The sequence below is a fragment of the Callionymus lyra genome, chromosome 6 (assembly GCF_982586985.1).
Source record: "Callionymus lyra chromosome 6, fCalLyr1.hap1.1, whole genome shotgun sequence".
Classification (NCBI taxonomy): Eukaryota; Metazoa; Chordata; class Actinopteri; order Syngnathiformes; family Callionymidae; genus Callionymus; species Callionymus lyra.
In genome coordinates, this window is record NC_141823.1 from 34,309,118 (window position 1) to 34,373,756 (window position 64,639).

Consider the following 64,639-nt stretch of genomic DNA (forward strand, 5'->3'; position numbering starts at 1 on the left):
GGTCACACAAGATACTGCTTTTCTAATTCCCCAGACCCCTTAAATAAAACAAAACTGCACGTTTCAGAGTGGCTCTCTATTGTGGCCAGTCTAAAGCCCTATTCGCACGGGATAAGTATATTTATTTTCTTTCGTTTATCAACTTGTGCAGACGATCAACAGAGACAGCGCTGCCCTGCAAATAAATTTGCCCCAACATTATTCTTACAGAAGAGACACAGTCTGTTACATTAGTGTAACCGAGTGTATTCGTCTGGGAAACAACGAGGCTGAAAATAAGTTTGTATCCGTGCAGCGCACACGTCTTTTTTACTTTCGTCATGTGGAGCACACCGCCAACAACGACCTACTTCCTTTTCAACCTCTTCAAAATAAAACAGTGGAAGTAAATATTAACACAATGGCAAGTGCCTAGCAGTCCGTTACAGTTGCATATATGCCGCATTCAGAATTACAAACACAGGCATTTGGATTCACACAGGACTAGAATTATCACGTCTGTGTTTGGTGAATTACAGCGGCGGAATTATTAAATTACAAATCACGGACATGATGCATTCACACAGGATTAAAACTCAGACATTCTCCGTAATTATTAAAAATTAACAGCGGTCCCCAGGTAATACTTATCCTGTGCGGATCGGACATTTGACACACCTGTGCAATAATCGTGGTGTCTAATCAGCATCTTGATATGCCACTCCTGGGAGGTTTAAGACAGATTTGTGAACAAAATTTCAGAGAAATGGTTGTTTTCTGTACGTAGAAAATGTTTTAGATCTTTGAGTTCATCTAAATAAAAATGGGAGCAAAATAAAAAGTGTTTCATTTGAATTTTTGTTAAGTGTGTATCACACTATGTTATTTGAAAACTTGTAGTATTGTATAGATTAGAAGTGAGGTAACAAAATGTAAACAATTAAGATTAAGCATTTTTGATAATGTATTTAAACCACCGCATCATATCAGAGTAAAGAACAAACCAAATTATGCATGATTATGAACTATGCGTCTCACAGTAAAAACATTATTTTAGTCAAATATTTAGTCCATTTGAATCACAGCTCCATTATATAAAAACATTATTCAAAACAAAACCCATTGGACCTCAATTATCACCATTTATCTCTTTGCTTGCTCTTGTTCAGTCCTTTCCAAGGCTGAGAATAGTTTTGGGTTTTTTCAAAGGGCTTTTCTCTTAAAGATGGTCAGGACCTTTGCATGGGTAGATTAGTCCTGTCTTCTACGGATTTCGTTCAAACTGGTTTGATGGGGCCAATCCAGTGTGAATCTGCATGATCAAAGGTGGGCATTTCAAAGTGTTGTTTAAGATGAATTAAGAGGAGATTACCATTTTAAAGAAAAAATATATTGCATAATATTTGTAAATAGCTGCTCCTATGTTAAATAAAACTGGTATTAATATAAACCTGAAACTGCTAATAATGTTTTTTATTTCATCAAAAATTAATTAAAAATGTACTGGATGAGAATTTTTTTTCTGTGATCAAGAATCAAAGAGGATTGTGAAGTTGTACTTTTGGAGGAAGGGGGATGAGAAATAAATTGATTAGCATCTGCTTTCTTTGATGAAAGCTAATCCTGATCTTAGTGTGAGGATGTTGGGAGAAAGCATCTGAATATTGAGTTAAAGTGATTGCTTCAACATTTTATTTTACCTCTGATTTAATGTCTTACACAGTAGTTTATAGATTCATCTGTGTGTTGCAACTTTCTTCCTGAGTGTGTTTGTCTGTGTGTGTATGGATTTAATTTCAGACTCACTCAAATAGCTGTTTTGTGTGACGCCTGTAGTGAAACTTGGTGAAAAGGGGCATTGTGTTAAAACAGAGTTCCCCTGGTGGGTAAATCTTGTAAGCCGCTCTACTCCACATGGGTCCTGTACCCAAGAAAAAGAACTGTGGTCTGGATGGCACCAGACTTCTGAGATACAATGAGGAGTTACAACAAAGGACACACCAAATGCTTATATTCCAAATCGGACTAAAGGGATGTGAGATTATCTTATTTGGTCAACTCCATAATATTCAATATTCATTAAACAGCGGGCATGTGAAAATGGTCCAGTCAGAAATTAAATACATCCGTCAAATTTGTGATGTAAAGTATAATTCAAAAATCAAATAAAAAATGGCCTTAGACACAACTCCAAGTCTTGAAAAGCTCAGCAAAGGTTGTAGCAAAGGATAAACATCAACGCTGTCAACAGTTTGGATTCGTATTAAAAGAAAAAATAAAAATAATTAATAATTTAAACTGAAATGACAAACAGAAGAATGCAATGCCTTTGTCTTTAAGGTGCAATTCTAGTTATATACAGTAGAGCTGTTTGATTGATAGCACCAAAGTTTCACACAGACTCTGTCATCCTGTAATACATACAGCTTCTAAAACGCATGATTTGTACTTTAATTATTTGATGTTCATATCTGATGATTTTACTTTATTTGTTAAAATTGCATAGTTATTTAGTTTTAAAGCGGGTGTTGCATTTACCTTAATGTTTAATATGATTTTGTATACTTAGTATTCCTTACATTGTAGTAACCTTTCAAGTTGTTCAATATCCTGGGATAAATAGTCCTGTAAGGTTCTTAATATATATATATATTTTTTAATAAGTATGTCATATGTCTTGCTGTATGAGCAAAAAACAAAACTCTAATTGGCCCTCAAATTAAGCTCTAAGTTCTTGGGTGGTGTCAGGGAATCTAAGGCAGCACTCCAACATTGCTTTGGTTTAAGATAGTACCCATTAATTACTGTATTTTCTGATTCTCTGCCAACATGGACTCTTCCTTTAACACTGAACGCTGCTACATGCCTGCCTGAGGTTGTACAATGATAGATTCCAGGCAAGTGTCATGCTGGTTATGGTAGGTGAGGATTGATGGTCTGTAGAGACCGGCGATCCATCACCATAGCATCAGGATTTCAGGAATCTGTTCCTGATCACACCTCACGACAGGGGCCATGTGGTAACGACCTCTCTCAGTGTGACACCACAGGAAATCGATACCAGGCACTCAAGGTCAATGTACTGTTGGAAAACTACTTATGGCCTGACGGATAGAAGGTCTGCCTGCACCAGAGACATGCTACTGACAGGTCTACTAATTCTTAGGAAAATATATGCAATGTTCTTGGTGAACACTTGCCTATTTTGTGTTTGGTGTCATAATACTTATTAAAGTAAGTCATTCAACATAAACAGCTCTTCTACTTTGTTTATGTGGCGACACGAGCACGGATAGAGTATTATTTATGTAGTTTGTGTGTTCAACAACGCCACCCTGGGAATTTCACCCAGAGGATATTAATATAAAGGTCAGCACATAGGTTCATTCGCGGGAAGGAGCAGAGACAGTAATTCAGAAAGATTATTTATTATTTCTATATATTAATTTACCACAATAATAAAACAGTGCTGGTTACGACTATCCTTGCTCAGGGCTGACACCTACGGTGAGAGATGTCCGACGAAAAGGGGGGATCCCTGGGAACACTACAAACAAAACCCAAGTGCAAAAGAAAAGGGGGAAACACCACCACCGGGACACCAATCCGACACCGCAGTACGGCAGCTCCTGAGCAGATAGAGAGTGAAACGTTAACAATGAGTGACGACAATGACAAACAAAATACAAATGAATATACTTTAACTGTAAAACTAAACAAATGACAAATCAACAAAACATAGAATGATCAAAATAATCTCACGGAAAGAAACAGACACAATTGAAATAAACGTAAACAAAAATGAACACAAGAACTCAAGAGTCCGGGGTGAACTGCGACACCGAGCCTCAGTCCGCTGTCGCTCGCTCGACTTAGTGCGATTAGCCAATCACACACACGCACAGTCGGCCGTCGGGACACAGAGGTGGTCGAAAGGGCGAATCGTTGCCACCCGATCCGTCCCAGCAGTTCCGGGTGAAGTTTAAATAAAACAACCCAAGACAAAACAGCAGTGAAATAAGCGGGTGGTCTTTGCGGAGGCTGCGCTAAGTGACCTAGGGGGATCAATAAAAGCAGAGTTAAAAATAAACTAAAAAACCGGAGGAGGAAAGCTCCATATGTGCTAATCACCTAGCCACATACCGATCAAAACATTCCTGGGGAGCACGGCACGAAACGGCGTCACCCACTTCGTAAAGAAGTTGCAGAGGGGAAGCAACACGCAGCCAAGCACACACCCAGAGAGGAATCTATCAAAAGGATCAATGAGCTTACCACAGAGCTGGACAGAACACCACGAGAGAACCACAGTCGTCGCTAACAGCCTACCTCTGACCCCGGAAGCGGAAGCGTAGGACGCTGATTGAGGTGGGAACTCAGCCTCCAGCCATTCAGAGCGAGGGAGAAGTGTGCGCACCACCTCCTTTTAACCAGCAGGCTAAGACGGGATTGGCTGGAATGCCAACAACCACGTCCTGCTACATTCACCAAAAGTAATTAAGTATGAGGTGACATACAATCACAGAACAATCGAATACGACACGTTATTTTGCTCTGAACCAATAATTACATAAAACCTCAACACAAACCTATTTCTTTTGTACTGCACTGAATTGGTTTTATGGAATCATTTACCTCAGCACATGAATGATTCCGATTTTGGTTTATTTTTATAAAAATACCTTCACCAGTGACGAACAGACAAAAACAATTAAAGTCACAGTAGAATAGTTTTGCGTTCATCCTGTGGTGAGGTATCCATTGTCCAACAAGAGTTTTTCAAAAAAGTTGAAGCTTAGTTATTGTTGTTGTTGTTAAATATTTAGACCTGATAGAACCAGCGCTGCACAGCCTACATTTGTATGTGTTTAAGTGAGTAATCTTTGTATCATTCAGAAAGAGTTCATCTGTACTTTGTTTATTTTTTACATTGTTAGTTGACACTTTGAAAAGCTTGTGATGACAACATCACTGAGGCAAGGAGAAACTGCCTCTTGGAGGCAGAAACCTTGAAAGGACCAGGCTCCGGGCAGGCAGTCTCCTTCCCAACTGATCAGGCCGATTGCAAATGTATATAATACTCAGGTAAACGGACTCAAGTGGGGGGAGAAGATATAGCGGAGAATGAGGAGAGAGAGAAGGTAAAGTGAGTGTGTGTGAGAGTGTGTTTAAATTTCATATTTTGTGCTGTTGTTGCACTTTGATATTAAGAACTGTTTCAAGAGAACTAATAATAATGACCTTTAGTGAGAAATTCTTGAGTCAGAAGCTACCAGCCCTGTCTCCATAATTCAGATAGTGAACTGTAAATGAAGTTTAATATACAGTATGATTTGTTCTGAGCTAAATTGCCCCAAATTTCATATTAGTTTACTTCTTTTTCTTGAATGAAAGGGGATTTAGACTCACCGTTGTCCTGCTTCTTTTTATTAAACCTCATTAATGTGTTAAATTTAACATTCTACGGATTAAACCTCCCTACACCATCTCACTGAGATTACACTTTATAGATCGTTAATTGATTATACCCTGGCTTTTAAAGGTAGCATTAAAAAAATGCTTCAACATCAAACACACTCATCAACTGAAAACAGACACTCGGGAACAACAGACCGGGTGTGGAACAGCAGGAGAAGACCACCTGTGACCAGCTACTGGTGCTGGTTCTCCCTCTAGGCAAGGCTGGTTGCAATTTACTCCCCCAAAACATCACATCCGACAAACACCTCTTATTCACCTATTGCTTCTGTAGGGTGTTGACGTGCTGGCATTTTTTAGCTTTTATTTTTTTTTTACTGTTAAAGTTCGGTATATAGAATATATCCTGATATTATAACAAAATAAATACTGTATAATCCGTATTTCTACTGATTCCCAACACCATAGATATTATATTCATTGCATGTGTGACTTCACTTTAGCTCTCTTGTGTGTATCACAGCCATCTAAGAATGATGCCATGCATTAACAGACTGGAATTTGCTAGAATTGCTGGGTTTGTCTCTGTGTTGGCAGCAAATATCCAGCCACAAAACCAGAAGTGCTGCAGCTATCCTTTCTTTTTCCAACCTCCTCTTTAAGTTGCCCTCTTTTGCGTCACATTTGCATTAACTTTCCAGCCACTGGCATAAACACAACTTCATGATTTGGCCTCTGCTCAACGAGAAATCTTTCACTCAAACCCGCCACACAGATCTCTGCTTTCAACAGTTTATATTCCACATATTTAAATACATCATGCTTGGAAATTCACCACAAACATAATCATTCTGTCATTGTTTCTCCTTGAATCCATTTAAACAATAGCACATTAATCTAATTCTGATGGATGACAGGTTAGAAATCTGACTTAGGCTTTGCACTCAAACATAGAACAGAGACTAGAGATGGTTGAAAGTCACAGAGGCTATACTTGCAAGGAAAGAAAACGACAAACTTAATGTGCTTGTATCAATGTCCGACTACTGAAATATCTGACTAATGAAAGCAAAACCACTTTTTGGTAGCTTTTTATAATGTATTACAGTAGTGTAAGCTGGTTCATTATCTCTCAATTGTGTATTTTGTGAATCTGATAACTAGTGTGATGTTAAAATATATTTTCTGGCTGATGATCAGTACTAATACTATTAATTAGCTTGATACCTTCCCAGATAATGGAATTGCAAAAGCAGAAATCATGTAGTCTTCATTCATTTAAAGATAAATTGGAATTAATCTTTTAGTCTTTAAGTAAGGTTTTTTTGTAGTCTAGTTTGTGAAGTTAAATAACAGAGCCACATTAATCAAGAACAAAAACTTTAGAATAATTAGGGTATCTATCTCCTTTAGGAACACTCACAGACGCAGATGTAAATGTATTTTTGAACTTCTCAGGAACACAGTAAATATAACCTTTATCAACATAATGAATTATGTGGGTCAACAGACAGACAGTATATTTATCTTCTTCAAGCTCATCTGTGTAGCTCATTCTTTTTATACCTTCAAATAATTAGCAGAGAGCACCACCGATTTGTTTAAGCTCTTTTGCATGTAACCCATTTTAGCGTCTGAAGTCACCGTCGGCTGTTGCCAACTCTGTGTTGAGCAAACAATTTCGTATTTTGGCTTTCTTGGCAACATGCACCAAGAAAACGTGTTGTGTTTACTGTCTGACTGTGATTTCTAGGGTGATTTCAGAGCAGTTTGTGGTTAAGAAACTGCTCAGGATTTTTTGCTAATGTTGCTCCACTGAGCAGGAAGGATGGAAAGATAAAAATTAATTCTTAAAGTTGTTAAAAAAGCCCCAGGAACAGCAGCACTGCAGGGAGTTCTCTTTAGAGAAACGTGTCAATAAAATCCCAAAGGTGGACTTAACATGCTATTAGGAGGCACAAGACTCAAGCGTAACAGGGATTGGTGTAGTGTTTCACGGACCAGGTTGACCTGACCGCAGGATGAGTGAGCGCATGTGGAAAGATTAGCTTTTTTCCATTTACAATATGGATATTCCAGTCTTTAAAAATAAAATAAGCTGGCTCATAATTTTCTATTAAAGAAAAATGTTTGGAAAAATCTGTCCACAGTTTTATGCAATTCGTAAATCTGTCAGTGCCACAAGTTACATGGTTACCGGGTTGTGTTAGCCAGATCAGAGGCTCAAGTTGCGTTGTTTTACGACCACCTCGAGGGCCCTCACAAACCTTGCATTAGCCAAAGTCTCGGCCTGAGAGTCAGCCGCCTTTTGAACATGAAAAATTAGCCAAGCCCTCAGACACCGGTTGTTATGTGGTCACTGCTTGGCTTTTCCACCAGAGCAGGGCCAAATAGGAGAAGACTCTTGGCCAAAGAGCCAACCTCAAAATATAGATACCGTGATTAAGACAGCCCTGAGGAATTGTTGTGGCAAGAAGAAATGAGCATGTTAAAAAAATGTATATATTTTTTAATTTTCTGAGAGATCACTTTAATGGTAATCCTCTTTCAATGTAGCACCAGTGTCTACCAAAGCATCGATGACTACAATTTGATGACTAATTTTAAGCATCTTTTCCACTAGTCACTCAGGCAGGTTAAAAGAAAGATACATGTGGGACTATTATCACTTGGATATTTGAAAGTTTTCATGTAATAGTATCTATATGATGTCATGTCCTTGCTGCTGAATAGTTATCAACAAATAACATCAATAAGCAGGGGTTTCGAACTCGAGCATGCAAGGGGCCAGGAACATTTAGTGGGCTTGGACTAAATGTAAAACCAAAAACCTTATGTAAAACTAAGAAAATGTATAGTAAAATATATATATATGTTGTTCTTACTTCAAGAATTTGCCTGAAAAGTTCATATTTTAAATTATGTAAGACATTAATCATGCTCAATAAATTGTGTTAGAGTAAACAACACAGTCAGCATCTTTTTTTTTGCAGGTCTTGTCTCAGAACCAGCCTGAAACCTCAAAACAAACACATGTTTTTTTGTCATTTTCAACGCTTACATGAATCATTTGCAGCCTTAGTTAAACCTTAAAAGGCCTCGGACAATGATGTCCAGGCTGTGGAGAATCTTGGAGTCTTCAGACATGGAATGAGAGGATATGAGGCACGACAATAGTTGGATCTGATTACAGAACGAGACTCATTGGTTGTGTGCGTTTTAATGTGACTACAACATTAGAATTCCTCATCATTTTGGCTTTGTGGTCATGACAGGAATCGTGTGAGACTGTACCTTCTACTTCACACACCCCTGTGGAAACACCCAACGTGATGTGTACTGTGTGACACATAAAAAAAAAATGAAACATTTTCTATTTCATCTAACAGCCTCTCTACTGACATAAAAGTGACTCCCCATGTTAGATCACTAACAGGTATGTTTAAAATCAGGTTGTTTTGAGATACACTTTTCTTTTCCAAGTCATTCGCCACAGCATGTCCTCATCCTACACCCATCTTGTGCATCCTCACGTCCCCTGTTTTCAGTGCATTAAATGGCAGTTTTCCTTGTACATGTTGACCATTCCAATTGACTTGTAGGGTCCTACATATGCCACTCTTTTCTATGACATACAACAGTCAGTAAATGCAGGAAATATTTGTTATCTCTCTGTCTAACAACCCTAACCTATTTTTTTTAATAAAGAAAGTTTTATTTATAATTCACATTCATTGATCTAGCTTCATACACATGTAAATGTAAATGTATAGAACTTCTCTCAAAGTCACACAAGAAGAAAACTTTCCTATGCTCACATCTCTTACTTAAGAATTATAAACCTTTATTCTGGGTAAGAATTCTGGAATTTCTTTATGAGTTGGTCTATTTTATTTGCTGTTGCAATTAACAAAACAAGAAAACTGTTGCTATTTCTTCATGACTTCTGTGAAACTACTTGAGTAAGTTAATGAGAATTTAAAAAATAATATTTCAAAATGAAATATTGTTCATGCTAAACTCTCCAATCGTATTGATGCTGCCATGATCAATATTATCCCTCAATGTCGTGGTTGTTAATTATTTATGCAGGATACAATATACTTTACAATTCTGCCTGAGTGACTCTGAGTTGCAGTCATGCATTAAACCATTCTTCCATATGTTGAAATCTTTGTGGCTGAAAAATGCGAAAGCCTTCAGACTACCGCAGCACAGAAGCTGCTTCCTCATAGCTCCACGACCCCACAGCTTTACAATGAGCCAGGCTAAATTTAATATCATGAAACATAAATGCTCTTAAAAAACTTTTACAAGCCATTTCATGGACGTTTTGCTTGTGTTTTATTCTTTATGGGAGACACTTGAATATTTTAAAATGGGTGTGTAGTACTGTAGATTAGTAAAATCAGCTCTGCTCAGTTTTTCCTCAGCCACACATGCTGTCTGCCATCTGTACTGAATAGGGAAAACCAGGATTCATCCGTGAAGAAAATACCTCTCCAACATGCCAGACGCCATCGAATGGGAGCATTAGCCCACTCAAGTCGGTTACAACGACGAACTGGAGTCAGGTCGAGACCTACATGAAGACGATTTATTAACCTTTATTTATACACGTAATATTTTTCATTGAGACCCAGGGTCCCATTTTCAAGAGATACGATACTGTAGGTGAACATGGTTGTGTAGGTCCTAGGGTAGTGTGGTTACATGTGGTCTGCATTTGTAGAGCTGGTTGGATGTACTTCCAAATTCTCTGAAACGCGTTTGGAGACGGCTTATCGTTACACTTTAGTCATACTACTACTTGTATTACTTCTACTACTACTAATAAAAATAAATACAAGGTTTATTTATTTTTGCTCTTATTATTTGAAGTTAGGGACGGTCACCGGCTGTATTTGTAGTAAAATGATCAATTCTAATATTTTATGTTAAATAATGCAAATAAAATAAACTTAGATAATAGCTATGTTTTGAACAATGCTATTTTAGGAACATATCTCTTTACCCATTAGCACAGCATGTGTCGTTTTGATGCTAATCTAGTGGCACCAGATTTCATCACAGAAGCATTGTTCTTAAATGGTGACTTTTGAAACTTATTGAGTGAGTCTAGTCTAATGGGTTTACCTAGGAGGTATACCAATCAAATTAAAGGTTATTTGACAAATGCATTTTAATTACACATCTGATTTACAGTAATGTTGATGTCAGTCAAACTCTTAAAGTAAAACACCAAGATCAGCGAAAAAGTATTTGGTGGTTCGGCTACCTGACAGACACCGTGCTGATTCTGACGGCCCTGCGGCACTTTCACCTCTGCATGTGTGATGCACTGGCATGACAGGCCGACACAGCACAATCACTGGCATTCTGCCCAAAGGCACACAAATACAGGTCACTTTTCAGCTGGCATTGTGTCTATTTAGTGTCAAAACTGCAGCAACCGCAGAACAAGTCCATGATAGAATTAATCTAAACATTAATAGGACAGCAGGAGTGTAAAAGCTTTCTAGTCCACCATATTTACTTTCAAATGAGTATTGCTAAATGACATCCAGAGAAGTTGGTGGGAGAAAAACATCAAAATGAAAAGGCTTTGTTTAAGGAAAAGAAAAGATAAAAAGACTATATTTACAGTCTTTGTACATTCTGGGGAGATCTCTCATTTATCTCTCTTCTTACACACAGTGGTTCACCCTGCTGTTAAAAGCCAACCTCAGCAGTTTCTCTCCCTCTACTTACCCTTTAATATTGATGATTCTCACAGGATAAAATAAGTTAAGTGGAGATATGGTAATCCTTCCTCAGCTTGCTGAACTCATTTGTTTACTCTGGGGTGACTCCAGTGATGTAGCTACGCCTTTCTAGTCGCATATAATTTCACGTTTAGCAAACGCTTCGCTCTTTAATGTGCCCACTATCAAGGTCATGAATAGCAAAATTCTCTGGGCTTCAGGAATTCATTAATTTCTGATAAAAGAAGGGGAACATGCATTTAAAGGTGTTTTCACTTTCTGTCCAGGAAACACACGTTGTTTTAGTGAAAGTTTAACAATTTAGTTATTCTTGTTCGTATAAAACATTTGACACCTAGTAACATCTGTCTTATGTTATAGTATATCTTATGGTATATTCAGAGTTTGTCTTAGAAAAATGGAAAATTTTGAGACGTTCAAGGTTATAGCAGTGATGGACCACGTCACCCCTGTGGTTCTCCTCTGGTCAAACATTGAATTCCTCAGCGTATTACCAGAGATTGTGGCCTAGTTTCATTGTATAGAATGTTTGATGAAGGATTAAACTGCAAATCCCAAACTTCATATGAGAGCCAGTGTTTGAGTTGTCCTTTGTCTCCCCTGACCCCATTATGCAGTATGAAGCGTTCACGCTTTAGACTGTACATGTTGGTGAAAAAAGTTATTGTTGTTGTTTTTAACATACATACAGTATAAGCAAACAAAATTTGGTATCATGGTGTGCTGAGCTGAAGAGTCCATGAGGAAAAAAAAAATAAAAATCATGAAAAAACATTTTATAATAGTGTCTCAAAACAAATATATAGTCAGGCAATATAAACTATTAAAGCAGTATATTGTTGACTTTTTACTATGCCTAAGTGGTTTCTCTGCATTTATACATTCTTTAAGAACAAATATTGCAGGCATTATACAAAAGGTTTGCTTTGAGAAAGTAATTTCTGATGGAATTTGCAACTGCAATCTATGTGAAGAACTCATGAACTTCTCCACACTTTTGTGTTTCATATGGTGTGTAGAACTAAGTGAGATAATATTTAAAGATCAAAGCACAATTTATTTTGGGGGATTTTATTTAATAGAGTGAAAACAAAAACTGTCATTCAATATATTGATCTATATTAAAAGCTCATTCCTGATAGGCTCTTGGACTCTAATAACACTTGTTGTAGCATGCTGGGAATATTGACACTTTTTAGTAGTTTTATCTGAGTTGGTAAGCAACTAAAGATCAACTAGTTTAAAACTATAAATTCAACAACATATTCCCGCACCACAGCTACATGGAAGTTGAACAGGTGACACAGTTTACTAAATGATACCTGGCTTCAGAGGGTAGTCAGGAAAATCCAACAGAAATGTCACCTCAGTTTGAAAGCCAAGATGAATACCAGGTCAAACATATCCTCCTTGGCAGAGGTCATAAATGCACATTAATGCACAGGGAAAATGTAATTGGAATTTTTCAATTATACCAGAATACTGTAAATAGATGACAATGAATTCCATAATGAAAGAGTTTTAATTCAAGAGCAAAATACACTTTTTTAACTCCATTTTTTTAACCACTTGTGCTGTTGGACCTCGAGACACTGTATGAATCCAAACTGGAAAACACAGGAACAGTTAGGCTGATTTTGAAACTGCTCTATAACCAAATTTGATGTGTTCAAAAATTATTCCTATCTGGTGTAACCTGCGAGTGATGATTTATCTTCTGGAGATTACATTTAGTGTACAGCAGCAGGGGTATTAACAATATGTAGATGAATATTTGAAGTATAAAAATCTAATGAATGACAGTGAAGGCTGTTTTGTAAATCATCTTGACAGATTTTTATTTACAGAAGCAGTAACTCAAATGCTCATACAGCTCACAGCAAGGTCTCCGTACAGACGGACGTTCTAGCCAGAACAATTAATTTTTAGCTTCCAACCAACATCTGCAATTAGATTCTGTCTTCATGACCATGTTGTCAGATTTGCCAGCTCTGCTTTCCATTTAAATGAATCACCTGTACAGTTTAATAAAGGCCTCTCAGTCATGAAGCCCACCCACCACCACCAGCATCCTTCCACTCGCAGGCCTCATTATCAAACTGGGCCAATTTCCTCGCCAGAAACCACATTTGTGATGCACACAGCAGCTTGAAAAAAGACTGATGAACGTGTTGAAGCTTTATAAATTGTGTTAAGCAACATATCAAAGATGCGTCCAGAGTTTATGGAAGTGCTGAGCAGCTAGGTTTTTTATACAATGTCATCTCCATTGAGTTTAATTTGTTGCAACGGTGTAGCAAACACACACATTAAGTAGAGTTTAAAATTTAGGTGACAGTTCTATTGAAGTTAATGGGGAGAAGAATGTTTAGTTACTTGTTTTTCTATTGACATTTCGCCAGTGATTCTGAGCTTGGTTTCCATTGCAGTTTTTCATTATATTAAAGGCATATTTTCAATAACTCAGTCAAAGGACAGTTGTTTACGTGGCCGTTTGTAAAGGCCGTTTTGGACAGGAGCCTTGCAATTCTAATAAAATCTCAGATGTATAAACAACAGCTTGTTGTTTATTGTCTTTACGGCAGAAAGATATGTCTCGAAAGATTCTGAGAAAACACTCAGTCTCTTCTTATGTTTACACATATTGTGGCATTTTCGCTGAGTAAACGGGTCATGTGACTAAACAAAAAAAGTATAACTTTGAAAAAAACATTACTTTATTTAGTTTACGTCCTACAGCTTTTCAATGTAGTTTGTTTAGTCAGGTCCAACATGAACAACCATTTTATTTCATTTAATGTTAAATCATTTTAATTAAATACAGTTAATACAATATAAGTTTTATACAATTCACTTACTTTTTCATCTGAATTATACAGTGTTACGACCCTGTTGCTGTCTGTGAATGTTTATGATTTATACTTTTGGGACGTGACATTCAGTTAAACTATTTGCTTTGTAATTTTTGTATTTTATTATCGTTTACATTTACGGAAATAACTTTAAATGTAAATATTTCAGAGGTCCATTATTTATTTGTTTATGCAATGTAGATTTCAGGCATATAAAAGATTGACTGAAAGACATCTACACAAGAGTTCTTGAGGATTCCACTTTCCTAATGCTGGTGTTACTGAGTATAACGCTGTTATGATATAATGATGTTACCCACGGGAATCAAGTACAGCAAAAATAGTAAAGGACCCAAAACAGTACCTTGAGGGACTCTACACAACAGATCTGCTGAATCAGACCTTATTTGATTGGCAGATAAGCAGAAGACGGATGGATTTTGAACATTAATCTCGATTTCAAGTATTTATATTTATTCTACGACCTAAAGGAGAAAGCATTGAAGACATTTAGCAACGTCCGAGTTGTTTCGATGCTTTCTTTTAGTTGAGATTGTTCACAAACTGGTGACAGGTCACTGAAAACCAAACAAGTTTTTAATTATTTGGCTAATTTGCTGTCTGGCTTTTCCTAATGAACCTGAAAAAAAGAAAATAATGCACCATCTTTAACCACCAACACTATGTTTTTTCAATATGTGTATTATAAGTTAGTAGTTATTTGAAAAGCGCCTTTCTAGACCAGGGTCACAAAGTGTTTGAACAATCAAAACCAATACACATTTTAAAAAAAACAAGACATTTTAAAACTCTCAAAGACATAAGACAAACATAGGAGTTTTTCACAGTAACATTAAACGCACAATGTCAGCGTTTAAAGTGTTTGGACATTTTTTAAACACTCCCACAGTGTAACTGACAAAACAATATATTTCTGAACGAATCCTGCTGCTTATACATTTGAGGAATGACGGATACATGTTGTTCAATGGTAGGGCTTCTGATAATCTTGTCCAAATCAATAAATGACTGTATGGTGCAAATTAAACTATAAATCTCTTCTATGGTGATGAATATTATTTATGTCCAATCCAAAGTCAATTTGTTGCTTGTGGAGATTGGAAATAATGACCTGATGTTCAGTAAACCAACAAAGTGGACTGTTAGAAAGCTGAATTGTGGGTCAAAAAATTGTTTCAATATCGTTGTATTCAGGACACTTTACTTACCCAGACCAAGATTGTGATCTTGATCGTGATGATATTTTTTCATAAATACAGTAGGTTCTTTTAAATGATATCTGAAGATCAAGATAAAGAATTAAAAGTTCTAATTTTCATATGAATACATGTTTAAGGCAGGTTGTTTTCCTACAAAACTGTTTTGGATGATCTAGATTGTGAATTATTTTGAATTTTTCGAAAGGTAGCTTTTAAACACTTGACAAAAAAGGAAAGAAATAAGATCACACATACCTCCGCCGAGAAGCACATGTCATTATAAAGCATAGCTAGAATTAAATCTATAAAACATCTTGTGATTGGAGATTCAAGAATTGTCTTTAATCTTATGTACAATAAAAGTTGTGTTGTCCTACCACAGAAATATGCTTTTTCTTCCCTTCAAATTATGATTTGCTGAGACCTAATTATCATTAGACCACTCATGATTCTAGAATGTTTCAGAGTTGTCAAGGCTCCAGTTATCTTACCCAACAACCTCATAACAATGTCAAATGAACAATAAAAACATATTTTATAACTGCAGTCACATGAAAGTTGTTTTGTGCTGTGTTTTATACAGGGACAATTTTTTTCTTCTTTTCTTTGCACATGGAAAATCCTTCAGAGCATACCTTGATCCAGGCAGAACTCCCGAACAAAAATAAAATGTGATAGACTGTTGGTTTTACCATCAACGTTTGCAAACAAGTTTCATTAAAATAGGTTGAGTACTAAACAGACAAATAAAGGCCAGCAATCATGTAAACCATTATTGCAAAAGTATTACAACAATTATAAATATGTTTCCTCTCCATTGAAAGACAAAATATTTACATCTAGTTTTTCCTTTTTTTACACCTTACCTGGAAACAGTTGTTCAAGACTGGTTAAAACAATCAAATGGAAAGAAGCATGCAGTACAAGCATTGCATTTAAACGAGATCACTTTCTTAAAAAGATTTCCAACCACAGGAACTCATCACTGTCCTACTTGGGTGTGTCCCACAGAGCTGTGTTCCAAGAGCAGCATGTCTGTCCTTCAGCTGTTTGCTGACCATCAATGAGAGTTTAGCTTTACAGAGTATTATAGAAAAGACATGTTGGCTAAAGTATCTAAACAACCTTGTGCCAAAACATATGCCTTGTGTTGTACCATTTTTATTTTGTGGTGTTTTTGCCATGAAACGCTTTTTGCCTTTTCCGCTCTGTGGTGTGCTTCCTGAGTCCAGAGGCCAAGTCTCTGGTGGGTAGCCATAAGTCACGTCTGGGTTTAGCACATTGCTGAGGCCGTGCTGAGGTTCTTAGAGGAACCACAGCCTAATTCAGACAGCACTGTGAGGAGACGGTCCGTCTGCAGCCCAGAGCCATGACCAACCAGTGGCTTTACTTTGGAGCAGCACGCCAGAGATATTTATCCCCATTTCCCTAATGACTGTGCTACCCCTCCCTCCTTTGGCTTGGTTCTATCGATTTTCCTGTGTTTAATGCCTATTGAGTTTTGGTGTTTCCTCCAGGTTAACGCTGTGATTTGCAAATGTACTTTTGTTTTTACACCCTCGATTTATAAAATGAAAGGGACGTGGTATCAATAAACAAGTCATCAGTTTAAACATAATCTGAAGTTCTCAAACACTTATCTGTGTTTTTCCTACAATGTCGTTTGTTTTATGGACATTCTGCCGCATATCGTGTTTCAGGGTTATTTTAAGAAACCATCATTTGACAACTTTTGTTTACAATTTGCTGTTAACATCTCTCTAAATCGAATTCTGGGAGAAGTACATTCAAAAGGTTGTTAGAGCAGCCAAAAGTCACATGCTTACCTTACGTTTCATCATAGACTTCCCCTATACTGGTTCCGAAACATTGATTTACATCAAATTATTTAAATTAAACAAGATTTTTGTTTAATTATGTTTTTGATAATGGATAGGTTTTGAGGGAAAGCTGACCCTATGCTATTTGCTGGCTTGTGAAATGCTTAAACTTTAAACTGAGCTTGACTCTAATAATTGAACTTATTGTTCACCCCTTTTATTATATTCATCGTGTTTGACTTCTTTTAAAACATGAACATCTAACAGGATTCATGTCAATCATCCACAAAGAGTTTTTTCACATTGCTCATCAACTGTCGATTTCTTTAAAGAGCTGCCATACTGTAAATATGGAATAATAAGAAATAGATATGATCCAATTGTGGCATTATTTCCTGTGTGTTGCCACTCAAGATTATATTTGACTGAATATTACTGGCTGAGGCCAAACAATGTTGCTGAAGGATCTATTTACAAGGGTTTACAGGGAAAATAAATATGTAATAAGCTGTTTATCTGACTCTGCTCAGTCTCCTGCACATCTGGCCCTTAAATTACAGCTACAGAAAACAAGGCAAAATTTACAGTGATCTCGACAGCGTTTCAGACTGGGCACAGAGCCCAGTCCCCCTGACTCACGCAGCCTCGGAGCCCTGAACACACATGGGGGCCATTATTTGTAAAGTAGCTGTGGTGGCACCAGGGAATGATTTGAAATGTGTGCGTGTGTGTTCCTGTGCGTGCACATGTGTACGTGTGTGTGTGTGAGAGCGAGAGTTTGTGCGTGCTTGAACATGCAGCCCGAGTGTATTTACCCTCTTTTATCACGTCCACACATCTTGAGTAAGTGCTGGGATAGAGTGTGTCGTGTTAAGAAGTAGATATGAGGAGATTATTTGCTGTTTAAACCCTAAACTCTCACAGCTACTCATATCTCCTTAGAAGAGGATTATCTCAGTATTGTAGAGCACTTGTGTGAAACACTTACATGCACATGAACAGTGTGTAAAATGTTGCTCCTGTCAGTGACAGAGATCATTGAAGTAGGGGAGAGAATTCAAATTATTGAATATGTCATATTTGAACTTAACAAAAATGCTTTTGAAGACAACCCTGGGTCACATGGTTTCTACAATGACTGATGGATAACAATACAATACGGTCACTTGGAAAAATGTGAATTTTCAAAGTAAAACCTTACCATCTTAGTATCTATAGTGTGAAAGGGAATTGGTTGAAGAAGTGGCTGAAGGCGTCTCACATCTAGACGAATAAGGAAACCTGTTAGAGTTGGATTCATAAGTCACGTATGCGTTAGAGTGGGAATCTTGCATCCCACCGTATATACCCTGATTAAATAGAACTGGTCCAACTTCAGGAGACCACCTACACCACCCTACATTCTTTCTCTTTCTATCTGAGCCCGCTGTGTTGGAAGTTCAGGCTCGCAGTCTGAACTTGGTGCTCAATTTAGAATAAGAGTGACTCAATAGGCCTTTGTGCCCTATGATAATCTTGCTTTAAAAAGGTTAGGTTTAGAGCATTCAGCAAGATTTGTAGCTAGACAAGTGGCAGGACTAAGTATCTGTGAGATCTTCATGATTGTTTGTGTGTGGACAATTATTTAGTTGTGCAGCAAAGGATTGATGCAATTACTTTTACAGTTTAATTTGCTTAAAAGCCTGAAATTATTTTATTCGTTGTTGTTTCTTGGTCAAAAATGGGCTCTAATTTAGAATTTTTCTTACTTTGGCACCCAGTTCATCTATTTCTTTTTTTCCATCCACCGGTGTAGGTAATTTATTGACTCCTGTCAGATCAACTTAGGGTGAGTTTGAGACCCCTTCTTTAGGCAATGAAATGTATTTAAAACTTAAGGTTATGCCTTTTTTTTTAAAAACATGTTTAATATCTGTGTACAGCTTGATTAACAGTTATGTGTTCCTTATTTTGCATGCCATATTTATCACTCAGTTTTACACACCAACATTGTACATCAGTGAGTATCTGTAAATAGAAATAGTTTTTGTAGGAAATAACATACATGTTTTTACCATGGTGGAACATCATTTTTACAAAGCAAGACAAAGTATTTGAATCAATGGATAACAGTTGTGCATCAGCTCAGCTGTGATTCTGGGCCACATACTCAGTCGGTGAAATTCCAGGGTAACGGATCCAAATATCAACAACATTTTTTGGCTTTCACATGTTTGTTGGTTTTTCTTTGTGACGTTCTCATTTGTGGACACTGGGATGTCAGACACAGTGGTTGTATATTCAACAAGGTTAAAGGAAAAAACACTAATAATATAAACTGACCACCAACAAATCATAGTTGAAGAAGAAAGAATAAGGTGTTAATGTCTGTGACTCCATGAACCAGCACAAAACTGTCAGAAACAATCCATCAAGCACTTGCAGACTGAAACAGAAGCACCACGCTGAGTAGAGACCTCTTGATTTTATATATACAGTCATGTGCGTACACAATGAGGATCCTGTACATGATATATTGCATTTGGGAATGTGTGTGTGCAACCTATAAAAATGGTTTCTGTGTTGGCTGTGGGCAGACAGTCTATGACCACACAGCGAGCAGCAGTAGGAGACCGACACCTCAATGCTTTACAGTGTACTGAGGAAGCAGCTATGTTTTCTAGTGGCGACTCCCCCTCCCATTTCTCAACACAAATGTAAGATTGGGTATTTCTTGTTAGACTTTTACTGTGTAAATAAATCTCTTAACGTCAAATCTCAACCGTCAATTTTTTGTTGTGAGTGTGTGGACAGTTACATCACTCCAAGATTACATCACTGCATCTTTCAGATGATGAAGCCCTTTCCTGTGCACCAAACATACATGTTCACATATGTTTTTAAAGTTCCGACTGTCTAACTATGAATCAAAAACCTTTACTCAATCAGTTAAAGTTGGATTGAGATCAACATTTTTGGCTTAATCAGCAAAGCATATTAATTAAGTCACAGCAGAAAATGAATAAGAACTGTCACAACATGGAGAGCACAACCATTGAAAAACAAAACAAAAACAAACTTAAAATTAACTGCGATCTCTGATGGATAACTTTTCCCTGTTAACCCTGTTATCTGTTAAAGTATAAACTAATGGGAGGCTGAAAATTGAAAAACATGTTTCCCAAGTTTATTTTTTAAAACTAGGCTGGTCATGGCAGTGACCTGCTGTGCTGCTTACAAAGGACTCAATTCTGCTACTCCCGATGAAGAAATCCAGCCTGTATTCTTTTGTGCCATGAGGCAGCGCACCGTACACCGGTTGCTACAGAGTGCTTTCACAAGCGCGGACCCTACTGGTATAATCCCATAATCCTACTGCACAGGGGTCTCAGAACTTGAGGTGGAAAGAGGGGTGGGGAAGTGTGCTTTAATTAATGTCTGAAAGGGGGAGCAAAAACATTAATGAACTGTGAGTTTTGAATGATAGTATTCCACAAAAAGAAACACACAAGTTCCTTCAAAACAGCATTATCTATTATATGTAATTGGTTAAATTTAGGAAGTGATAAAGAGAAAAGGTGTTGCCCTGAAACAAAAAAGAAACATTTTTCCTAGAAGAAAAATCTTCAAATGGGAATTATACTTGAGACGATTTTTCTTAGTGAGATATAGCTGCTAAAATAAGAAACAATATTAGCTGAAAACCCATCAGAAGAACAATATTACTTTTCTTATTTTAAAAACTAATTTCACCACATCAGCAGATTTATTCAGCTATTAGTAATTTTCAGGGAACCCTAATTGAAAACATTTTTGTTTATTTATTTTTCGACTTTTATTGTGTAAATAAATCACTTCACGTCAAATCTCAACAGTCAAACTTTTTGTGTTAGTGTGTGCACATTTACATTTCCTATGTTTTATAATAAATGATGAAAAGATTTAGATTCACAAATTCTAGATAATAATAATTATAATAATAATAATAATAATAATAATAATATTTGACAAATAATTGCATCTCTTCAGGAAGTGAATAACCCAGTTTTTATTAATCTAAGACATTTACCTCAGAGGCTGGACTACTAACATGAGGCACTTATATTGGTCGTACAATAAAAAATAGGTGCAAGTGTCGAAGACAAATAAAGTATATTATTATTTAGCAAAATCTGGGGTGGTCCTGGTTTCATATGCTAAACATGATTCTCTTGGTAACTCACTTTTGCACATGTTAGTACTAGTGCACTTTAAGTATATTAGCTGTTACTAAAGCTTAAGTTGTGGAAGTAAATTAGAGGATGTTTGCTTTACTTTTGTAAATAACATAAAAAAAATATAGAACTTAATCACTTCACTAGTAGCTGTTTTGACACGCAATCCCTTTTTAACTTGTTAAAAATCTCGAGTACATTTGTTCAACTGTGCTTAACAAGGCCACAGCCCCATTTATACTGCAACGCCTCTCTTATCAGTCTGTCATCACATGGCAAACTTTTGACCTCAAACTCAAGTTTCTCCTTTTACTGGAGGATAAAATAAAAAGACATTCAAAGGTTCACTCAGCAGGAACAAATGAGGAAATACCCTTTTGTAAAGTTGATATGATAATGTTTGTTGGATGCTTATCTGTAATGATATATCCATCACTGTCTTAATACAATAATGCTTATGTCTAGTTTATTTCAAAAAGACCATTTGCAGGGTTGAATGTGACGGTAGATTTACAACAAGAAACGTATAAATCACTTTTATCTCAGCCATAGATCGCAGTGGAAGCAGAAAAAAACGAACTAACTTTGTCCAAGCCAGGAACATTTGTAATGAGCTGTACTGCTGCAGAGAAGTGTTGTAGTACAAAACTACTCGACTGCTCATTCTAAAGTCTTCAAACCCTCAGATAAAAGGATAATAGCCGAGCCTTAGAATGAAACATAAAAGATATTTAGTCCGATTGCCTGGCACAGTACTGAACCTAAATCAAATGGGTGTAAATGAAGAGACTGGTTAATTACACGACTGTGAGTTAATAAGTACGATTTGAAGCGGAGATGATTCCCTGATAAGCAGGCAGGATTACCTCTGTAATCTCCTCTGTCACATAAAGTGAAGCCCCAAATCTCCCTGTGCTCCGAGGAGTCTTCAACCCGTCAGTTGAAACGAAACAGGCCTTAAAGAAAGATTCTCTCTCCCACTGATGGAGCCCTCACATCCGCTTGCTGTTTAACATGGACCGCAGCACGTTCTGATGCTGTGTACGCCAAAGCTGGGAGATCAGAACAGGCTGAGGCACCAGGTGTGCTTTATTCTCATATCCCTTTAAAGAAACTCTTTTCTTTTTCTGTGTGTACTGTGTTCGGTTTGTGTGTGTGTGCTTGTATGCAGTTGCACTTTATTTTCTTTTAGATGCATTGGGACAAAGATTATAAAATGTGTGAAATGTGCTTTTTATCACCGACCCTGACCGGACAAGTCAAAGAACCTAATTTGATGTGTCTTTTTAAATTTTATGAACAAAACGTTTTGCCTTAATGCCCTCTAGATGTAATTTTTGATGTTTTAAGGACACATTTTAATATCAAGACACATACTCAGATTTTAATATCATACATTATTAACCTGAAAAAGATTTGATCCTGTTTGGACTTCTGTTGATATCATGATAGTTTCGTTTCACTGTCATGTTTACTATTAGGCCCAGTAAAACACTGAGCTGCTATAAGATATACAATCTTTTTGAATATGTTCTATGAAACTCTATTGATCAACTTCTATGACTGTATTATTAAATATTAGTTTGTGTAAATATAATGTCTCATAGCAACATAGCAGACTTTACTGATTTGGGATCGAATGACACACGTTGACTAACTGTAGAAGGTCAAGGGAGACTAAACCCTAGTATATTGCAATTATACTGTATTTTTAATATTTACAAGGGTTGCATTCACTGTGTCATACATGATAGATATTAAGTCTAGGATTAAGTCAGTGAAAGTATCTTTGATGACACAAGTATAGAAACATTGTTCTCAGGAACAAATATTACAATATTACCAAACTAGATTTGGAAGCATTTCTTCGGTGTACATGAGCAAACCCACCCAGGCCTGGGGAAAACATGAAGAATCACCTACTTTATTTATAAAGCACTTTAAAACAACAGGAGTTGACACAAAGGGCTGAACAAGAACATAAAAACATCATCTAAAATAAAAACATTTCAAAAGACCAAGATAATACAACAAAAGTAAATAAAACAAGTAAAAGGACAAAGTTACCGGGTCTCATGCTGTGTTAAGAGCCAGGGAATAAAAGTAAGTTTTAAAAGAACATTCATCTGAGCTGTAATACCAAAGCTCTTCAGGCGTGACTCTGCCACCTCTTCTGCTTTCCCAGCCTTCCATTCTTTCCTGTCCTCATCTCAATGCCAGATGGGGATGACACCTTGCAGTCTCTGGATCTCCCTGTACTGTAGAACTTCTTTGGTACATACCACCATGAATTCTTCAGTAGGGCCACTGAAGTGCAGCTGTAGGATGTTACTTGTCCCATACAGTGGTAACACTGCGCGGAAGCCCCACTTCCGACGAAAGCAGCTGATCTACCTTTCTAGGGACTCCACTGTTGTTATTGAGACTGCATAGACCAGCAGGCGCCACAGGACTTGGGGCAGGATATAGTGCTGGTAGATCCAGGATTTAAAACTACCAGGCAGACCGCACTTGTCAACCTTTGGTGAGCCAAGTTCCAAGCTCTTTGTTGGATTTCTGGCTGGAGTCAAAAAGCTTCCCAAACTCTTGACAAGTTGCTCTGTGATGGTTGTACGAACTTGTCAATTACTTTGTCCTTCTTCAGCACCATGGACCTTGACTTGGATATAAAACTCAACATTGCCCAGGTGATAAGTCGCTCAAGTCTTTGTAGGATTCACCTGCTCCCTGGGACCAATGCTGTTGTGATCGTCAGGTCATCCATATAGGCTCTTATCAGGGGCTGTTGTACGACTGACTTGGTTTGGGGACTTCTTGCATTCCACCTGGGCTGAAGTCACTACCATGTTCATGGGAAGATTGAATAGGATAACAGAGATGGTACATCCTTTTCATTTTGCTTTCCCAATATGAAACCAGTTTGATGTTTCTCACCCAGAAGTGACCTGCATACTGAAATTATTGTAAGGATTTAGGATCAGGTCCTTGATCTTAATGGGAACGAGATGGAAGTGTATAATAAGAGTTCAGGGCTGAGGAGAGCTTTGTTGGGTTCCAGCTCCTACTTTCCAAGTGAATTGCTGACAGTGTCCAGGAGAAAGAAATTAACTTCCTTGTTGGGCGCTCGAGCCGGCCACTGCGCTTGACCTCACGCAGTTGTTTTGTGAAGCCAAAGGCTTTGACGATGAAGGCCCCTCGCTTCCTGGCTCTCTCTCTTCCGTCTTCTGTGCCACTCTGGATCATCCTCTTCTTCCGCAGTATGTTTTGCAGCTCTGCTAATGGTTGCTCCGCCTCAGCAGTAGCTTTCTTGTACTGTTTCCTGAGGGTGCAAAGCTCGTAATGCAGGTGATGCAACCTGGTGGACCTGCGGTTCGTGATGTAGGGGGATGGCTTGGTTTTACCATTCTCTACCTACCCAAATCTTTCTGTGGCGTAGCTGAAGATGATGGTAGTCATCGTTTGGAGTTGGTTGTCAGCTTCTCATTTGGCTGTGCCTTAGATGATACTGGGCACATCCTTGTCAAACTGCAGCCACTCACTCTGTTTGCTGGCTGGGGCCCATTTAACTAGCTTCTGCGAAACTACTCTGCTGGGATTGGAAGGCTCTGGTGTGTGGAAAGCCCAGGCTCTGTGGGTTGCCTCCTGGCCAGGCGCCTTCTCCGTCTCACAAGGTTAAGGATCTGTACGTTACAACTCACTCTCCTGCTGCAAACATTTCATTCTGGCCTGATTATTCTTCAACAGCTTTTCTGCAAATGCATGTCACATTCCTCGTCTTTGCATGAGTCGTTAATAGTTCAAATAATTAATTTATAATATTATTAATATTAATTGCTAATATCCATATCACATACTATTTCCTGGTTAACCATCATGTGAAACATTTTCTTGATAGGTCTGTAAACACTTGTGTTAAGGGGTCAAGGGTTATAAGGATCAGAAATCTAGATTTCTAGTATTTAGTATTTCTGCTTCTTTTGTTATTGTTTGTCATGTGAATAATCTGCATCTTCAGGAATGACCTGTTGACTACGAATAAACTTTCACCGCATCAGAGACATAATCTTTCCATTTGTGAGAAAAAAACAGTTGCTAAAGTGCACTTCACTCTCGCTGACAGGTGAAGGTGGGGCATCATTCGAGTGCCCTTTGGTAAAAAGAGAAAACTGCTCCTACGATACCAACTATTACTTTATATTACCAATTAATGATGTGACAGTGAATTTGGAAAATATAATAAGGGTAGTGAAATGCTAATATTCCAATTCCCAGTAGTCGAGTTTCCAGAGTGAGGATACCGGCACTGTTCTCTTCTACATTATCATAAATCATAGTAGACCTATTTAGTTATTCAATACCACACAGTCCCTGAGGACCATAATCTGTTTACAGGAGCACTGCAGCTTTGCATAGTTCTTTCAAATCCATACCAAATGCATTTTTAATTGGTAAATAAATGCAAAATGCATGCTAACAGGCAATTCAAGCGCTGCTCCTGAATGCTTAAATATGGTTCTAAGCATGATGTTCAGTTTATGGATTTTGCATCACCGTGTGTTTCCAAGGTGATTTATAATCAGCCAAGCACACAGCCTCTGTCGTGGCATAATGCAAGGTCTCGAGCTGAGCGGAGACTTCATCACTTTTCAACAGGAATGCTGCAGAGTTACAAGAGCCCCTTAACAAGCTCTGGCGTGTAGAAATGTTTCTTTTTATTAAGATCATAAATAGCCTCTGTGATCTTTGAAGAATTGAGTTTTCATAGTTTTTGTAAACTAATTTGTGGGAAAAAAGTAGTACTTTGAGTACTTACTTGAAGTACTTCTTTTCCACAATCAAAAGCACAACCAACAGCAAGACAAAGGTGAGACCACTTCACAGGTGACACAGATATGGGTTATCAGGTCAGGAGCACGTGAGGAAGTCAACATGACAGAAACACACAGAAATAGGTGCTTCACAATAAAAACAGTGAGACATGAGGGCAGGTAAATGACAGGACCTACAATCTATGCATTATCTACAGGGGGAGATTTTATTCGAAACAAACGTGTTGTCATCAACAGATGACCTATTAAGTCAACTTCAGAGGCAAAAATGCTCACACACAACGTTTATGTTCATTGACTGGCCACAATTTTGGATTGTGGATTTCAAAGTATGTACAAGAAGGTTCAAGATTTATATTTTGAAATACTTGATACACAATACTTGCAAAACACAGATTGGTTAGGTTTTCAGATCGGTTAGGAAACTTTTCTTAAGTGCAAAGATCTTCTTTAGTGCGCTCTGAAATAGCAACTGGTGTCAAGACCCAACTCTCCTTCTAAACAAGAAGGAGCTGTCTCGCCTGCAGTTAATAAAAAACTATGCAGCGAAGATTTTCATGACCTGTTTTAGTGGAAGAACTCACATTTCCCTGATCCTTAAAACTCTTCATTGGCTGCCAGTTTCTCTCAGGATTCATTTAAAATGATGGTTCTTTCAGAGCTATTCATGGTCAGGCTCCTCCTTACATCAGTGATCTGATCCACTGATGGTTCCTCGCACACGCTCCAAGCCAGAGGAGAGAAATCCTTTCAGGCTGTTGCTCCTAAGCTTTGGAACGATCTTCCTCTCCCTCTGCATTTGATGGAGTCTACTGACTCCTTCAGAAACATCTCAAGACTTTATTATTTGTACAGACTTCTTCCTAATCTTCTGGGACTCCTGTGTTTGTCTTATGTTGTCTTGGCCTTTTAGAGTTTTTGAATTTTTTATTATTTTTTAATGTGTATTGCTTTTTTTGCTAAAGCGCCTTGTGACCCTGGTCCAGAAAGGCGCTTTACAACACACACACACCCTCACACACACACTCACTCATCATGATGATGTTTTGAAGTTTTACTTTTTGAAGTTCTTCTATAAAAACTATAGTTTACGATGGCTAAAAAACTGATTTTTGCGTCGAGAATAAATGGCCTCTTGCCACTAGAATTCTTAGAAGCTTCTCCGACAATATATTCCAAAATGTAAAAAAAATAAAAATGTGCAGATGGATTTTATTTTAATTTGAAACTCTAGTGGGTAGTTTATTTTGGTAATTGACCATCTCAAAAACAAATGTTTGATTGGTTATTTGATAATAATAATGATAATAATAAACAAAGCTGTCTGATAAAGTGAAACACACCACCTACACTTTATTATTAACACTGTCAGGAACTGTCATCGATCTCAATTACTTCCTCTGGGTTAATATTTGTTTTCACCTGGATCACACTCATGCTGTGAAATGTGACTGACGTTCCACAGTAGTGACCAAAGGCCACAACAGCAGCATGTGCTGGAGACTGTGATCTCGTGTCATGTTGGAACATAAAGAGAGAAACTCCACCTCGATTACACAAAAGAGAAAACTTAGGTCTGGATCCCAAAGTTGCTGTGTATCGTAGACTGAGTGTGTATTTTAAGCAGTGATGCCGCAGTTAAGAGTAATTGTTCATTCAGTGGTTGACAGATTACAGTTATCTTATTCAAGTTGACCAGAAGAGAATGTTCCATATTGCTCGTGGTTGGACATATGAACAACAGCACTAGATCAATAAATGTTCAGGAATGATGATAGTTACCTTATCATGTTTATAACCATATCACACAACAATCTTTGACGGGCTCATGAGCAACACGCTTGAAATGTAGTGCCAAAAACATTGTTTTTTCATCAATAACACAATTTAAAATGAGTAAATTTTCATTCCAGAGTGAAAGAAACATCTAAACATGCCATCGTAATTAGCATTCAAAACATTTTTGTATTCCTGGACTGAAGAACACAGTTATCTTATAAACACATGAACGTACTCAATAAACTGGCTCCGGGGAGTGCATATCTGTCTTATCTTCCGCTGTGTTAAACCAGTGTCAGACATGAGATTCATGTGAATGATTAGCAGCAGGGATGTGACAAGATAGATGGCAATAAAATTAATATTGATCCATAAAATTTCCATAGCGCAGGAACAACTTTGAAGGCCCCTCACCCGAAATATGTTACCAATTAAAAATAAGTTCTTAAAATAAATGTTGCTGATATTATGGATAACCCAGCAGTAAGTGTCACATTGGTTGCCTTTTCTTCTGTTTTACACCCAACAACATATCGCCTCATCTACAATCACACTACAGGGCGGTGAAGGGTAAGGAGAAGACTTGCACTAATCATTTTGTAATCAGACATCAAAACCAACTATTTGTTTCTGATCAGTGCAAGCATTTGATGACTTTTTTTCTCATTTTCCCTCCTATATCACTGCTAATGGACACTGGTTTGGAAGGTTTTAATTACTTCTGATAGCATTTCTCGCTAATTCCCCATTTATAAGCCCCCCTTGTCTCTCCACCATATGGCAAGGAAGACAGACTAAACTAACGTGCTCTTTGTAAACCATTTTCAAATATGTTGCTCTCCACTAAATGTGTCATTTTACAAACAATTTATTCTTTACCATTCTGTAACAGACAAGATGCATGTCTTTTTACATTCAATTTCATTGGTTAAGAAGTTCTTAAGCGGAACCATCTTCTTTGGAGCACTCTTAATAACGCTGTGAAAGAAGGATGTGTTTCCCAGAGTTTCTCTTTGTTTGAGAACATTTTTCTCCAAGAAAATAATGTAAGATCGAGCTGACCCACTTCGAACAGTCTTCTTGATGGACTCCCAACCATGAGCATTCTTCCATCCCTCACTTACCATTGACTTCTCAACAAATGGTGATTGTTAGATGGATGACCATTGTTGTTTTTCCGATTGATTTCAGAAAAGATAGAAGAGTTAAAAAGTTGCAGATGACGCTCAGGGGGAACAAATGATGCCATCACACCAAAACATTTGCCTCCTTGAGCACGCAGGAAATGCTGTTATTGGAGGCACTGCAACAACTGCATATTTAAAACACACAAAACCAGCCGATTGATCATTTGTGCATCAATATGTAGTTTGCATACATTTATTTCCCTTAAATAGTCTTTGTTTGAGGTGACACTGGTTTGGATCATCAATAATGTAAATGAGCCATTAGGGCCTTAAGAGGCTGTCTCGGAGAATGACAGACCACCAGGCGTCATTGAGTTAATATCCAATACAACTCTCTCTCTTCTCTACAGCTGCCCTCACACCTTCTGAGTGTCACAAGTGAGGAATGATTTGTTATGTATTCCTGTGTCTGTACATGACTATATAGACTTCCCAAATAAATTATTTAAGATTCCATAATATCCCCAGTTAACCAAATATCAACCATTATTACTGACTGTTCCTCATTCTGTGTATTCACATGAAGGTTGATGAGGTTTCATGAAACAGTGTCCTGGTTTTCTATGGCAACAATATGCCACTGTTTGCTCTGGAATATTTGTCTCTGGTCCAAAAATATTCATTAAATCCACCTAGTGGGTTCTGAAAAATACAATAAGAAACTTTATGAAAATAAGTTGTTTTATGAAACCTCATCGACCCATTAATGCCGTCTAGAGAGTGATATGCTTTTCTCCATGCTTCTTCTGTGGGTTCACCTGACATACTGGTGGCACACACACACACACACACACACACACACACACACACACAGTATATTGTTCATACGGTAGTTGTACTGAACACACACACAAACACTCACACGCACTCATCAGGAGTAAGTATGCTACAGATAGCAATATCAGTCTCACCTTGTGGACAGGTCATGAACAAGAAGACTGTGCTGGAAATGCTCTACTATGATGATCCAAGTTTTTTGAGAGTTGGTTGGCGAGGTCAGCTCTCAATAGCATTCGCAATGGTTACAGTGGAACTACACAAGAAGTGTTTAGTTTTAAAGTGTGTCGCACTCTCCAGAATTTCGTCCATTGTTGTCACCTCAATCGTGCTATGCATGTGTAAAGTGAAGTAAGGGTCCTTCGATGGGCCAAGTTTAAAATTCTTAATTGTAATTAATCAAGCACAATTTTTAATCCATCGTTAATCTGAGGTGTAGTTTAACTAAATAACACGTTATAGTGACAGCCCTACCATAAGTTATGCGACTGTCGTACATGGCCTGTGAAACCATTTAAAATGCTGGAACAGGTTTGTAGTCTTGTTATTGCACAGGCTAGGACATCAGTATCAACAGCAGAACAAAACCTGCTGCACCTCAAGTTCAACTGTCACGTGACTGTGAGTGTCCACTCATTTATTGGTGGGTTGCTACCAAGACTGATAGTGCATACCGCCACCTAATGTAGTCATCAGTAATCAGCATATTTATTTGTTCAAAATGCAGCCTTAGCAATTTCAAATTAATACAAAGTAAAAAGTATATATTTATACAAACTATTCATTAGAAACAGACCACTGATTGACATTCAAGCAGACACACAATAAATTAATTTTCCTTTTATTAGACCAATACTAACATGAAAATGCAATTTACTCTTGCCATGTTTCTGTAATTATCGCTAACAATGGAACAGCCATAGTGATAAAAGTACCTGTGACTGGTCCATATCTCTGCCTTGCCACACTGTGCCATCTCTCTATACAACAGCACATCATGCAGCTCATTAGCCCACCATTACAGATGTGACAAGCACACCATAATAGCCCAATTATCCCAAAATGCCAGATTCCACTGCAAAGGAAAAGGAGTGTGTCGTGATTAATGGCAAACACTTAAGGGGAAGAGTTAGACAACGCAGTTGGAAAGGAGAAAATATGTATCAGTCTGCCACCACTACAAGTGCTTCCTCCCTCCTGACAACTGCAATTCATTTGAGATGCTATTAACATGCATAATTATGCTAATCAAGTGGTAATTAAGTGCCAATTCATCAGAGACCACTTTTTTGTCTGTAATTTCATCAAGCATGGCTGTTGGGGTTTGTTTTTGTGCATATTTCTTGATACAATATAGTCTAAATGAGTCTTCCTAGTTTCCTTAAAAAAAAAATCCCATTATTGTTTTTGGAATTAGTAAACAGGAAGTTACAGAGATTGTCGTTCATTCAAATGATTTCCCGGCTTGATCTTTATATTCATGGAACGACAAATCAATAACAAATGTTCTTATATAATTAATGACTGAGGGAAAATAATGTCTTCTTTTGAATATCAGGATTTATCAATGATGTTTAGATATTTGATGATGATGAGAAACATACAAAAAGGATCTAAGAAAGTACATTTCTAAAGTTGACCATCAGTCGAATTAAAAAAAAAAAAATCCTGTCTGTCAGCTCAGGGGTTAAGGTTAAAATTTCATATTGACTTTATTTGGTTGATAATATAAAGATATAAAAGTAGTTTTGTTCAATTTACTTCCCTTATTTCTGTGATCCCAGAGACACCATGGGATATAAGGCAGTGGTTGTACATATGAAATGTTATCTGGGATGGCATTTTTCTGTCCATGGTCAGACAGGTGTTCTTATCGTACATGAAGTGCTCTGGTGACGAGTGTCAGTCTTTATCAACAGTGACGAAGCCCGAGGGAGGGAAATAGCTCTTGTTTATTATAAATCAAAACTGTTTTCAGCTTCAGCACTTTTGCGATGCTGTGGTGGTCAGTGCATCCATTTACACGGTGTGATGGATCATTGAAATTGTTTATGCTGATTTATATAGTCGGTTTGGAAAAAAATAGCTTATAATACATTTGAAATGTTATGCTATTTGTACTTATTGATTTACAGGAAAAATAATGAAAACTATGGTGAAGTGAAATCTTTTGATTCCGGTCTGTACCGTTTATTTAGGTGATTTATTTTAAGAAAACATGAAAGGCCCCTCAGAACGACAAATACGCACATATACAGTATATTTTGCAAGAGCTACTGGCAGCCAGAACCTTTGTTCTGCAGTCCCTTGAATCAGGTCGCTCACTTCCGGTCTTATTTGCTTCATAGAAACTGCACATAAAGTAATTTGGGATTACATTACGTCCCAGGATCACATGGGATGCACAGAGCTGAAGCAAAAGAGCAGTGATGTTGAGTGTACAGGCTGAGAAGGGCTCAGGGGTTTGACAGGGCAGAATAAGGTTCATGCACACGTCTGGCTGCTCTTCCTGACAGCACGTCAGGGTCGGCTCGCAAGCTGCTCGGCTCTGTTTGGGAGACACAGTCATCATTGTGGCAGGCCTGTCAGAACAAACTGGTGTGTCGGAGACAAATGTGGCTTCAGTGGCTGGATGGGCACTGCAGATCACATGTATTGAATATGTTCCCAAACGGGCAAGCTGGTGGCAAGTTAATGACAGGAACGACCAATGACATCGTATGAAAACATGATTAGGCTCACATAAAGACATTTGAGCGAGCCCATAGATCAAGCAGGACAGGGTGATGACTTAAAGATCCGGCCTGGTGGAAACACATTAAAGAAGAGAACAGCTACAGTATTAACGGCTGAATTTCAATGTTGCCCTTCATTGGCATATAAAGGAATCTAACTGTTTAGTTTAATAAATAAAAGTGTTTTTTATGTTGTTTTTTTAAAGCTTTTTTGCCTTTACAAATAACTATTACTTGCTTTTTTAAACGGATACTGTAAGCCTTCACATTTGTTTCCTAGGTTAGATTAATGAAGAATTTCTGAGGGGAATAAATGTCTCGATTTCCTTATATTTATTAGAACAACAGTCATACATCTGTATGTTTAAATGTCCTGAATGTCATAACACGGTCTCCTGAAATGTACAGCTGATGGTCTTTGCTGTAGCGTGACAAAAATAATGTTTTTTAAACAGTGGAGGCAGCACCGCTCCATGGCCATTAGATATAACACACCCAGATGGGCAAGTTGGAAAGTACTATGGTGCCACACACACAGGTAAATAAGGATTCGCCTCTATATTTATGTTAAGTGTTGTTTTAATAACTGCTTCTGTTACACTGTGTATATATATAAAGGATTATATACAGAATGAAAGTCAGGGGAATGGCTTCGGCAGATATTAATAAGACTGAATTTAAACCTGGATTTGCACCACTAAATTAGGTTAAAAAAGAAAAGTACTGTATATATTGTAAAGTGTCGAAATATCAAAGAAAAACAAACTATCACGTTATTTTCTGTCGCGAGCCGAAGTCGGGCGGTTTCCAAGAAAACACTGGCCTCTAGTGGCAAAAGACGGAATCGTCGATCGAAAGATCTTTTTGCCATCTTCATGTTTACAGACAGGTTATATGTAGGTCTTGATTGTACAAGTCTGGCAGTAATTGGGCTTGGGTGTGGCTGTGTGTGAAATTGAAGTCAGCTTTCCAAAAAAGGTGGTAATCAAAGTTGATTCATCGTTTCACAAGAGGAATTACTTTTTTCCTAGAGGGCCAGGTTGATTTGGAAATGATTCCCTTAAGAAATGAACCAAGAAGCTCCCTAGCAAATTCTATTATTTCCTAGCAGTCCAGGGAGAGAAAACACCGCACCAGCATGGTCTTTAACAATGAGCATGTTTAATTTACATAAATCACACAAAGAAGTCTTTGGATTAAGGCCATTACCTACAAAGTGTTCGTTATAAGATTATATCTGAACATAATTTTAATCTGTATTAAACCCAAAGTATTTGTCTGCTTTTCTGACAAAAACGCAACACAAAAATAAGATAACAGCATTTTGTGGCAAACCGCTCTTGTGTGTTGATATTTATTTTTGACAGAACATATAACTGCAGAAATAAACATTTCTCTAGAATTATGAACATTGTCAGTCAGTTGATCCATATAAAGAAACATTCTACATACCCAGGCACATTTCTGAAAAGCATTATCATCAAAATATGTAGCAAAAATGGCACATTTGGAATCTAGGCGTGAAAGGGAATGCGACGATTTGATAAGTAAACCTTTCTCAAGCATTTCTATAAATAAACAAGAATTCCACCTTGAGTAATAGTTATTTCATAAAAAGTCAACGTTGATGGTGTTACGCATTGTGTCCATTGGTCAGAGGTGTTTTGTTGGTCAGCTCTTGTCGGTCCGAGTGTCTGTCCAGATGCGGACTGAGGCCCCTCAGAGGCAACCGTGAAACACCATTGACTGTCAGGATGTCACTCTCTATCGGGTAGATGTAGTCCGAGGACTCATCGGGCTTCCTCTTTCTGAGGTGACTGAACTGGGTGAAGCCCAGTTTCTTTGGCTGAAACACAGATCAAATGAACCTAAATGAAATGTATTCTTTGTTCATTAAAACTTGATGATTAAATTTGGTGCATACCTTCACTTTGGCTGTGGTCGTGAGCGGGACGTGGCCTGTAGCGTTGCCGTACTCCCGCTTCTCTTGCGTGGCTTGAGCTCCCACTAGTGTGGCGAACGCTGTTGCAAGATGGCGACGGAGTAGAGTCTTCTGTGGAGGGATGTTTAACATCAAGGCCAACGTCTCCGAGCTAAACCGAGGCTCCAGAATCTATGGAGATACATCCAGGAATATGATTCACATGAAACTGTTCTTGTGGGGGAAGATTCTTAAATTATCTTGAGCATCAAACTTTACTTACAACCAGGCCACCATGGACCCCACTGCCACGCAGGTTTGGAGCATATTCAGCTAGATCCACAGCTCGTAGCCACTCCATCACACGGTGGTTGGACCACTGCACTACTTCTGAGGGAGAGGGCTGCTTCTAAAGGAAAAGTTTAACGGAATTCTGTGACAGCTGTCCGAAGATAGTTTTGACCGTTTCTGTGTAGTTTGTCGCCATCGTCCGGCCAAAAGGAGTTCTCCTCTACGGAGGCATTTCATAGAAAATGAGCAAAAATATTCCAAATTACAGAGAACATGTTTTCTTTTAATATTTTTCTTATTCACAAATTGCAAATAAATATACATTTATAGCTACTTGGTATGATTCGTTAAAAAAAAAAAAGAATTTCAATGTAAAATGTTGCTTTGTATTGCTTTTACTCCTTCACTTAAACTGTAAATGACATGTAATGTTAATCAGTTTAACTATTTTATATAACTCAATATAATATACAATATATTATAAATTTCGAATCACAATTCCGTGACTGAAAATACCTCTTCCCCTGGTCTTCGTCGGAGACAGTTGGGGTTGAATTTGTTGGCGTGAAGAACGTGAATGGCACATTTAATACTGAGATGATGAAGTTGACTCGTTACTTTGAGCGTCAGGAGGTCGTTCTGTTGAAGTCATACAAAAAATAATTCTTATTTCGAACAGTACAGTTCTGGAGTTGTGTAAACGAGATATAGAACCTCAATTTGCTTTCTTTGGATGAAACAATCAATGCTTACGATGTTTTTTATTTATTTATTTACAGGGATTCAAAAAATGTTAATCAACCACACTTCCTATTTGCTAACTAATGGCTTTAGAATTGATTTGTGTTTCAAATGGTAATTACATGTACATATTTGTCTGCAACCTCTTTTAAAAAAAAGTAGAATTGTCTCAACTAAAAAGTAATTTGTGAAAAATTCTCAGGGATACATATAACTGATCTTAAGTGGAAAAATGACATTAAGATAATTTAAGAAATTAGAACAATGAAATCCTATCCTGCATATGCAAGAGCATCTTACCACTGTGAGGTACTGAATCATCCGACCGTCCACACGAGCTTCGTGGAATTGATCTTTATACTGAGGCAAACCAATGTCGTCCAACCATCCTGCCAGTGGGTCACATGAGCAAGTGTGACACGTGGAAATAGATGTGAAAATACTTCATAAAGTCTGATGATAAGCAGCTTACGAGTAACCCAGATGTGATCCAGCTCAGCCGACTTCTCTGTAACTTTGGTGGTGAACGATCTCATAGCAAGCTGAAGCTTCTTTCTGTGGAGCGGGTTTCTCATAGCCATCTCCTGGTTTGAAAATATATATATATATAAACAGCTTTATGACTTGACGATGAATCAGGTTTCAGATCAGCTGGCCCGACCTTCTCATAGTCCTGAGGTGTTGCAGATAAGAGAGTCTGCCCATTTTCCACCCACTGTCGAGTCAGTTTGACATACTGGCCAAGTCCATAGTCGTCCAGCCAGCCACACACGTGCTCCTTCGTCCACTGGCTGAATGGAAGATTCAGATCACTGATGGAAACGGTGGGAAAAACTGTTAATTTGATGATGACATGTTGATGATTTCAGTAGTCAAGCAACCACCATGAGTCAGTATTTCAGTTACCGTGCAGCGTAGGACTCTGGTGTGCGGGTCAGTCGAGGTCCAGCTGTAGCCCGAAGGCCTCCTCTTCTGAACTGACCTGCATCTGGATCCGCTGCTTGAAGGCCCCCTGACTGGGTCCTTCGAAGTCTTACGCATCAAAATGAAAAGGTGGAAATTTAGAAAAAAAAAAAAAAAATTATAATCTGCTTGAACAACAATCCTCTAATAAATTATGATTTAAATCAATGAATGGTTGAAATTAAACTTTTTGCATTTTTTTTATTTTCTTTTAACATTTATATATATATTTTTTAATAATTTAATTCAATATTTTGAATACTAAAAGTTGAATTTGTTTTAGTGAATCATTTCATTCAATAATTAGAATGTTGAAAGGATGAATGTGTTTTTATTTATTAATTGAAATTTTAAAAAATGGAATATTTGCAAAACAGATTTTACACACAGAGTTTGATATTCTAATTCCATTAATTCAATAACACTTTTTTCTAGATTTCTTTTATTTTTAATTAAATATTTAAAGATATTAAGCCTTTTTAATTGAATGTAAATGCTGGTACAATAGTGCTACCAGACAATACCAAGAGTACCAAGCTTCTCATAGATGTTTAGGTGATGACATAAATCGAAACACTGGTGTCCCAATTAAGGTTTTTTATAGACGGAGTGTCAACTTTGTTTTGAAGTCTGGGGTCTTAAAATGCTTTAATTACAAGTCCTTTTAAATCTGTGGTTTCTGATGTGAGCAGCAACCACGTCATGTTATGAGTAAAAAAAAATCCTTCATTTAGAAAGTATTCTCTGTTTTTAATTGAATTGTTCAAAAGCAAAAAACAAGTCAAATTATTCAAACATTATATAGATATATATTATCAACCTTTCTTTATAGCAATTATTTAGTTCAATAACTCAAAAACATAACTCAACATTACAATATTTGTGTAATTTCACCATTCAATATTCTGATGGCACTGAAGTACCATAACATACCTTTGTCCATGATCATAGTAGTTATTAACAGTGATAGTCTATGCTTGTAAATTAAAAAACTAATTCATGAGCAATTTTACAAGACTATTATTATTATTATTATTATTAAAAATAAAATATATTTATATATATATATATATATATATATATATTATTTTTACCAGACCTGCAATTAAGCTCTCAGCAAGTGTTTGGTGCAAAAATAAATTAAAAAAAAGATATATAACAATTTTATATTTTTATTTTGTCTCTTGATTCTGATTCAGATCATTTTATTGTAATAATTATTATTATTTTAGTCTTATTTAAAATATATATAATTAAACAACAGCCTAAGTAAATAAGTGCTCTCCCAAAAACCTTATCCAACTGCCCAAAATATTAAGAGACGAATGATTTCTCACATTCCAAACACTTCACTAAGAGACATCCTGAGCAGCTGTGTGAGCCTTATCTCAACACATTTGTCCGATGAGTTTCATTGTATTCATCTCTTCCTAATTTGGTTTGTTTCCCTCTTTAAATACCTAAATATGCTCTTTGATTTGTTAATAGGCCACAATTTTCCACAGGATTTCAGATTTTTTCAACATAACTTTACTCAGGTTCAATCAGCTGCTGCCATATTGTAACATTTGTTGCACCAATAGCGCCTTCTTCATTATTAAATCATGGAGACCAGTTGCTTAACACATTTGGTGAGAGCACAGCTTAACAACCTCCAGATACTCGTTGAAGAAAAGTCATCCGATCATGTGTTCTTAAGTCACTAACCACAGTCAATCAAAGTCAACATTATTCCTGTTTGAGTGAATCTTAACAGATACAACAGGACTCACTTTCCCCACAGTCTTTTCAGACTCCTGTTCGTCTTCATGTATTCAGGTGATCCGACGGCTCTCTGACCAGACTGTTGTATGTTCACCTTCGGGCTGTCATCGACTTTCTCCGGCTTGACTGGAAAAGGGAGTAAAACCAAAGCTAATATTATTCCGCTGCATTCTTAAATGGTTCAAATGCTTGACTGAACTACGCACATCCACAAGTGTTATGTTCTAATCTCCAGTTTCTCAAAAGTACTACACAAATCCTCACTGTTGCTCTGCCAAAACTGTCTGAGATTAAAACTACACAAGAGTCTTTGTGCAAATGTGTGTTGAGGTTGGAGGGAAGGACAATTTTTCGATGGAACATTAGGAGCAAAGTGGCACACACATGTGGTGGTCTGCCTCTGGACAATGAGCTTATTGAGGAAAAGTAGCCAGGAGTTCACCTGCAAATCATTCACAACTCCAATGTTGCACTGAAATGGTCTTTGTGGTTCAGAATATAAAAAGATTTGCAGTGGTCAGTGGTATTGGGAGGGGCATTCTTCAAAGAGCAACAGTGGTCTTAAGGTTTGCTGCAAAACTGCTCTAGTGTATTTATTATTTGGATTACTTTGGTTTGAGTCTCCGTCCTCACTGCCATCTGGTGAACGTTCGCTGCTGCTCTCGGTCAGGGAGGAGTGAGCAGGTGGCGTCTGACTCACAGAATCACTCTGAATAAAACAAGATGAAAGGTTTACGAACAAACAAGATCTGTGTCACTTCCAGTCTGCATTAAAATAAACAGAGTTAAGTAATTTGTATAAGGATAAAGGATATAAGGATCAGCATAAAAATGTCACCAATTTGTACAGGCTCAACTGTATTTTGCCTAACATTACAGTAAAACAACAAAAGTCGCAAAAATCTATTTTATCAGTTTCCCAACCATAATGCGTAATGTAGTGGTAAGATTAAGCTCACTGGGTCTATCTTCAAAATAAATCAAATAATTGATATACGCCCTCTTCCCGCTGCTATGGGTTACCGTCACTGAAGAAAAAAAATATGTACTCGCCACCCAGCAGGGGGCAGTAGGTGGCCTCTATAAAAGGCCCCATTTCCCTTTGACAAGCCAGTATTCTCTCTCAGGGATTGACGAAAGAACGTTGGATGCACTGCTCGACAAAGACGAGAACTCATCATGGAGATCGACGTGCCACATACTTGCCTGGTATATAACGCGGCCCTGGGGGGCCATGATCAACACAACCTGTGTTTTGTGTGCTTGGGTGCCTCTCATTCCAGCAGTGCACTGCCTGTCTCGGCAGAAGACTGGGTGAGCGGGATGCTGCTATGAGGCTGACCTGGCATCCTTCTTCGACGCTCCTGGCCAGCGTGTCAGCGACGACGACGAAGAGGATGATTACACCTAGCCTCCACCCAATGTACCCTCCCCCCTCAGACACGGTCCGAATGTGTCTGCTGCCGAACTCGAACTTGGGCCGCTCAAGACCGTCGTTCCGAACACACAGGACCGGATGACGTCCTGCCAAACTTCCTTTGGTGGAACTCAAGTGGCCTGCCTGGCCAAATACTTGGCCCTCCGTCTGTCCGAAGGTTCTGACATATTCTGCAAGATCGAGAGTGGTTTCTATCCAGGCTTTTTATCCACCCCCCCTTGTTTTGGTGCGTGACATCACACCGTCTCTCTCACTGGCTCACGCCAACGATGGTGCTCGCTTACGAAGCAGCAGGTCTTGAGCCACCAACCGGGTTGCGAGGACATTCAACTTGATGCGTTGCAGCCTCTTCGGAGGAGTCTCGGCCGAAGAATTTGTGTTGCTGCCTTTTAGTCTTCTTCTTTGACGTTTGCCAAATATTAGCTCCTTGACATGACGTGCTGAGCACAGAGGCGTCATGTTCCTACCTGTGCTCCACAGGGTGTTCAATGTGTGGGGCGCGGGCTGCTGACGCCCACATTCTTTATAGCGGTCCTCTGGGAGTACATTCATCCCACTGCTTCGCAGGGTGTAACCCATAGCGAAAGCCGGTAGAGGGCGTAGGCATGCATGAAGTGGAAACCCCAAGTTATATCTATTTCATAACTGGGTTCCAAAAATGCGTGCGACCCCCTCTACACGTGTGGCCCAGCAGACAGCTTCCCTTAGCTTGAGTACTGGCTTGTTAAAGAGAAATGGGGCCTTTTATAGAGGCCACATACTGCCCCATGCTGGTTGGCGAGTGCATAGTTTTTTTTCTTCAGCGACAAGGCAGAGCCTCGAGAGGTGACCCATAGCGACAGCCGGTATAGGGCATCGCACGCATTTGTGGAATCCAGTTATAAAATGTCCTATAACTTGGGGTTGTTATGAGGTGGTGTGTAAAATTGCAGGATCGACATGTGTCACTATATAAAATAAATTTGTTAATAAATTAATTAAATAAAACATAAAATAAAAGTACCAAGTGTATACAAAATAAGTGTGGTTAAAGTTTTTTAATTTGGACATCAAGTCTTTATTGATAAAGGGATTAATTTTAATTTGTATGTTCTGTAAGTTTTAATCATATTTTAAATACATTTTCAACCATTTTTACAAAGTCAAGAGCTGTACAATCACTAACACTATGAAGTACCTTTTGTGACAGTCCAGTCGTCAACTCGTTTATGCTGCTTGATAAGGCCTGTGTTTCCGATCTGAAACACAAAAGTGTTGTCTGAGAAAAAGTTATCATGGTTTCTTACTTGGTGAGAAACGCTCACCTGCTGTCTGTGTCTTTCTGAATGGATTGAATGGAAGTCTGATGGGATGAGGAGCTGTGTGATGAGAGCTGAGTACAGAGAGGACAGTAAGTAACATTCAAACCACAAATGCAATCGTCTGGACTCACTTCCGACTTCAGATCTTCTGACTTAGCGCTCTCAGAATCTCCACTCTTGATCTGTTCCTCATCCTCGCTGCTGCTAGAATTAGTCCGACCGCAGGACATAGAGCGAACAGCCGAGGGCGCTAAACAAACGCAGTTTTATTCTCTGAATTGAGAAAAATAGCCTGGGACAGAGAGCCGTCTACTCTCACAACAGCAGAGGAAAGAGAAACGGGCGATTACCGTCTCTGGTCACATGACTGAGCTCTCTGCACTGAGTCAGGAGAAGCATCAGTTCTTCTATTCGCCGGTCCTGTCAGACACAAGATGAGTTCAGGGGTCAGCAACACCAATTAAGATGTTTATCTACGGTTACCGACACACACGGATAATCTGCTGGCCTGACCTCGTCTCCACATGCTCTCCTTTTCTTACATCGAAATAACAGGCGGGTGGGGTTCTGAGCTCAGTTGTGGTAGCCAGCTGTGCAGATGTGTTTTTGAAGTCGGTTTTTGCCAGGATGCTGTTAATGCGGCTCACCCAAAATTAGGCTTGGCAGAAAGGAGAGCCAGCTAAATATGGCTTTGCCTGAAATGGGTCTCCTTGTGGGCGTGTGCCGCCCCAGCAGGCCACATGGTAGTTCTTAAAGATGCTCTAGAAGCAGGAATACAAAAGCAGCTCTGTGCTCAAACCCACCAGGAGGGGGGAGCTTTCATAGGGGAATCACAACATCCAGAACCGTTTAACCTCAAAAACCACCAACAGAAGCAGTGCAGCAGAGGGATGATCAAACTTAATACTTTTGAAATACAGATGTTTCATTCACCTTCTCGTTATTTGCGGCTGCCAGCACTTTCATCCCACTTCTCAGCCGCTGCAGCTCTGCATCTGCAAAAGGCAAGGCCAATTGAATATTGTCCTGAACAACACTCACACCTCCGGGAACAGCCCAAACATTATGACCTGGTTATAGCTGCCACCAATGACATATAAAGAAATATATTAAACTCTTAACATCCAGGAGCTGACACAGGGGTCATTTCAAGAGTCCAGACATTTGGAGCAGGAAAGTAAGCTGCTCCGAATTTTTTTCTATCAGCATTTTCTTTGTAAACAATCTCATTTAGAAAGCTCACACCTATTAGTTTGAAACAACATGTTTTACCATTTAACCTTTGACTGAACACTCTTTCACACCCCAACAAGAAGATTAACACGTCCATTTAAAAGAATGTCAATTAGCTGACACCTCAAGTATACTTTTAGCTAAGTTGTCTTGTGTTTTTATTTTTATTTTCTTCACTAGATGATGAACACTGGTGCAAAAACCATATGAAGAAGCATCAATAGAGTATAATGATGTGGAGTGCATAAATACAATGATCAATATTATACATTCAATATTTAATGACCACTCAAAAAAAAACTCAAAGTAAATGGATGGCATGAAGAGTAATACACACGCAGAACGTCTTTGTTGTGCTACTCACACCTACACCTACTTATGTTCAAACCATCTGGCCTTTCTAATTTTATCTCCAAACTCTTATACTAGAGCATCTTCAGTTCTACCATCTTCCTACTACTGATTCTATTCACATGGGTAGAATGTAAATGCTTTTTTGAAAACAGGCTGAATCAGTCTCCACTGAGTTACTCATTTTACCATGTTTTGGAGGTTGTGCACAGTTGTAATAATTTATTTTAGTGTACACATGATCCATTATTAAACTGGAAAAGTTTATCCCCCCTCATAATTTTCACTTGGCATTGTTGTGTGACATTTCTGTGTATTTAGATACTTTGTTGAGCATTTTAATCAAACTCAAGGTATAATGTTTTTCCGAGTCGTGAAAATGTCTTTTGAATGAGGTTAATTTAGGAATATGATAGACTATACACATGTATGCATTCTAAAAATCGCTATGTGTGTGAAGTCGAACACATGCAGTACTGGCTCTTAGTAGTTTAATCAAGCCTTTGGTTCTTACCTCGCTCAAGGTTCTCGCTGGCGAGCAAAGGTCTGGCCAGCAACTGAGTGTGCAAACTTTCAATCTCTGTGTTTTTACAAAGCAGGAGCTGCTGAAGGCTGGTGAGCTCCAACTGTGGAGGCAAACAGTGAAGAACCCTGAAATGTCTCATATGTCTTTTGCTTAAATGTCTCTGCACATGTCCCTGCAGACATTTTACAGTGTAGCTAGAAACAAAATAAACATGCATATTCTGTACATTCAAAAGAAGATGAACTGGTTCTCTCGCCATTCCTTCCACAGAATTTTTAGACTTTACATTTAGTAAGTCTGTTTTGGTGGTCTCTTTTGGGTCACTACCTTGACAGTTGACATGGTCCTGTTAGCCTCGTCAGACCTTGATCTTCAGTGCTAACTGGAGGGGTTCCTGGCTAAGTTTGAGGCAGCAGGGATAAAAGTCCCAAGTTGAGGAGTTCAAGTACTTCTGAGTCCTTTTCATGAGTGAGGGAACCATAGAGATCGACAGGCAGACTAGGGCCGTGTCAGCAGATATGGGGAGGGTTGATAATATTTCTACAGTAAGATACATTTCCAGGATTCATCCTCCTTTTATTAATTTTAAGAGGGCACAAAGGGAAAGGCAAAAGACCCTCTAAAATAAAATAAGCGACGGTTCAATAAAAAGCGACGGTTCAAAGGAAAAAAATCACCCTGATAATAATAATCTCTTCTTCCCTCTATACAAGTAGATTTTATATAGAGGTCTTCTATATTCTGTTGAATTTCTCCGTGTGATTTCTCTATGGAGATCAATAAAGTTTATTGAGTTGAGATCAGAGCCATCAGAATATGGGTTGGGTGAATTTCATATTCTTGAAATTTGAGCATTAAATTATTTTTTGGAATGTTTGAATTCAGAGTGCTTTTTTTTTTTTTTTTTAAGAAAAAGCTTCATAAAGAGTCTCCCTTGCACTATTATACTAACATTTTTAAATTGAATTTAAAAGGCTTCAAATTTGAATTTTTTATTATTGAATTTTAAATGCAACTACAATACAAAAACTAAAGTCACTTTGAAAATATGAATTATCGATTAATTATGTATTAAATTCAATTATTTACCAAAAAACAAAGTCAAGTTTGAATACATTAATTATAGAATTCAATAATTTTACCCTTCAATATACAATTTATTGAATTAAATTATTCTAACAAATAATTAAAAAAAATAAATATAAAACAATAAAACAAATTAAAGTTTCAATATTTGAAATGTTAAATTCAACCATTTATAAAACTGATGGCACATATTCAATACCATACTCCTCCCACACCTTTTCTTTGGTTTGTTATATCTATTTAAAAACAAAAAGTTATATCAGGATTTAAAACAGTCTAGCGAGTTCAACTATAGAGACAGTATGTAACTGGAGCAAAACATGTAAATCATCTGATGTTCATGTTGTTATTTCAGTCATAATTAGCTCATGCATATGTGTGTGTTTACATTTAAACGAGTATACTCTCAAGAAAAGATACACAAGTGAAGGGGATGTGAGTGAAAAGAGGCTGACTCACTGGACAGAATGGAACTTCAGATTGGAAAGCATTTTGGAAAATTGAGTGGACAGTTAAGAGTTTGCTCAGAAAAGTTGCAACACCACAACCACAGACCACATTTCTTACCCTTGTAGCTTTGAGCCTTTTCTCGTATTGTAGCTTCTGATCTTCCAGATAGTCCACCTTCTCCTTCAGAACTCTCAGCTCCTTTATCAAAACCTACCAAGATCATTCAGAAAAAAAAACATTTAGGTGACATAAGGCAATTGGTGGATGTTAGAGTGTGCACACAACACACATGTTACGTTCCTGAGAGGCTTCTTCAATTTAACATAACCCACGTGCTGTCACACAGTTCAAACGTCATGCTGAGCCTACACTCTCAGTTGGGCACTGCTGCTCCTCATCTGAGCTACTTTTGTGTTGGTCGTTTCCATCAGACTGGTTTACATCCTCCTCTTTGTGCTCTTCTTCCAAGGCATTGCTACAGCTGTTATCAGGTTCCTCTAGGGCTCCTGCATTGAAGTCAGCTGATGAGAAAACGAGAGGGAATTGTGCAGGCCTCTCTGTGGCCTTCTTCTCCTGGATCTTATTATTGATCTCCTCCTGAAACCTGCACATCTGCTCCTGCAGCTCACTTATAAAATTGACTACACTCTGTAGAAGCAGTCGGGAAGAGGAAGAGAAGGAAGACAAAAGGTTTTAAGGATGAGAGAGAATATACACCGAAAGATGATATTGATAAAAAAAATGTATAAACTTGAAATTTTGCTATGTTGATGCATTTTTAGACATTGTTGCAGAGAAATATCCATCCATTTTGGTAAACTCTGCATTGGCTGACAGTTTCTTTTAGGATCGGTTTTAAAATTCTGGTTCTAACTTTCAGAGCTATTCATGGTCAGGCTCCTCCTTACATCAGTGATCTGATCCAGACTTACACCCCAGCTTGGGCTCTGACCAGAGGAGAGAAATCCTTCCAGGCTGTTGCTCCTAAGCTTTGGAACGATCTTCCTCTCTCTGTGTTTGATAGAGTCTGCTGACTCCTTCAAGAAACATCTTGATACTTTTTTATTTGAACTGGCTTTTTCCTAATCTTCTGTGTTTGTCTCTATGTTGTCTTGGCCTTTCAGAGTTTTTAAATTTGTAGGAATTTTTAAACGTGTATTTCTTTTGATTGTTGAAGCGCTTAGTGACCGTGGACTAGAAAGGCGCTTTACAAATATCTATTACTTACTAACTTAATTTGGTCAGGTGCCTTTGAAGACCAATGGGAGTCTTTAAATCACTTTTCAATCTCTCTTTTCAATTTGACCCTCTGCTATAGAACTATACCTGCATTTTTGCAAGCTCAGTTTCTGTTTAAACTTTTACCAGAAATGTTTCTTTTAAATAAACATCACAGTATTCCATTATCACTACAATTTGGACCACAGATTAAAAATACGGATTTGGGATTATTTATTTGTTTAATCATACATTTTAGAATAGTTTTTTTTATAAAAGCAGACAAATTATATGCTAAAATGTTATAGTTCCCAAATATTCCCCTCCTTTGGGAAAGGTTTTGAATGGTCATTTTGGAGGTGAGAGAATTGAATTGTTGGAATGGTGAAGGCCTTTTGCAGGCTTGAGCTCTGAGTGCATATGCTTCTTTGGCTGGAGTGTAAACAGCAGCTCAGTTATGTCTGGACCGTGGACAGAGGAAGTCTCATGGGTTGCAGAGCAGCGGGTATGGAGTCCACGGCTAAATTTAACAGCCAGTGTGGCACCAGAATGAGGAAGCTATCACATGCTGTGTGTCTGTTTGTGAACATGTGTATGCTCATATTTGTGTGTACATGTTTGTGTTGTAAGAAAAGACGGAATGGTCAGCCCGTATACATCATATTACAGCAGATTTAAGTTTCAACATAACTCTTGTAAATCTCTCTAAACCTGTAAAACAATTCTTCCTGTGCCTGACTAAAGCTCATGTTTGACCCAGACATCCATTATGCCAGCTCTGTTCAACCTGGTGACACAAAAGCTCTTTGAACGCCTGTGTTTTTACAGTAACTACATATTTTTACACCAAGTGGTCACAAATTCTCAGGATGTCAGCTTGGAACTCTATACATCAAACCTTACCGTTGACACAGTTAAGTGTGGGATGCAAAACTTTTTTTGTTTGTTTCCTGCATGTGTTATTCAGCGGGGCCAGCTTTTAGCGAACATACCAATCCAAACAACCCGAGAGTGTTTATGAACGTTCATCAAACTGGCTGCTGACTTAAAGGTGATTAGCATAAAAATGATTTTTGTAATTGTGACCTCGTGCTTCAACTTGGCTTGACTCGAATTTCCAGAACTGCAAAATGTTCCTGGGTATTTCAAGTGAGCTAATTCCTCATCTGAGACCATCTGAGAATAACTGCTTGATGACCAGGAAGTGCTAACACAAGTTTAGAGAAAATACATGAGCAGAACTCACCTCGGCTTTGTGCTGCCGCTCAGCCATATGGACCTGTTTCCCCTCCATATCAGCCAGCTTCAGTTTCAGGTACGACACCTCCCCCATTAGACTGAGCTTCTGCTTCTCCAGTGACGTCCTATGAAGCAGCTCCTGTCACCGACAACAACCCAAGCATAAGAAAAACATCCCACCAGATACCAACACTCATAATGACAAAGACCTACGAAACACAAGCTTCCCAGAGTATGTGAGCGAGCGTCAAGTGCTGTAATAACTGTCCTCTGAGACAAACACTTCGGAACTCTGTTTGAGGGGCTAAATATACACAACGCACGACTACTATTTATAATGACTATTTCGCACTCGAAAGTGTGAGGGGAGGAAGAGAGAGAGGGGGGACTGAAGAGGAAACAAAACCATGCAAAACATTCTAAGACCATTAAAATAGCTCCACACTGGTTTATGCTGAGAACAGCTGCCAATCAAACCATCTTTCAGCCACTATCTCTCCACCACTATCTCTCCAGCCTGTATAAATAAACCGACTGCCAGCCTTGAGGCTGCAATGCTAATTCGGTGCATATGAGCAGGTGCTAAATCACTTAGAGACCAGAAATGAACATCACAAGCAGCCAAATTTGGACACTTTGTCTTTAAAATGTTGGTTTTGGAACACTGGGCCTCCGCTCAAGAGCACATGGAAAATATTAGAGCTTTGTCACCAGGAGAAGATTAAAGGCTCAGGCTGGTCTGTGAAGGCAGTGTTTGACACAATGTTACCCTACAGTAGGATTCTGATGAAACACGTGAGTTGATGATTGACACATTGATTACAGTCTGAGGTGCTAAAATATGAACTTCCTAATCGTCCACTTATTACAAATTCAACCTTGCCCTTAAGGCAGGGGCCTTGAACTTGTGGTCTGCGGGATATTTGCAGAGCGTGGGAGGATTTTCTTTGGCTGTCCATTTGATGTTCAAATGTAGTAAGAGTGCGACTCATCACCTCTTTTTAGGGTTAAAATAGTTATGTTAATATCGGAATTTGATCAAAGATGTGGGGGAATAAAGTGACTGAAAGCGGTTCCTCCACAAGCTAAAACAATAAGTTGCAGACCCATTGTAATTGATCGAGACCCCTGCCTTGAAGGATATAGTTGCTCAATGCTTACATTTCCATCAGACCAATTTCTCTTCATCTTTTTCAGGCAAATCGACAGCCAGATTGATACCTCAGCCTTATTAGCAGTGCTGCTCGCTTTCGTTATTTTGGTCACTTGACCGTGTCACTATTTTTTGCTCCATGTACATCCAGAACAAACAGTGACTGTCAACATTCCGAAGAAGTCTTACTAAAGAAGTCTGATCCAAAAGAAAATCCTGAGCATTTTGAATATGCTTGATATTTTGAACTATGATGTAATGAAAACAATTTGATGCAAATTTAACACACAAAATTTGCAAAGTGTGTACATAAACTGTCAGCTGTATAGCAAATGCTTGGTGGGTGCCTCCATTGCAGAGTCAAAGGTTGGCAATTGAAAAAAATGGAAAATCAAACAGATTGATTGACAAGAACTTTATATCAGAAACACAGCAGAGTCCAACATGACGAATCACGTCACATTCATCATCCTTTAAACAACCGCAGCAGTAAAACTGAAGCTGACACTTTACTTACATAATGTTGACAGATTAAAACCAGAGCAAGTCCTCAATAAAATGCCATTTAGTCTGAATTATCACCTGAAAGATTGTCTTGTCAACTCACCTGGCTTGTGTCACTTAAGCTCCAGCATGAACTCACAGCTCCCCAGGCTCTAGCTGTTAACACCCGTTTTAAAAATCCATTTCTGTCTCCAGAGTTCAGACACTCCAGCTTTTGACCTCAAGTAAATAACCCAGAGTAGCAAATACTCTGTAACTTTCGAGGAGCCCCACCTCCTTCTCCTACTCTCCTCCCATTTCTCCACCTTGTTCCTTCTTTCCTCATTAGTCACTCTTGCCCTTTCTTCTCTTTCTCAGTATCTCTGTATATAGCCGTGTGTGTGTGTGTGTGTGTGTGTGTGTGTGTGTGTGTGTGTGTGTGTGTGTGTGTGTGTGTGTGTGTGTGTGTGTGTGTGTGTGTGTGTGTGTGTGTGTGTGTGTGTGTGTGTGTGTGTGTGTGTGTGTGTGTGTGTGTGTGTGTGTGTGTGTGTGTGTGTGTGTGACCGAGCATGTGGCAGCTAAGTCCTTGTGGTTCCCAGTTGTGGGGGGTGTGGTGCTGTAATCACCTGCCCAGACGGACCAGTCTGTCTCTGAATAGAGCCGGCATAAACTCTGAGACGGTCCTGGATCGAGTTCTATGTACCGCAGTAGTCCAATGAGGAGATGAATGGGATAGACCCAGTCAGCTAGATGAGTTGGAATCTCAGCAAGGTATTTAATCGTTGGCAGCAAAACACCAGCCGCGGCTGAGCGTACGTCAAAGTCTGCTAGAGTCATGCTGAGACGCAGAAAATAAGATTATATTCATGTATAATTCAAGAACAATAAAGCTTTTAAAGTTTCCATCTGCTTTATGTCAGATGTTCCTGACTTAGCTCCAAACATGTGGAGAAAATGAAGTATTGTACCTGCTGCAGCATTTCTTTAGTGGAGTTGAGTTTCAGTCGATGTTCCACCACAGAACTCTCCAGGTCGCTGATTTTGGCTCCCTGAGCTTCCACCTGATCGGTCAACACACTCACCTGCATGTAGTTTGAAATGAGACACTAAGAATGAGTTATTTAGGGAGTTCCAGGTGGTTTCGAGAGTTTCATTTCATTTCATTTCATTTCATTGCACAAATTGCATTTACATGAGAGCTAAATAAAAATGGGTAACAGGGAAGGATAATTGTGGCCCCCACACTAGCCCAGGTCTGACACTAATTTGTTTAAATTAAAATTATTATTTGATTTCTGCTTCACTTTCTATATATAATAAGTATTTAAAATCACAAAAACATTAATACACAGTAATGAACAATGTCCTAAAATACAACATATTTAATGTATTTAATTAAAATATACAAATTATTTACTCAGCATAATATACCACTTTTGAAAGAGATTCATATCTGAAATAACAATCCTTCTACAGGCTCTAGGGTTTCAGATTTACCCCTTTTAATAAAATCATTCTTGTAAAGTTGACTGTTATTTCACACTAATTATTTAATAGTCCCCTTTCGTGTATTCACATTTTCAACTTCAGGAACTCTGGTTTGTTCAGAGCGAAGTTTTGTTTTAAACCCTGAAGAAACTTAGAACCTGCTCCTTCACAAACACCTACAGACACATGGCCATGCTAGCCCCAACCTGTCAGAGATTGTTCATTAGTCACACAGACTCACACACCTACACACTCTGTTGCTGCAGTCACCAAGAGACACACACTTACACTCTGTTGACAGTACCAAGCCTAGTTTTATGACTTCAACTATCCACTCACAGAACGATATATTGTGTAACATTTATGACACTGTTCTCTCTCTGACCTTTGACAAGCAACGCATCACATTATCCTTACAAAAATCACAAATATAATACATGGTGAAAGTACATCTGTGTATTATGAGTAATAAGCTTTCCTGGGTGTCCCTATCTTTGCTGATATGCTGTGTGTCTGGAATACATTTTGTGTTAAATAAAGTCTCTGTAAGGTGCAGGTTTGTACTTGTTGCTTTTGGGGAATACACATTATACCTTACTATAAAAACAATTACAGCACCTGAAGGAAAAATGATGTATGTTGCCCAGTGGACTAAGAGGAGGCAGCAGTAGATCATCGAATGTTTCAACAATAGAGTGAGGGAAACATCTCACCTGCAGAATAAGTGACTCTTTGTCTCCCTCGAGGCGTGAAAGACGCTCCTGGTAGGATTCGTTGGCGTCCGTTGAATGAAGATTTACCTTCCGAGCAAAATCATTTAAGTTGAGAACAGTTTCACAACGTGTCAAATTATATTTTAATTACATTTTAACCTCTCAGAAAATGTATCACAAATCTCGTCACGTCACTGGATACGCTTTACGAGGGTTACTGCTTCAAATCCAGGATTCAAAGGCTTGTAAAACATTTTATAAGATCTAGTAAGGGGAGAAAATCGGAGCTTAAAGTTGTTGTGGGAATTCATACTAGACAACAAAATTGAGCTCACATTTAGGTCAGAGCAGTGTTGCTGTCAAGAGCAGTGGTGAAAAGATGATTTTGACCATCATATAAACCAATCAATGTTAAACCTGTAATGACAATGTTGAACAACATATATATTTTTATACAAATGTGTAACCAACCAACATCTGCTCCAGTGTTTTAGGATTGTGAGAGGCAACTCACATTATCTTGTCGAGAAAAAAGTAACTCTATAAACACAGTTCCCTTAAAACCTGGAGTTCCCTTAAAGAGGTATTAAACTGGCGGCCAAATTAGGTGGCACTGATGTCATCGCAACGCAAACGGAGTTTATAAATGTCATTTATGGATGTAATTATTATGGTATGATCCACTACACAATATATATTTAGATTAAATGAGAACTAAAAAGGGGCCTTGAAAATGGAAATGAATATTTTTTAGACTTGTATTAACTGTTCATTAATAAGAAAAATTTACCAAAATGTTGTTCGTCCTTGCGTTTAAACTAGGAGTAAGTAAGTAAGTAATTTATATTTATATAGCGCTTTATTTATATAACAATCAAAAAATAAATAAAATACTCAAAAAATATATACTAAAAAGATCAAGATACCACTGAGAAAAACACAGGTGTCCCAGAAAAGCAGGAGAAAGCCTGCACGGATAAGAAAGTCTTAAGATGTTTCTTGAAGGAGTCAGTAGACTCCATCAAGCGCAAAGAGAGAGGAAGATCGTTCCAATAGTGAGTGTGATATCCCAGGCTTAAATGCTTCCAATGAAATAACCTCCTAAACTATAACAATAAAGACATTATAGAATAAAGACATAAGAGTAATAATAGTAAATAATGCTTTTAAAAAAAGGGAAATGGCAACACAAAAAATCAGGGCTCACATTGAAATACCTTGTATGATTTAAATACATAAATGATTTACAATTATAACAGTTCATGAAATTCAGTATAGCAGGAAGTCTTTGGTCATTATATTGTTTTCCTTCCACAAGAAGGTCTGTCTCTCCAGCTAGCGTACTCTCCTGCTTCTCATTATTATTGTGTGCAGACTCACACTGACTGACAGGTTAATGACACAAGTGTGACATGTGAAACAAAACAAGACTCGACAACAGCTGATGTGAAGTGATATATTATACTTGAGGATCCCTTGCAGGAAATAAGTGTCTTCCTCCTATAGAACACACTGGGTCGGACTTTTGGCTGGATTCAGAGATGAACTCTTGGACATTCTCGCTCACCTCAGCAGGCCCGTTTAATCTATTTCTGTGACTGCACAAAGCTCTTAATGAGTTTTCCAGTTCAGAACAATTACGCTCCAGTTATAGTGCCCTTGTGGAGAAAATGTGTTTATAGGAGATGTTCTTTAATAGCGCAGAAGATTCTGCCTCCTCAGCCACCAGTAAAGAAACATGTGTCACACATCTAAAATGATCTTGTTCTTGCCACAATTTCCGTGTAGGACAAGAAAAGCTAGCAGGAGTTAAGGAAGGATCTTTTCAATCTTACCTTCCTAAGCCAAACAAAATGTTTGTAGAAGTCGATGTCATACTCCATGCTGCAGGCCCATCGTACTGAAGGTCTGTTTTGAAAGGAGATGCAGACGCAGGATGCAGAGCGAGCAGAATGGCAACAACAATAGAGCTGAGCAGTGCTCCTTCTCTGAGTCCACCTCTTCTCCTCTTACAGACCTTCCATGCTGCAGTCCAGAAGCGGCCTTACTCCATGTGGTTTGGCATCTGGGCAGACTTTTTGAGCTGAATAACTCAGTCCATGCCAATTGGCTTCATTCCAACTTTCCTTGCTTCTTATTTCTAACACTCCACTTCTCTCTTTGTCAACTTAATCATTATTTTACCAAAAGAGTGCATCCAGTGATCTCACAACTTCCTCACTTTCTTCTGTTTGTCTCCCTGTGTCTGCAACGACTTCTGTCTCTGCGTCTGAAGTACATTGCAGTCGAGAGCTACTTTTGTGGGGCTTCCTAAAGGGGCACCGGGTAGAGGAAATTTTCTGCAGCACATGCTCCTCAGATGTGGTACAGAGCAAGACTTAGAAGATGAGGAGGGGGGAGGGAGCCGAGGAGGCAGCAGGAGTGTGAGAGAACATTTGACTATTGAATCCAAAAGAAGAAGAAGATGGCCACAAACTCTGGCCAAACATAATCAAAGAGTGGCTGCAGAAGTTGAAAGAATACATTTGTAGAGAGGCGGATGAAAGACACAAGAGTGAGAGTTGATGAAAAGGGAGAGCATCTGCTTATATTTGGAACAGGAACTCTGGATCTCATTAGTTGGGAGTCCAGCTTCCAGTCTTTCGACACAGACAGGAACCAGCCAGATGTTGATGACCAGGATCAAAGGGCGTATCCTGACGCTAATAAAACCTGCTGCCATTATTTTTGAAGGCTGTGTGGGATAAAAGTCTGGATGAAGTTTCTCTTTATTTAAAAGCGCGACAATTATATTTAAAGTCTGCGTTTTTCGCCTGGAATGAAAATATGTTATGTTTATTATTGTTTTTGTTAATACTTATTATTTAAATACTTAAATAAAATGAACATTTATTTTAAATTATTATATACTTTATTTTTATCACGTTTAACTCAATGTATATTTAAATTCACTCCACCGACTGAAACTCACTACCTACGGAAAATAAAAACAGCTGAAAAATGTCTGACTATAGTTAAAAATTCTACGTGTATGATGATAAAAAGCAAGATTATGTTAAAACTGAAGGACGGTATAAGTAAGTAAGTAAGTAAGTCATTTTTATGTATATAGCGCTTTTCCAGACCAGGGTCACAAAGCGCTTAAACAATCAAAACACATGAGATTGAAACATAAATAATATTTTGCTATCTTTCTATCCAGCTATTTGAGAGCTGCATGTTTCCTGTGTCTGTGGACACTTGATTCTTCAAGGAATTCTTTAGTTCTTTAGATTCCTGACAGTCCATCACTGCCCTGAGGTCAGCTGTCAGCTGGATGGAGTTAAAGAACTCAATACCCGTATATCCTTTAACCTGCAGAATGAATATTCATTCATTATCTGCCGCTTATTCCCATAAGGGCTTGCGGGGTGGCTGGAGCCGATCCCAGCTTCCTGGGCGAGAGGCGGGGGACACCCTGGACGAGACATCAGTCTGACGCAGGGAACACAAAGACGCACAACCATTCACACACACACACTCATAATTTCCCTTAGTCCCAATCAACGTCTGTATATTTTTGGATTGTAGGAGGAAACCGAAGTGCCCGGAGTAAATCCACGCAACACGAGGATAACTAAACTACACAAGTACCCAAGTCACCTCCCTTACAAACAGGAAGTGAAGCTGCAACCTTCTTGCTGCGAGGCGATCGCGCTAACCACCGCACAACAGTGCGACCTCCGGAATGGAGATATTTTTTAACTTTTAGGAAGTTTCAACAAATTAATCCATTTTTCAGATAACATTTTGCTAACTGGCAGAGAGACCTCCTTGGCAGAGGTAATTATTAATATTGTGAGGTGAACTGGACTATAAGATTAAGTAAAAAGTTACTAACTAGGAAAGTACAATTTTGACCTGCAAGGGCAGTAACGTACAACTAATACCAACTTCAACAAGCGTGTAAAAAAAAGTATGTTATCGTAACTGAATATGGTCTCTACAGACTTTTTCTTATGTAGGAAAATGTATTCATGATTTTAACAAAGCATTTCTGAATAAATCTCATCACTTTTAGTTATGTCTTTGATGTGGTGTTTTTCTTTACAAGACAAGCCTCTTCATCTTTATCAATATTTACAACCTTCATATTTCACATAAAGTTGAACTGCTCTTTTTTTTCACCTCGGAGTGTTATTGCATCAAAACATTTACTAAACCACCATAAAACTGCCTCATATGAGACTGCCCTCTTTTAAACCCCCCCATCTTTCAATTTGTTGGGCCTTGCTATTAGGCTTAATGATAAGCCAGCTGGAATAATATTAACCCTAATTATCTGTTGAGGTCACAACGCAACCTCCTGGTAGAAAATAGCATTGGAGCTCTGCGGCTTTTCAGATCCCAGAATTACAGCTTCAATTTGTAGCGAGCTGAAATGTCCATGTCTACACGCTCCACCCTGCTATCTGAAATCTTTTTTTTTTAAGTGCAGCAGAGCGAGACAACTGTAAGGGAGAGTTTCTCATCTTCGTGTTAATTGTTATGCTGTCTAAATGTGCAAAAAAAAGCAGCACTTTCTAAAATATGTCACCTTTGTTAGAGAGTGGAAGGTCAGAGTTAACACTTTCAAGAGAATACCGTTCAAAGTTTCCATTCACATAAATATTTTGAGTTTTATTTTTGTTGTTGTTGTTTTATTATATTGTAAAACAAAATGCCCTGGCATCAATGGGCCAGGCTTATTACAAATATCTAAGCATCCCACTTGTGGCCAAGGTGAGCTGAATCTAAAATAAAACAAAGTTATTATGATTGAATGCAATATTGTCTATACATTGTCTTTGTATTGTTCTAGATTGAATATGGAATTGTGTTCATTTGTTGTGTGTTTGAGTTGATCGAGCTGGGGCCTCACCTTGGCCCTGCATTAAAACATGACCGGAGACACAACTGCTTGGAAACCAAGAGGGCTAAATGTCCTTACCTGCGCCACTTATGAGCCTGAAAATGAGGGCATTGAGTCAACTATATCAGCCTATCACTTAAACAATGACATAAAAGGAAGCAAAAAGAACAACAATGTAAGGAGAAATTAAATCACATATTATCTTTAATTGCTATATTGTTACGTTGCTTGTCACTAACCTCATTATGAAGCAGAAGATGTCGGGAAAGAAAAACAGACGAGTAAGTAAAGTACTTAAACAGCAGACATTTTTATAGTAACAGAACATTTACAAATGAATGATCATTGATGCTTATTTAGTTTTCTTTCTTTCACAAAACTCAAAACTTAAAACACACGTCTGTTTTTATGGACCTCGTATAAATATACATGATTCAAATTGCAGCCGTGTGGTGAGACTCAAATGAGAGGCTGGTTGTTTCACACAGAGATGACGCATCTTAGCCACAAGTTTGTCCATCTGCTCCGAGTAGAGCTGCAACAGGTGGCCAGGAAAATATACTTCAGAACTCAGAATCAGAGGCAGCCAAGGTAGAATGTACTTGGTTTCGGGGTGAGCAGCAGATATATCCAGCGACGTGCTTTGAGGTTCGTGGTTAGTGAGGCACTGACTCCTTTAGTGTCAATTTTACAAGTAAATAAACCCAAGACGAAAGCTTATTCAATTGGTTAATGGTTAATCTCCTTACCTCCATGCCAGTTTTAGCATAAATCTGTCATTGTTGACAATATCATATGAATAAGAAGGTTTCAAAAATATGGTTACTTAATCATTTTTCAAAAAGTCTATATTGAATTGTTGTACTGAATTGTCATATTGTGGGATATTAGTCTACATCCTCCAGATCTTTGGCAGCATTAGATTATGGATAAATATTGATCCATTGCATTATAAACATGTCATTTTTGACATTGACATAAGAGTCATAGCTGAATAATTATATTTTAATTATCAATTTAACACAATCTTTAACCTGCCATATTTAATGATCTTAGACCTTGAATTGGGTGAAAATCTAAATTTAAATTCGTTTAAAACAATCATAGAACTGAGAGATCATCTAAAAAATGTTCTTAATTTCAAAGCCGGACGTTTATTTCCTCCTACTAAGGGGAAGTTAACGTAGAGTTTAGCTAGAACTGTCCAGATTTAAATTTGGTGATAGTTAGCTTGTCAGCATTATGATGTCAGCACTGTATTTGTATTAAACATTTAAGTTAACGGACTCTATCACAAGTTGTTGTCAGCGTTAACTAGAATGAACGATAGACCCGCCTTGTGTTGCTTCTGATTGGTTAATTTGTCGTGGGGCTTTCTGTGATTGGCTAGATGTATGTCAAAATGACCAACGTCTATTAGCTTGAAAATATAAATATTAAATGGGTCAATATAAGCGTGACAAAAACAAATAATATTTTATTTAAGAACAAAATGTTGTTTTTAAATATTGTATTGTATTTTTCTTAGTCTTAACTCTTTTGTATACGATTGAAATTAAAACCGTTTTTTTCAATTTACCAAAGTTGTAGTCCTTTTTAACAATCGTTAGCAATGACCTGCTAATGGCCATGGTCATTGTGTCAGTAGTTCTTCCTCTTGACCTCAGTGCTGCATCTGACACTTTTGACCACCACATTCTTCTACAAAGAGGTATGAATGGAACCGCCTTCAACTGTGAGACATTATTATTCACATTTCAACCACCTCTCATCGACACATACTAAGGTCAGCTATGTCCAGGATTTTCAAAAAAAAAAACTTTTTAAACTTGATTTTGATAAAGCTTATAGTTAGGACTGACTCAGACTCTTTTCTGTCCTGCATCACATTGCCTGTACAGCTCTAACTTCCTCTCTTCCTCTCCACCTACCCAGCACTTATTTGTACAGCATCCTGCTGAATCCAGGATCTTCTTCTCCATGTATCCCTCCCAGAGGATGACAGCAGAAGACCATTAACACCAAGTCATGTTCTACTTAAAGTGTCCACAAATTCAATCATTGTGTTTCGCTGGGACCTGTTGTTCTCTTCTCTTCTCTTAGGTTTTATTTAAACTTTCTATAAAATGTCTTGTGATAACTATGGCATGGTTTGAAACTTTGAATACAATTCTATATAATTGAATGAATAACAACAACTATAATACCTCAAAATTACATTTAAAATATATTAATGTTTTTGACTGCAGTGCTACTTCTCACCAACAGGACACGCTACTGTTCATAAAAACAACGCTATTCTCTGAAGAAGTCAAACTGTACATGTAAACTGTGACCGTAAAATGACACAACTAAATAAAAGTGTTATTATTAGCAGTATACTGTATAAATAAATTGAAAAATATTCATCAAATTGTGAGGATAAATGGTTAAACACACAATTGCTTCAGTTGGTTGGTTTCAGCAAGCTACAGCGCTGTCATGCAGGAAAGAAATGACATACAAACTGAGGACATATACTCTATTCGTGGGCATAGCAGTTCTGCGAGAGTCAAAGAAATGTGTTGGAGTGACATAGCGTTCTTTATTTTGTTTTAAAATTCAAGTGCAATTTGGGTCTCTGAGCACTGACAGGTTAAAAATACTCAGAGGTCCGTGTAGAAAGAGGCCAAACAATATTCGCCTCATAGAATCAATCAACATTAACTTGCTTCAGAGAAAACTATTTCACCAGACATTTTTATTCATTCGGGAATTCGTTTTTAATCAAAACATCTTTTTCAACATTATTTTCTTAGAATAACCTTTCCTTAATTGTACCTTTATTTTATTCGAACTTGAACAAAAATGTATCATTCTGAGGGCCTTATCCTAGAATGCATCAGAAAAGCTAATTTGAAGTTCACCCTTCACCTTAATTCGAGATAAAAGAGATTCATTAGAAGGAGATACAAGCTTGGAGAAAAATGAGATGTGACCCTTTATGAGCATGAAGCATTGAGTAATAGGTCTTACACCAGTTGGAGCTAGGATTTGAGGGAATGAGCTAGTATGTGTTTGCACATAAGTAAGTAAGTACTATTTGTAGAGCGCTTTTCTAGACCAGTGTCACAAAGCGCTTAAACAATCAAAACAATACCCAATAAATAAATAAATAAAATAAAATATATGGTTAAAAAGTCAAAACACCACTGAGACAAACACAGGAGTCTCAGATAATCAAGGAAAAACCTTCACAAATAGAAATGTCTTGAGATGTTTCTTGAAGGAGTCAGTAGACTCCATTAAGCGCAGAGAGAGAGGAAGATTGTTCCAAAGCTTAGGATCAACAGCCTGGAAGGATTTCTCTCCTCTGGTCCTGACCCGTGTGCGAGGAATCATCAGCAGATTCAGATCCACATACCTCAGAGCCCTGTCAAAAACAACAACCAGATTTCTAAGGCTCAGTATGACTCAACCCTGGAGCTTTATTATCAGGAGCAATAACCAAAGTTTAAGTTTTGTCCACATTTAGCTGCAAAGTGTTTTGACTCAGCCATTGTTTGATTTCTAGCAAACAATTGACTAAGCTGTTCAGCCTCTGGGGCTCAGTTGGATCAAAAGAGCAGTAGAGCTGGATGTCATCAGCAAAAATGTGATACAATGTGAAACATCAGGAAATCTCTGAAGGATTTTACCCAGGGGAATCAAGTACAGCAAAAACAATAAAGGACCCAGAACAGAACCTTTCTTCTTTCATCTACATAAAACACTTTGATGAAGAGCCTAAAAGGAAGGACGTCGGACGAGCAAGATGATGTCACCACTGCCAAAATATTACCCAGAGATACTGAAGGAAGACTACGAGGAGGAGACATGTTAAGTGACAGCAGGGGATCCACACAAAGGGGGAGGGATTTTCTCTTTGATCAATTTAATTTTGGCAATAAAAAATCTCAACAAAGCATTGCTGTCAGCTTCACAGAAGACAGGCGTGATTTGAGGAGCAGGAGACACAAGAGAATTGATTGGGTCAAACAACTCTTTGGGGTATTTCTTATATGCTGCTACCTGTTTCCTGATGTTCAAGTTCAAGTTCTTTTATTGTCAAATATAAATGTATCAAGACATACAGCATGAATGAAATTGTGGTCTTCTCTGACCCACGATGCAAAACATGAATCCGGTTGAAAGGACATTCATTTAGACATTCAAGAAAATAAATAAAAATAAATAACAAACAAAATGAAATAAATAACTAAACTAATAAACTAAACAAAATATAAAGAAAAAAAAACAATTTAATGCACAGGTAGTTCAAGCGGAGGTGAGATTGATGGTAGAACAGGGAGGGAGTTTAGTCTCCTGACAGCCTGGTGGAAAACACTGTCCTTTAACCTGCTGGTTCTGGCCTGATGACTGCACAGTCTCCTCCCTGACGGCAGTAGGCTGAAGAAGCTGTCGGACGGGTTATTGGGGTCACCAGCAAACCTGATGGCCTTGCTGGTGATGCGGTTGTTATAAATGTCCAGGGGGGGGGGGGGGACTCCAATGATCCTCCCAGCTGCTCTGACGATGCCTGCAGCGTCTTGCGGCAGGAAACTGGTGATGCAGCTTGACAGGAACCTCTCAATGGTGACTGCAGAAGGTGAGTAATAAGTACGTAGGTATGTTATAAGATCTGGCAGTTTCCACCATTGTATGAGGTTAAACGGATAAAACCGGAGTCCGTTTCCGTCGCTCCAACACGACGTCACCTCCGGGTCTTAATACTTTGCTTTATGGAGAAAAAAGGATCAATTCATAGTGTACGGTCGTTTATTCACCGCTTCAAAACAAACCAACATACAAACTTTTACGATCGATCGGACTCGCTCTTTGCCGGCAGCTGTACAGGTCGATAGCTCCGGGAAAGACGGTCCTGGGTTATGGGTCTTCTCTACATTTAAGGGAAAGTTTCCTGTCCAGGGGGCGTCTGTTCCGGGGCAGTGATTCTTTGATGTTAGTTCCTGTTTCGAGTCACCTGGAGAGCAACATCCTTGCTTCCCTGTTGTGTGGGCGGATTCCTTTGTCTTCCAGCCCCCCTCTTTTGGGTGTGGTCCGTGTTGCCCTTTTGTTTCACGTCCACAGGTGTGAACAGAGCAGACAGACAGTCCTTCATTAAATCGCTGAATAATCACTAGTCTGTTTCAAGCTACCCTTGAGACAGTGTATATCAGTATGAAAGTGAAATGTTGGTTGTGAATGTGTATTTAAACGTTTAAGCTCTTAGATGAGGCTAGTATTTTATACTCTATATTTTGATCATCTTTTTAGCATTAATTTAACTTATGGCGTATACGTATAGTGTAGAATAATTTCCAATCTAACAGAGGACATCAGATCCCTGAGGTGAAGTCTGTGCACCTAAAGTTTAGTGGACTTCCAGAGACGTTCAGTCTTTCGACAAAGTCTCTTCAGACTCAGGAGACCTTCATTTGTCCAAGGGCACCGTTTTTCTGAATTGTCAGGTTCAATTTAACAGGTGCCACTTGATCCAGTATATCAACACAATTATTACTGAAACAGTGACTCAAAGAGTCCATGTTTAGGCAATCATTGAAGGAAAGAGGGTCAAACATAGCAGAAAAACTGTCTGACACGCCTCTGAGACTTGACCGTTAAGGACTTAGGTTCATTGATTTAGTCCAGGTTAAAAAAGTGTGAAAGTGCTCTTGCTTTTGTGCATAATCACGTAGTTCAAAATATCTGAAGAAGTCTGTGTTATTAAGGTTGTATGATTCACTAAGCAAAGGTGTTGCTTATGTACAGGTTCTTCAGGCCACCCAGACCTCTCATTTTTAGCAAAGTGAATCGCCGATCATAGACATATATGCTGGTTTAAAGTGATGATTTCCGCAAAGAGGTGTTGTTTTGGGGAGAGTGAGCCACCCAAAATGTTTTCTTATTTGTCTCCATATTTTTAATAGGTGGTTTACAACAGGATTGTTTGTATAAGAAGAATATTTAAATGGTGTGCATGCCAAACCTTTAAGTGTTATGGTAGGGGAAGAGTCCATTCAATTTGTAGCCAATTACATGAAGGCGTTGTGAACCAAAGGAAGATGTTGTGAATATTGGTTAAACAAAAAAATCCTAATTGGTTCAGCAGGCCAAGACCGCCTTCCACTCTAGTCCTCTGGAGTAATAATTTGCTAACTCTGGGATGCTTTCCTGCCCAAATAAATGCAGAGATGGTACTGTTGGGAGCTGTAATAAATGATTTGAATCTTTATTATTGGTGTAAATTGAAATGTGTGTGTTGTTGTAATTAATAGAGGGCTGTGGTTGTCTTGCTTTTGTCATCATTTAATACAAACCAACAACCACACAATTTTCTTATTTGCTAAAATATATGATAACCAAACATCCTTTTTTGATGATGAAGAGTTCTTCTTGATCAAATACAACTCCAGGTCACTGTATTTTTACGGTCCACACCAAGTCTGTGTATCATCAGACTCATCAGGGTGATTGAGTTTTCGAAGACAAAGAGAATCGATCCACTTCAAGATGAGTAACCAAACCAGTTCAGTCGATCCTTCCGTCTTAATGGGTACCTTTATTGCTGCAGGGCCAAGTTGAAATGTGAGAGCTATCCCATGTGGCTGCTTTATTTTCCTCTGGCCAGAAAGAAGAAAATTACATGAAGACCAATGGTCATCAATGCTGCTGCAGGGTAAAGACGAAGAGATTAGGTCACTCCAGGCTTTACAAAAGGGCTCTTTCTACATATATATTCATTTTGATGTCACTTTCTATTATAACCAGATCACATCATTATTATTGTCACTGTTAGAGATTGAAGTGAGATAGTCAGATTTTGTTTGTGAATGAAACATGTTTACATTACAAATTTAGAGACAACCTTAAGGAGAGTTCGTAAGGAGAAATACGTGTTGTACAAAATATTTTGGAAATGGACATATGGGATGAAAGAAGAAGAGGTAAAGGAAGCAAAATTGAGGTTAATAGGATATGTGTGATTAAGATCAGTTAGGGGGGAGGCTAATTTGCTTGGATGAGAACAACTGAAAACGTGAATTGATATTTCGCAACTATTTGAGATCTGGGTGAAAATGAGAGTACATATGTTTAGTCTGGAAAAATGTGAAATCTGGAATAGCTATTGAGAATCTGCTGAAAATAATTCCAAAGTTTATATTGATTCACCAGAGAAGATGTGTTGTGCACCTCGTGGTGTTTTATCAGCACACTGTGACTTGTCTCATCACCAATGCTGTCAGCAGAGCAACTGGCACATTTATGCGTTAATCACATTTCAAATTCATTACATTACCATCCACAGGGAGGAGGCGTGTGAATGTTGCTATGTAGGTTCACTATACAGTAGAGCTGACATATCAATGACAGAAAAATGTTTCATGTTTCTTGTGGTACAGTTACAGTGAAACAGTAATGTGATCCAGAGCAGGCACTAACAAGGCCTTAACCAGCAGCCCACACATTCTTGTCACTTAAATGACAAGCTACTCCCACCACATGCTCTTTCCTTTGCATGTTGTCCCTCATATCATGGAGCCAAGCTGGTATAAGAGGATGTGTGAAAGGCTATGGTCATTAATCACATTAGATAGATCATTTGAAACTTTGGAACCAGCAATCCTACAAATATTTATCTTTTCACATGTGGATTAAGTATGTTTATATAGAAGCATACTAGAACAATGCCAAGGAAACAAGATAGTAGGAATCTTGCTACGGAATGGAATCATCAAGAAAAATGTAAAAAATCGATGAGTGTATTTCATGGCATATTTCACATACACACAGGCACAGCACACACACACACACACCAAAACAAATGTTGAACAACACTGATCTGTATTCACACCAATAGTTATCTGTTTTTATTTCCTTTTTAATTGGAAGTGTGGTAAAGTCGTATCCATAATTGGACCTGGTAGCGATCAGAGCTCAAATTTCATACAAGGAATCAAATAAATCTTTCAGGTTATCTTTAGTAGGGGAATGTCTCCTGAATGTATCATTCAATTTAACCCAATAATTCATGGCTAGATTTCCCCTGGGAAGAATCTTAATGAAATTCCTCTCCAGAGCATCGTTTTCATTTCGCTTTCTTAGTCAAAGATCATAAAAAATTAACTTGATTTAATTTTGGTTGATTTAAATAGTATACAATAATAATAATTTAATGATTGGTTCAGCTGTCTCTGTCTAGGTCGTACGAGCACTGCATGCAGCATTCTGGTATAGAACCATCCTAAGCCTTCTGCAAAGGTTTCTTCAGGGTCCTGGATTCACTTCCATAAAAGAGGAAATATTCTACAGTAGCATAGAAGAAGTATGGGGGAGGTTGGAGGTGCATACACTGGCCATGCCGTTCAGGGCTCTCCATGTAAGTGCCTTCTCCGCACTTTCAAGTCTTGTTCTGTCGAATTGACCCATGAGCCCAGATATTTAAAGTTGTTTACTTCCTTTAGAGCAGTGCCTCCCTTGTTGTAAGGGGTGGGTATTCCGCTTGAATGTTAAAGGTGATCACTTCAGTTTTCTTTGCATTCAGCCGAAGGCCAACCATAGCGCACTTTGATTCCACTCTGCGCATAGTCTAGGACAATGACAAAGAGGAATTGGGCTAGAGTGTCTCCTTGCATTGCCCCAGCCTGGATGTCAAACTCCAACCTGTGGCAATTTGGGGTCACGACCTTGGCCCATGTGTCCGCATACATGGTCTCTATTGCTCGGAGCAGGTTAGGAGGGACACCATAGGCCTTTAGGATCTTCATCATGGTGCCTCTGTGTACTGAGTCAAATGCCTTCCTAATATAAATAAAG

The 64,639-nt window shown here is 38.3% G+C and overlaps 1 protein-coding gene and 1 pseudogene across 1 annotated transcript; both read right to left on the reverse strand.

The window, feature by feature from the left end:
- Positions 1 to 23,457: 23,457 nt before the first annotated feature.
- Positions 23,458 to 24,703, reverse strand: LOC148078911 (uncharacterized; annotated as a pseudogene).
- A 9,016-nt stretch (positions 24,704 to 33,719) lies between these two features.
- ppfibp2a (PPFIA binding protein 2a) lies at positions 33,720 to 52,834 on the reverse strand. The gene is made up of 21 exons (XM_087792915.1): positions 52,749 to 52,834; positions 50,914 to 51,000; positions 49,681 to 49,794; positions 47,084 to 47,215; positions 44,737 to 44,829; positions 43,072 to 43,183; positions 41,907 to 41,968; positions 41,324 to 41,393; positions 41,105 to 41,223; positions 40,977 to 41,044; positions 40,850 to 40,910; positions 38,844 to 38,943; positions 38,243 to 38,360; positions 36,414 to 36,539; positions 36,169 to 36,319; positions 35,980 to 36,091; positions 35,808 to 35,896; positions 35,283 to 35,405; positions 34,759 to 34,884; positions 34,479 to 34,667; positions 33,720 to 34,400 (listed from the first exon to the last, which is right to left on the reverse strand). The coding sequence occupies exons 1-21, from the start codon at positions 52,794 to 52,796 to the stop codon at positions 34,188 to 34,190; spliced, it is 2,313 nt and encodes a 770-aa protein (XP_087649041.1). The 5' UTR covers positions 52,797 to 52,834; the 3' UTR covers positions 33,720 to 34,187.
- Between the last annotated feature and the right edge of the window lie 11,805 nt (positions 52,835 to 64,639).

Bases quoted from the DNA above. Each gene is read 5' to 3' on its own strand.
- ppfibp2a (XM_087792915.1), bottom strand. From the start codon at position 52,796: ATGGAGTATGACATCGACTTCTACAAACATTTTGTTTGGCTTAGGAAG. The intron at 41,224-41,323 runs GTAATCGCCCGT...GCGTTTGTTTAG, and splicing joins CAGTCATGTGACCAGAGACG to CGCCCTCGGCTGTTCGCTCT. The intron at 34,885-35,282 runs GTATTTTCAGTC...CTTTTCCTTTAG, and splicing joins GACGAAGACCAGGGGAAGAG to AAGCAGCCCTCTCCCTCAGA.